This window comes from Protopterus annectens, chromosome 5.part0 (genome assembly GCF_019279795.1).
Source record: "Protopterus annectens isolate FY-2018-M chromosome 5.part0, PAN1.0, whole genome shotgun sequence".
Classification (NCBI taxonomy): domain Eukaryota; kingdom Metazoa; phylum Chordata; order Ceratodontiformes; family Protopteridae; genus Protopterus; species Protopterus annectens.
The window spans coordinates 1,312,040,610-1,312,112,698 of record NC_056735.1 but is presented as its reverse complement, the minus strand read 5'-3'; positions in this window follow the sequence as shown (position 1 = coordinate 1,312,112,698).

The following is a 72,089-nucleotide window of genomic DNA, read 5'->3' as shown; positions in this document are numbered from 1 at the left end:
AATGAGAGAAGAGTAGAGGGAGACAATGATCTATTTCTTCCTGAATTCAAAACCCTTAGTAATGAGATGTGCCACATCGAAGGTCATTTTGACCACAGTGCCAATGTGGTGGTCAAAAGAGAGGTTGCTGTCAACCTGTGTTCCCAGATCTCTTATAACACCTTCTGTGTTCAGTGGACTACCATCAATGTGGTAATTCAAGGGAACTGGGTTTTCCCAAAGGGGATGAAGACACATTTTTTGGCATTGAGCTTAAGGCCATGGTTCTGACACCAGCCGTTGGTCTCATTGAGGCCTTTCTGTAGGATGTCAGCATCACTTGGGGAGTTAATAATAGCTCCCAACTTGCAATCATCTGTGAACTTTGTCAGCCAGAATCCCTTCATGTTGGCCTGGACTTCAGAGAAGTAGATACTAAACAGGAGAGAACCCAGGACCAAACCCTGTGGGACTCCACTCATGACAGGTAGACAGTCTGACTTGGAGTCAGCTACTTTCACACTGTGGGTTCTATCTGTGAGCCAGCTTGCAACCCACCTAGCTTAGTAAGTTTTTCTATGATTCCTGAGTGGGGAATGTTATCAAAGGCCTTGGTCAGATCAAGGTAGGGTGTATGAACCACCTTACCTTCATCCACAGCTCTGGTGACTGACTCAAAGAAGCCAACCAAGTTGAGTAGGCATGATCTACCCTTCACAAAACCAAACTGTGTAGGATCCAGAGTTTGGAGATTCGCTATATCCTTGTTTATTATGTCCATGATGATGCATTCCATAGCTTTACATATCAGACTCGTCAGGCTAATGGAGCGATAGTTCCCGGGGTCTGGAGTTGCTCCTTCTTTGTGGAGAGGGATGCAGTGTGTGCCATTTGGTAGGGGCAAAGCCTGAGGTGAGGCTGTGATTGAACAGCGCACACAGGTGAGGTGCCAGTTCACTCTGTAGTTCATGTAGAACACAGCCAGGGATACTGTAAGGTCCCATAGAAGCTGTATTCTTGGCCTTGGACATTACTGTTTTAACCTGTGCAGCAGTAATACTGGGTGCCTGGCAATCTACCAATATTGTGATTGGTCCTTGGGGGGGAGGGGTAAAGTTAGCACTGAATCTGTTCAATAGCATATCTTCAATATCTGTTGGCTCGGTATAGGAGATACCATTGTGCAGTAGCTCAGAGCAAATCTGGGTATTGCCATGGAGATTCTTTACATAACTATAGAAGGCCTTGTGGTTGTCTTTACTATCTGCTCCAATTCTGTTTTCATAGCTAGCTTTAGAGGATTTGATAAGAGATCTCAACCTTCTGCTGAGGCTGATAAGGGAGTTTTTCCAATCTTGGAACTTCACCTTATTCTGCATCAGTTTCCTCCTTCTGTTGTAGAGTGTTTATGGCAGGAGACCACCAGATTGGCTTCCTTTTTTTTTTGAGGAGAGTGTCTTAGTTCTATTGGGTATGGTGAGATCCATGCATTTGTGTACGTGTTTGTACAGTGCATTGGTGTATGATATGGCAGTCATGCAACTATTCTCTATTTTCATGGGTGCCATGAAGTAAGCCACCTCTGTTTTTAGGAGCCCAAAGTTAGCTTTGGAGAAGTTTTTCATGGTGGTTACCTTTGCTGGGTGGGGAATGTAGATTTCCAAGGTGATTCGCTTGTGATCTGATCTAACCAGGGAGGAGTTGACTATTGGTGAAGAGCAACAGTCTCCCATGTTAGTAATGACCAGGTCAAGGATGTTGCTACCTCTAGTGGGGGTAAGAACGAGTTGATTCAGGGAATTGGAATTAATGAATTCCAGAAAGTGTTGGGCAAGTGTATTGCTACATGAGTAGTTTTCCCAGTTAATGGAGGGGTAGTTGAAGTCACCCAGTACGAGAGTATTAGGTTGGACCCTAATATTCTCCAGGGTGCTTAAGAATGTGGAGTGTAAATCTTGAGACATGGTTGGGGACCTATAGCAGGCTACGACCTGAATCACTGTCTTACCCAGTGTTAGCTACACCTGAAGTATGTCTGATGCATTATGTTGGGCTAACAGTCTGGAGGTGTGCGCATCCTTTATGAATATGGAAACACCACTGCCTTTGGAGCTTCGGTCCAAGTTCTGGGGCTGAAAGGTGTGGAATGAGTTGTAGCCTGGTAGTGCAGGGGTGCTTTCTGCTGCCTTGAACCAGGTCTCTGTTACAGCACAAATGCTGATGTTCTCCATTTTAAGGAGTACTTCGAGTGAGTGCATTTTGAGATTTAGACTTCTAGCATTGAGCAACATGACCCTCAAATTGCATTTGTTTGTAGCTGTTATGGTGGTAATTTGGTCTTTGGAACACCACCTAAAAAAGGCACTATAGGAGTGGCAAGAACCTTGGCCTGTATCTGGAACCCCAGGGGTGACAGATGCAGGCCATCTCTGGCAAAGCATTGTGGTCTGTCAGTCATGTCATCCCAGGCAGACAGATACTGGATCCCCTTAGAATGACACCAGAAACTTAGCCAATTGTTGAAATCAATCATTTTCTGCTTGTACTGTGGCATCATTCTGGGTGATGGTAGGATGCTGCTCAGGGCTTGGGTCATACCCACCTTGGCTACATAATCCGAGAGCTCCTCCATGTCTCTTTTCATGTAGTCCAGGGAGGTACGTCTCAGGTCATTTACACCCACATGTACAATAAAACCAGAAAAATAGGTGTGGACCTCTTGGGTTTTCGATCCTGAGTGATGCCTGCCCGGAGGGAAGAAATAACCAATTTTAAGAAGCCTTTCACTCTTGATCCTAAACGGTGAACAGATTTCTACGTGTAGTCAGTGGTGGAGCTAGCTCTAAAAAGAGCGGTTTTAGCCCTGTGGGCAGCTGGAGCTCTATATAGAGCTGTTACAGATCTCTACGAGCTCTGAGAAGAGCTGTTTTGTGTTTAGAATGCCCTTTCGGGCAGATGCGGTAGTTCTAAAAAGAACTGTTTTGTTTGGTTCACCGAAGCTGTGTCTGTGCCTCCGGCTGGTCTTACCAGAGCTGACACAGATTTCTGTGAGCTCTGAGAAGGGCCGATTTGTGTTTTGAATGCCCGTTCGGGTGTTGGTGGTAGCTCTAATAAGAACTTTTTTGTTTTATTCTTCAATGTGTCTCTGGTTGCTCTTACCAGAGCTTTTACAGATCTCTGTGAGCTCTGAGAAGAGCTGTTTGGTGTACTGTGAGCTCTGAGAAGAGCTGTTTGGTGTAAGGTGCAGATTCACGTGAGCTCTGAAAAGAGTTGTTTTGTGTATGGACACAATGGGCTCTGGGAAGAGCTGCTGTTGTGTCCTTCGGTGTTCCGCAGTGGTGTCGATCTCCATTGTCCTTCTTCTTGAACAGATCTTCGGTTCTTTTGCTATGTGTGAGTCCTAAAAAGGACTATTTGTGCGCTCCCCAAGCGCTGGTCAGTACAATGACAGAATAATATTTGTACCTGTTGTTGAGGGACCTGAGTGCTTGCATTATTTGGTGGATCCTGGTGCCTGACAGGCAGCTGACTGTTACATTCTCCTTATTCAATCAAGTGAGTGGGACATCAGTGTGCCTCACTATGGAGTCACCTATGACTAGTGTGCTGGGCATGCTGTTTTGCCTCAGGGGCTTTGGTTGAGTGGCACACTGTTTAGGAGAGTTATGTGTCTCATGATTAGTGTTGTGTTGTGGTGGTGGAGTGCATTTCTGCCTTGGAGGTCTCTGCTGTTTGGTTAGATTTTTATTGAGAGCCTCCGCGAAGGTGGGTGTGTGGTTTGTGTTTTTATGTGAAGGCAATGCTGGTGTGTGTTCTGGAGGGCTATGTGTTCCATGTGGTGTGGTGCAAGTGTTGACCTTCTCCTGCTGACCAGCTATTCTAGTCTTGGCTGGAGAGTGGGTGGCTTCCAATTTGGATATATAAGTGCATCTCTCACAGATGCCAGTTTTAAGATTAGCAGACCTAAAATTAGAGTCAAAATCAGGAACAGTTGAGAGAATTGCATAACTTTTTTGGCCACCTGCATTTTATTTATGTTTAATTTTGACTTACTGATAGATTAAATCCCTGTTTTCTTTGATCAGCCCATTCTCTCTTAAATAAGGAACTCAGATTGAAAAAACTTCTTTGAAAATACTCCAGTTAGTGATAAAATTTCAATGAATGTTTATGTTCACACAAAATATATAAACAGCTTTCTATTAAGATGTGTTTCGAGCAATCTACAGTGGCAGTGTTTAATATTATGTTTCTTTATATGAGAGTGTTGTTTACGTTGCTGAGCCATACTTTTATGAAGGATAGAAACTTTTAGTGTGGGAACTTAGTAGTACTGAAAAAATAAAGGATGGTTATGATGCACAGCTTGTTTTGAAATAACTCCTTCAACTTAATTAATTTTTAAGTCTTGATTTTTTATCAGTGTTTGACTGCTGTTCTTATTTTTAGCTATGCATACAAAGTAAGTATCACTGTTGCAGGGCTAGCCACCCGGCACTGTAATCCTTGGCTCTAGATGATTGTCACTGTTGAAATCACACCTCAGCCCCATGTGCAAAAATGGGGAAAAAGGAGTTGTGGATGGATGGATGGATTTAATTAAAAAAAAAATGAAATCTGGAGCAGTTCAGACTTACAAAAGAGACAGGGTATAGAAAGTACAAGGATAATCAGGTACATTTCTCTAGTTTTGCTTAATGTACCTCATTATCTTGTATTTTCTTTGTCCCGTGTCTTTTGTACTTCCGAAGGGTCCAGATATGCAAGTTTATTTTTTTTAAGAAAAGAGAAGAAAACTGGAATCTCCATAGCATATATTAATAGAAGAAAGTCAGGGCAACTGGACTTTTTTATATTAGTATATGTTCAATTTACAGTGGGTATGCTGGTTGTACTGACCAAGCAGCATGCTTATTTTTGAATGTTATTGGCCAGTCATTGTATAATTTAAATTGTTGATTTTTTTCCATTTTTACCCTTTTGTTAATGTTTCTGTAATACAGGACCTTAAGCATGTACATTGCTAGATTAAATGGCTATACCTAAATTTTAAATAGCTAGTAAAGCCTCATTAAGTGAAAACAGAATATATGGTGTAATGGAAATAAAATCCCAGTATCTTGGTGGGGATATGATTCAAAGTACAGTACAGTAGGCAAATTTGTTTGTTGTTGTTGCTAAACAAATGAAAGGCAGGTAAATTGATATCAAATCATTTGTTTTGTGAATTAATTCCTATGACTACTGTTTCACCACTTCTTTCAAATCCTTGGAGAACCTTTGTGCCACTGGTGTTGACTCAGTATTAAGACCAGTTCACCAATGAAGACATCAGAGTAAACAGTCTTGTTTCTCTGTTATAACAAAAATGCCTCACTCTACCCTACCCACACCAGCATCGTTGACCCTGTGACATCAAGGACTCAGTGTATTCTGCCTGTACAGAAAAGGATGCCTCTCGTGCAAAGATTCTAAAATTCCCGTCAATCTGTGGTTCTCCAAATGTTATTCTTCAAATCTGTCGAGTCCTACTGTATGCTGTTATTGATGCCAGAGAGAGGTCATTCACTGCTTGCTATATCAAGGACAGTATATGCATTTACATTTTATTAATAAAAGTAACCAGGGCTATTATTCTGTGAACATTCACTAGTCATAAGGCCTGTGCCATTGTTAAGAGGACAAGCGTCAGAGTTGCTTTTCTCCAGAAACTCCAAGAGCCTAACTTTGTGAGGCCAGCATAGCTGTGCTTCTGCTCTTCTGGGGTTTAGAAGCTGAAGTTCCTTTAAATGTAATAGTTTCTTTTTCAGTAAGGTGGGGCAGATATTCAGACATGTCAAGCAGTTTAGAGAAAGGAATTCCTGAAGTTTGTTCAGAACCTGACATCTGTATTTGAGCATCTGCTGTGGATATTTGTAATATTCTGAAAATTGTGTTAACTACTGCAAGAACTATGGTCTTGAGCATCTACTTAAGGAGGCAGTTTTGTGTACAGATGTTAACATTTGTAAATGATATACATCAGATTCTTCAATTCCTTTTGGCTATTTCATATTATCAGTCACAACCAATAATGTAGTTTACTGGGGCAAGACAGCTGCATCTATTTGGCTAAAATGTAATTCCAATGGCCTTCAACTTATACTGTGTGATTCACAGCAAGTTATTCAAGTGGACTGAACCTTCAGGGTTAACTTTGAAAACTAAAGTTATATCTAGCTGGCCTTACCTGGTCAACAGATACTTAACAGTTGAGCTTGATCATGTTTCTGTTCTTTACAGTGGTTTATTTAGGCTGCTATACTCACTGAGATTATTGTACTGACAGATTACAGATAAAATGCTACAGAACTAATATACGTCATTCTGACAGTTATATACTGAAAATCTTAACAAGTGCAATCATAGTCAGAATTTTTTTGAACTAGATACTGCAGAGCGGAAGCTGAATCACCATTAAAGAGTAGTCACACCCAAGTGACTGAATCTCTATTGTGGGGGCTACATCCCTCACTATTTAAATAGACTAACTGTAAGATTGCTGTATTCCATAGAAAAGACAATTGTCCAAAATACAGCAGTTTTAGACTTAGTATATATTTTCTCCCACTCGCACTTACATGTTTACAGTTCAGAGGATTGCACTTTGGATCATCAAACTTACTATGGGAACTCAATTATTGACTTTTTTTTTTTTTGCTGGGTATGTCAAGCTGGGTAGAGCTCAGTTAGGGTGGATGTAGAAAATTAGTAGCATTTATGTTTTTTTTTACTTTGAAATTACTGCTAGTTTTCTGTTTTACAGGTTTCTACCTGCAAGTTTGATGTGCTGTTTATGCCACATGGCTCCTCAGCTCTTTGTCAAGTCTGTTGCAACCAATGAACTGTGTGGAAGCTGTCAAAGTAACCAGTACTCTTGTAGTAAGTCTACAATAACTTTATTATACTAACTGCCAAGTAAAAATGCCAACCCCCTTTCTTTTAATAGTTTATAAAGATTAGGGTATTTTACAATCTGGGATCACCACTTCCATTTCCCTCCTTCATTTGCTGATAATACTGTTTTCATTTTACATCTTTATATGAAATAATATCAGGTAGAAGAATAATTTTGCTACTGATGCATTTTTCATGAAAAGGAAGTGACTGGCACATCAGTGCCCTAAGTTAAGGTATTCCATTTTGTTGACTGGATGAATTCCACTGGCCATTGTCCCTTTTACAGAGAACACCTGGAAGACAAGTCCTTCAAGTAGCTTGAAACAGAATTACATAAACAATGCCAGTAGGTTAGAATACAAAAGGCTAAAACACAGATAAGAAAATGCATTATTCATAAACTGTAAGTGAACACAGCAGAATGGGCACAAACAGAACTCTGTCATGTATTTTGCACAGTGTCACACATTTCACATTGTTGCTTACTATTAAGTAAGCCAAACATAACTGCTCTATGCATATAAGTAACACTGTGTAACATAACGTATCTGTTGTACTTTAGTAGTATTGAATTCTTCAGGACTATGGGACTCATAATACATTAAATTTCAACAAAAGAGAGAGAGAGAAAACTTAACAGATATGCAGCTAGCTTAAACAGTATGACTGACAGAATGACCATGTGTTCTAAGGTGCTAGACTCAGGGGTTAAACACCTTCCATTGCTCATGAGAATTCTAGTCTGCAGATAGAGGCATGGTTTCAAATCCTACTTCTGACAGATGTTTTTAATGACTGTTTCAGTATCTTGGACTGTTAATGAATTGATCTGCATTAATTTTCTGCTCGGTACAAACAAGTAAGTTTCTTGTACCAAGCTGAACTGAGGTGGGCTACCAGCCACAACTCTGAGCTGAGATACCAGATGACTAGAGGCTTCTGAGCTTCCAAAAAACATAGGTTGCCTGTTTTTTTGCTTATCTATTTACTGCACTTTTTATTGCCTGCCCCCTACTTTAATACATTATTTATATACTGTGTACTAATCAAAAATTTTGTACTACAATTGTCTGCCTTACTGTGCCTGTTAAATCACATTTTATTACTGTTTTCACTTTTTAGTAAGTTTTTTTTTTTTGCTATTTTCAAGTATTTGCTGGTGTTTTCACTGTTGCAAAGCAATCTGTTCTTCTTGTTCTGGTTTCCCTGTCAAGTGGTGTTATAATAACTGATTTGTTAGCTGTTTAAAACATTCTTTAGAGTCCGCTTGCTGATTTTCTGCTGTTTTAAATTTTTTTAGTGTCTCACTGCTATTTTTCTGTTGTATTAAACATTCTCTAGTGGTCCCTGTCAAAACTAGGGTACTTAGTACCAGTAGCATAGTCTAGATAGAGGTTTGCTGCATCTGGGTCTGTTTGTAGTGGCTGTTTGTTCTGAGCACATTTTCTAGACCATCTTGGATTGGAAGGGACCTTTCTGCACTCTAGTGAGAGGATTTTGCTGTATGAAACCTGGCTGGTGAAGGATGGTATGTCTAGGGCTTGTTATAAGCATCCTGATTGTCCCTTTTGAACCTTTTTAAAGTTTTTTTTTCCAAGTTTTTAGCTTCTGGCTTAAGCTCTGCATTTGAGCAGGTTTTGCTTGTTTGCATGGTGTGCAGCATGGCACACTGCCGCACAATTCTGTGCCATAGCCAGACAGATTAATTCAACGTTTTTTCCCTTAGTTATAGCTGTAGCACATTAATGTAGCTCTCATACTTAGTACTTTTCCAGTCAACGTAATATGGCTAGTGAGCTGAAACCTTTTAAATTAACAAAAAAAAAAAAAACCCAAAAAACAGGCAGAAATATCCACCCACTGAGCTCCTACTTGATAAAACAGGCAGAAATATCCACCCACTGAGCTCCTCCTTGATCAATCCTGAAAAGCCCCCCTAGTGACAACCATCCTTCTTCTGCCGCCTTGTTGTCTTGGGTCTCTTGAGGCAGTGTAGCAATTGCCTCATGTACACTGACAGCCCTCTACTAATAACTCACTCTAGTACAGAGTGTGTGAAATGTATCTACACCAAGAATCTTGAATCCATGCTCTCTCGCACTCAAAACAGCAACATGGAAGAGGCTGTCAATGCATCCACCACTACACATGCATACAGTACCACTACTCATATTAACAGTATGCATCCAACACAAAAATCAACTTACACTGAGGTTCTCTAAAACCTACAAAGACACCAGAGACCTCCAAAACACAAGACTACTACAACTAACACAGTTCCCACAGCACCCATGACACACAGCAACACCAGTGTCTCACCTACCAAGCCCATAAGGCATAACACTCAAAAACCAAATGCTCTAGTCATTGGAGACTCAACAGAGAGACACACAGATGTCCTACTCACCAGGTCGGACAAGGAAAAAGTCACAGTTAGCCTGCCTCTCCAGTGCCAGGATTCATCAGATCATGCATGCGCTCAGGTCTCGCAGCAACAAGTACCATTATGACTCTGTCATAGTTCATGCTGGAGTGAATGACCTGAGATGTACCTTACTGGAATAAATGAAGAGAGACATGATTGAGCTCTCTGAGTACATGCCGCAAGCACATACGTCCCTAGCCTTGAGCAGCATACTACCCTCACCTAGAATGATGCCACAGTATAAACAAAAAATGTTTGATTCAATAATTGGTATAGTTTTTGGTATCATTCAAAGGGGATCCAGTTCCTGTCAGCCTGGGAAGCCATAATCAACAAACCTCGCTGTTTTGCCAGATACAGTTTGCACCTGGCACCTCTAGGCTTTTGGCTGCTGGCAAAGGCCCTTGCCTCCCCCATAGTGCCTTTTTAGGGAATGTCCTGAAAACAAACTTACCAACATGAAATTTACCAATCATAATAAAATAAGGGTCATGCTGCTAAATGCCAGGAGCTTAAACCAAAAACTGAACAACTTGAAGCACTTCTATCACTGGAAGATGGAGATGTCTGTGCAGTCACAGAAACCTGGTTCATGGCCTCAGAGAATACCCCAGCCTTGTAAGGATATAATGCCTTCCACACCTTCAGACTGCAAAATGAATGTTTGAGAACCAAATTAAGCAGTGTTTTGATCTATATTAGAGCTAAATTCACCTCCTATCTACTCCAAGTTCAGGTTACAAGTGGGTAAGACCCCCATTCAAGTCATAGACAGTTATAGATCTCCCTCCATGAGTTATGAAACACATGAAGCCTACTTGACCAAACTGAAGACAATTCAAATATTACCAGACAATCTGGTTACGGAGGCAATTATCCCACCATCAACTGGGAAGCCTACACTAGCCCTAACCCACTAGCACGAAAGTTCCTTGACTTTGTTAACTCAAATGCCCTGGAACCAATTGTTTATACCCTGACAAGAGGAACAAACATTCTAGATCTGGTCCTGACTAACATCTCAAACAGATGCACTACTTCAACTGTCAGACCCTCATTAGGTAAATCTGACCACAAATCAGTCACCTACGAGCTGACATTAACAACAGAACTCACAAAGGGTAAAATAAGACTAAAAAACATCACCAAGACAAACTATACGCTCCTAGGTGAAGGTATAAATGCATTCTGCACCTCAACCCCAGATAGAAGTGGTAACTACAGTGAAGCTTACACTAAAGCCCTGTACAATCACTTGCATAAGTGTATAGACTCGAATGTACTAGAAAGAATCAAAGACAGAGCCCCAAGTAAAAACAAGCTGTCATGGTGGACATCCAGCATCAACAAAATTTACAATAAATGCAAAAACGTTGCTGTCCATAAAAACAAAGGCAAGACCCTAACAATGGAAAAGCACCCTCCTTAGCCTCAACAGGCAAATAAGACATGTCAAATCCTCTAAGGGCATCTTTGAGAAAAACTTAGCTAGCACAACCAAGGATAACCATAAGGTGTTTTATAGCTATGTACATAGTCTAAAAGGTAGGACCCAAGCATGTGCAGAACTAGTAACCAATGGTATCACAAATACACACTAACCCCACAGAGATAGCAAACCTACTAGTAGAAAGGTTTGGTGAAAATTTCACCCCCCATCCCCCTCCAAATCTATCACACACCTTCTACGAAACTCCCACCCCCCACCCTACATATCTGAAGAAAAGCTCATCAAAGCCTTGTCCGTGGTAAAAAGCACAGTCTCTCAGACTAAACAGTATCCCCAGCTGTCTTCTAAACAGGCTAAAATGTGAACTAGCATCACCATTAAATATCCTTTTCAATCGTAGTCTAACCACAGGCTTTGTTCCTGCAGAATGGAGAATAGCAACAGTTATTCCCCTCCACAAAGGTGGTGTACCAACAGACCCGGGGAATTACAGACCCATAAGCCCGACCAGCTTCAGCTGCAAGGCCATGGAATGTATCATTATGGACCTCATAAATAAAGACATAGGTGGACCTCCAAACCCTTCATCAAGGGCAGATCCTGCCTGTTAAATCTTGTGGATTTTTTTGAAAATGTGACCAGGGCCATTGATGAAGACAAATCTGTGCACACAGCATACCTATACTTGGCAAAGGCTTTCAACACAATCCCACACTCAGGTATTACTGATAAGCTTAGCAAACTGAATCAAAACCCCTTTTTTGTAGAATGGGTTGCTAACTGGCTCACATACCGGACACACACTATCAAAGTGGGTGATTCCACATCAAGCAGCTGACCTGTTACCAGCAAGGTGCCACAGGGGTAAATGCTGAGCCTCCTACTGTTTGGTATATACTTCTCAGAATTTCAGGTCAAAACTAAAGGGTTGTGGCTGATCAAGTTTACAGACTACTGCAAACTGGGTGCAATTATTGAACTCCCAAATGATGTCAGTGTACTCCAGGAGGGTCTTACTCAGACCAACGACTGGTGTCTTAGGTATGGCCTCAAACTGAATGCAAAGAAATGCATCATCATTCCCCTCAGTGCAAACAATGTCCCTTCACGCTATCAAATCAACAATAATAACCAAGTATCCACAAAGTGGTAAGGGATTTGGGTTCACAAGTTGACCTGAACCTTAACTACAGCCACTATGTATCTACTGTAGTAAGGAAGGCTTTCTATGTAGCACACTTGATTAGTAAAGGCATCACCTTGAGAGCAAAAGAGGTTATAACCCCTCTAAACTCGGCACTAATCTGGCCCTTAATTGAGCTTAACACCCTGCTCGGCATGTTTTGTACAAAGCACCTGTAGCAATTAGAGAGACCTCATAGGTTTCTAACAAAGAAGATTAAGGGACTCCAGTACATGCAGTACACAGACTGACTAAAGTCCCTGTCACTTTAGTCTGTATTATATAGACTTCTTAGGGGAGACTTATGCCTGGCTTACACAGCAATCGCAGACCCAAACCTAATAAACTTGCTGCATATCCATAAATCAAATGGGACTAGGGCCACCATTTCCAGGGTCCTAAATACAGCCTGTGACTTAAATAGGACATGCTGGAGGGACAGATTTATCTCTCAGTGACTGCCGCATCTTTGGAATAGGCTACCTATTCATGTGAAATGGAGCACTTCCATGACATTGTTCAAAAGGAAAGTGGATGAGTGGATGGGACACTGTAATTTTTTACCAGAAATAGCACCCACAGCCCTCATGGACATGGGCAGTCATTGCTAAATGCAATCTTGGGCAGTAACTGACATTTCTATGGTATTACATTGGGATGAAAAGGCTAGGCTTGAAATGACATCCAGATCGGTAGCCTAGTAATCTCCTATGATCCTGTGATCTCCTATGATCCTATAGGAGAGCACAATGTCTGCTAAGCTTGCACAAAAAGGTGCATATCATACGATGGACAAATTTAGCTGTAAAAAAAAACAGAACTGCATATCTGAACACACTGATCATACTGTATGCATGTAAGCTGACAACAAGGTCTCAAGAAGACTAGTGGCACAGAACCCAGGGGACCACACTACAACCGATGTACCTTCTCAAAATGTAAATTATAACCCTATCAGCAAAGTAGTGCAACTGTGGGTTTGACTGGGTGCCTTGAGGTAGGGTCAGATGAAATACAAAATAGGTATTCCCACCCAGAGGAAATGACAAATGCAGTGACATCACAACAGGTCATGAAAGGAATGTCAGCATACAACTGGGTTACATAAGACCACAACTTCTGATGAAAGATAACTGACACTCAGGTGACAGAGAAAATGCACAGACCAGCAAGTCCATGATCGCACATAGTTACTTGGGTATGTGTACTACAATGGAAGTTATGGCTTTTGTTGTAGTTATTCAGGTGGCTGTGGAAACAGGTCAAATATACTGGTGGTCACAGATGACATGAGAGCACAAATCTGTTCTGGTTGCAAAAATTAATAGTATGTATACAGCAGGTGTTAGGACCACTCAGTGCATAAAACTATAGAATTTACACCGCAGGAGGTAGGATCACTCAATGCATAAAACTATAGTATTTAATTATTTAATGTCATATGTGGTGCTCCTTTTGAATTGTTCATTTTTACTGAGGTGTCTTTTCAGTTTATATGACTTGATGCAAATACTATCAAGTAAGTCTACACAGGGAAGGGAATGTCCTCATTCAAACTGTTGTAGTGGTTTACAATGTAAAGTGAGGTATAGAAGGTATGTAATGATTTTTGTAACTTTTGGATTGCTTTTACTTTTTTAACCTATTCCATGGGTTGTAATTTCTAGGCTTGTGCAGGCACTTTTGCAGAAGCAACTCCTGGACATTCACCATTTTGATTCATGTACCAAACACTGGCTGTACAAGTCATTTTGTAATTCTCATATTGAGAGTGTTAGGACAATAGGTATGAACAGTACTAGGCTGGAAGTCTTTGAAAAGGAAAGCACAAACACAGAGTCTCAATAGACTTAAAGGACCGCTACAGGAAAAAAATGAAAAAAAACATATATATTTTTTTAACTTTTCCTTACGTTTGGCTTATTGTAAACCTGTATGTACCAGATAGAAGTAGTCACTACAAATTTTATTCTGTTTTCATCCCTGAATTCCCTCCTGTTAAATTGTTCTCAATACCTGAGCTGATATAGCAGAGCTGATTACCTGGCTGTGCTGGATTCTATAACCATCTAGTATACTTTTTTGCACTTGATCTGTTTCAGTGATAGTTAAGAAAACTGTACTGCATTTATATATTTGCTTCATTGTTTATTGCTGGCCTCTGTTTGTTTGTATTGTTTGTTTCTCAGGGTTAGTTCAGTAGCTAATTTCATGGTGGGGGTTTGCTTTGTATTCTATGGAGTCAGCCCACCTCAGGTGTTAGGAATTGGTCAACACCTCTATGTTTATCGGATTGCCTAAGGATTTATTTTCTCTGTTGTATTTCTGGTACAAAGACTTATATTTATGTTAACTTGTGCTCAGTAGCAGAGCTAATTACCTGGCTGTGTTGGATTCTATAACCATCTGGATATACCAAGCTGATACAAGTATACTTTTTTGCACTTAATCTGTTTCAGTGATAGTTAAGAAAACTGTACTGCATTTATTTATTTGCTTCATTGTTTATTGATGGCCTCTGTCTATCTTCATTGTTTGCTTTTATACCACCATCCCACCCAGGTGTTGTACTATTGAACTTGGTGGCTTTGGAATTGCCCACCCCTGCTGTAAATCTGATTTTGGTCACTCCTCCCATTCCCATCTCATTTGCTCACTCAACTGAGTACAGTGAGATAATTTGGGAAGGACTAATCCCCTTGCTTCTTTGACTTTGGACACTTCTCACAGTCCCGTCTCATTTCATCACACAGCTGAGTGCAGTGACATTGTTTGGAAAAGCCAACCCCCTTAGTTTCTTAATCTTGAACTATCTTCTGTTTCCTTCCTCTCCACCTAAAAAAAGTACACTTTATTCAGTTGCTTTTACTGTAATTGTGTTCTTCCTACTTTATTACCTTATTTTTGCTGTGTGCTCTTAAGTGTTCAAGTGCTTTTATTCTGCTACATTTATTACTGCTTGTTAGTAGCCTGATTAAATTTATCTATTATTCTATGCATCTTAGTTTTGGTTTTTGCAGTTGTGCTTCGGGCCAGTTACTTTACATTTAAGAAGGTTATAGCAGTCTACACTATTGTGGACAAACCCTTATCAAAACCCTCTCTCCAAAAGTCTGCCCAACTATTTGGAACACTATGTCTGGACAACTCCCATTAGTTTCTCCTGCAAGCCTAGTCAACGTGGGCATACTGAGACAGTGTAGCTACTGTCTCATGTTTAATGATAGCCCTCCTCTCCTAGCACATAATTCTTCTACTTGTGTGAAATGCATCTACATCAATAACCTGGAATCCATGCTCCCTCATGCTACAGTCAGTACTCCTGACAAAGAGGAGATTGCCAGCAAAAATACCACACCACTCACATCACATAGCCAAGCACAACACACACCCAGCTATGCAGAGTTCCTCAATAAAAACTTACCTAAACAGCAGAGACCTCCAAAACACACTCACAAGCATTCCACACACAACACTAAACATATCACACACAGCCAACACACCAGTGTCTGACAAACACAGCCCATAAGGCAAAACAATAAAACAACACAGTCCACAAGGCATAACATTGCCACACAACCACACATACTAGCCATTGGAAACTCAACTGTGAGAGACACCGATGTCCCCCTTACCAGGCTCAGCAAGGAGAAGGTCACGGTCAGTTGTCAGCCTTGTGCCAGAATCTGCTACATCATGCATGCACTTAAGTCTCTCCACAACAACTACAAGTATGACTGTCATTGCCCATGTTGGTGTGAATGACTTGAGACATACCTCCCTGAACTATGTGAAAAGAGACATGAAAGAGTTCTCAGTGTACATGTCCCAGGCAGGTATGACCCAGCCCTAAGCAGCATCCTACCTTCACCAAGAATGATACCACAACACCAACAAAAAATAATTGACTTCAACATTTGGCTTAGTTTCTGGTGTCATGCCAAGGGGATCCAGTATGTGTCTGCCTGGGATGACATGGCTGACAGGTTTTGATGCTTTTCCAGAGATGGCCTCCACCTGTCACCAATGGGTTTCCGGATCCTGGCCAAGGTTCTTGCCTCCCCCGTTATGGCTTTTTAGGCAATTTCCCAAAGATGAATCTTCCAACATAAAAGATCTATCAAAAGGTAAATTGTAGGTCATGCTGCTTAATGCTAGGAGACTTGACCTGAAAACACACTCACTAGAAGCTCTCCTTGCCCTGGAAGATGCCTATGTCTGTGCAGTCACAGAAACTTGGTTCAGGGCTGCAGAGACCACCCCTGGCTTACCAGGCTATACCTCATTCCATACATTATGACTGTAAAATGAGGTTGGGAAGACTAATGGCGGTGGAGTCTCTATCTTCAGTAAGGACAGGCACACCTCCAGACTGGTTTGACAGCAAGATACACGGGAACTAATGCTAGTGCAGCTGACAGTTGGCAAGACACCCATACAAGTTATAGCCAGCTATAGATTCCCCTCCATGACTCAGGACTCCCACTCCTCCTACCTGGATCTACTTGACTCCATCAAGGTACCCCATAATACCCTAATCCTTGGTGACTTCAACTACCCCACCATAGACTGGGTGAACTATTCCTGCACTAATGCACTCATCCAATGATCCCTTGACTTAATCAGTTCTAATGCATAGACCAGCTTGTCTTATCCCCCACAAGAGGAGTTAACATTCTGGACTTGGTTCTCACCAACATAGGTGACCACTGCACCACTCCTATAGTATGTTCTTCCCAGGTTAGATCAGATCATCGGTCTGTCTCATTTAAAGTTTCTATCCCACCCAACCCCCCCCCCCAAGCAGTAATCAAGCTAAAAAACATCTCAAAAGTTGACTACAATGTCCTAAGGGAGGGTATCAGTAGCTTCACACCACCGCCTCCCTTACAGGATGCAGACAACTATGCTGAACAGTATGCCAATGCAGTATACAAGCACATGTACAACTGCATGTACTCAGCCATACCCAACAGAACTAAAACCTGTTCCTCAAGGAAACACTAACCTGTTTGGTGGACATTCTCTATCAACAGGCTTTACAACAAAAGGAAGAAACTGTTGTCCAAAGGTAAAAAGGAACAAATTCCAGATTGAAAAAAAACTCCCTCCTTAGCCTCAACAAGCAAATTAAATCACTAGTGAAAATCTCCAAAGACAATTATGAATTGAAACTAGCCTACAAAACAAAGGGAAACCACAAAGCCTTCTTCAGTTACACCAGGAGCCTCCATGGCAAAGCCCAGGTTTGTTCCAAATTAGTACTTAACAGTATCATTTACAGTGATCTTGTTGGCTTAGCCAACTTGCTAGCAGTTAGGTTCAGTGCAAACATCACCCCTTGTCTCCCCCCAAAGGCCCTTTTGACATCCGCAGTACTTGTCCTGCACCTCACATCTCCATAGGGCAAGTGTTAAAGGCCCTATACAAGGCAAAGAATACAGCTTCCATGCGACCTGATAGTATCCCTGACTGTATTCTGCTCCATCTCTAGCTAGAACTAACTTGATCATTGAGCACTTTATTCAACCACAGCCTAAGTACAGGCTTCATTCCAGCAGAGTTGAGAAATGCCATTGTCATCCCCTTGCACAAAGGTGGTGCCACTACTGACCCTGGAAACTATCACCCCATTAGCTTGGCAAGTCTGATCTGTAAAGCCATGGAGTGTATTATTATGGATCTCATAAACAAGGATATAGGCAATCTCCATGCACTTGACCCCACCCAATTCGGATTCGTCAAAGGCAGATCTTGCCTGTTAAACTAGGTTGACTTCTATGAGACTGCCACCAAGACCATGTATGAGGGAAAGTCAGTACATACAGTTTACCTTGACTTGGCCAAGGCCTTTGACACAATCCCCCACTCAGGCATCATCAAAAAGCTAACACAACTTGGCTTAAATCCCTATCTCATCAGGTGGGTGGCCAACTGGTTCACCGACAGGACCCCCAAGGTCAAAATAGGTGCCTCCACCTCAGATAGTAGACCTGTCACTAGTGGAGTTTTGCAGGAATCTGTCCTTAGACCCCTACTGTTTGACATCTATTTCTCAGAGGTACAGGCAAAGATAAAAGGCCTGTGGCTGACCAAGTTTGTGGGCGACTGTAAGTTGGGTGCTGTCATTGACTTCCCCAAATGATCTTAACATACTGAAAGAGGGTCTCACAGCAACTAATGACTGGTGCCAAAGTCATGGCCTCAAGTTAAATGCAAAACAATGTATCATCATACCATTCATCAAAAACACAGCCCCTACTGATTACCACATCAACGACCCCCTAAGTGCACAACCTGTGGTGAGAGACCTGGGTACTCAGGTTGACAACAATTACACATTTGACCATCATGTAGCCCCAGTGGTCAGAAAAGCCTTTTACTTGGTTCATCTCATAAGTAAAGGGATTACATCCAGAAAAAAGGAGCTTATAACCTCTCTATACTCATCCCTCATTAGACCAATAAATTGAATATAATGTCCCGTTTGGTATGTACCTCTCCAGACATCTGCACCAGCTGGAAAGGCCACAAAAATACCTCACAAAGAGAATCCATGGCTTCCAACACTTGTCCTATGTGAACATGCTCAAATTACTATCACTCTACTCGGTATCATACAGATTGCTCAGAGGTGATCTGTGTCTCGCCTATAAGGCAATCTTGGACCTTGCCCTACTAGAGATGCTCCGTATCTGTAAGTCTAACTCCTTGCACATTACACGCTCAAAAGGCCTGTATCTAATATGTGACATCAACAAAACCTGCTGGAGAGACAGGTTTGTCTCCCAGAGGTGCCCCATCTCTGGAATAGACTTCCCATACATGTTTAACAGAGTACCTCGCTGACCCTCTTCAAGTGCAACCTTGATGAGTAGATCAGAAATCACAAATTTGTCTCAGGGGTTCCACTTGTGTCCCTCATTGACAGGGGTGACAGATGCTGACTGAAGTTTCTTTTTTGTGATAAACTCTTGGCTAGGCTTGTATGGGCCCCAGGGCCATTAGCCTAGTAGCCTCGTATGATCCTATGATCAGATTTGCTTATCCGCGGTCTCATGCTGCAGCTCTTTGCTAATGACTTGTACATCAATCCATACGATATAAAACTCACTTTTCCTACAGTGTAATATGATACCCTCTGCAGTCATCCTACACACTAACATAAAGGTTATACTACTTTTTAAATAACTGTGCACCACATCACAGCAAATAATGACTTTACTGCAGTAAAATGTCTATCCTCTTCTTCATTTTGTATCCCTGTGGAGCTGCAGCTGCAGTCATTTTTTTATACACTGAGAGTCACTCCTCACAGTCTGGATAAACTGAATGCAGTTTCAGTTGCACAATACGTAGCACATTCACCTTTGTTGCAGGAGGCTGTAGGTTCTATTCCCACACCAGGAACATGGATTGCTGACAGTGCAGTGCAGCATAAGGGGGTATGCTGTACTCATGAGTGTGTTGTCCTTCATATAAATATTAAGCTGAGATAGTGGTATCTTATGTTGATGTAAAATTTCCCATGGCATCTATCGAAAAGAGTAGTGGAAATTTCCCACTACCCAAAGACACATTTCCCTGAGTGTTCCATGAAAAAGGCCACTAGCACTAACCTAGTCAAGAAAGGATAAATAAAATAAAATGAAACCTCTACTTGCTGTCGGGTGTGGGGGGCTGAATAGGATCATGGGAGATTACTGGATTATCAACCCAGAGGTCATCTTAAGCCTAGTTGTTTTATCCCAATGTAATACCATGAAAATGCTATTCAGTACCCCAATTGCATTTAGTGATGACTGCCCATGTCCAGGAGGGTTGTGGGTGCTATCAATGTAAGAATTTATGGTGCCCCATCCACTTGTCCAGGTTCCTCTTGACCAGTGTTACAGAGGTGCTCTTTTTCACATGAATTAGTAGCCTATTCCAAAGAAGTGGCAGTCACTGGGAGATAAATTTGTCCCTCCAGCATGTCCTATTTCAGTTGCAGGTCATAATTAGGCCCCTGGAATGGGTAGCCCTAGTCCCATTTGATTTACTGATATGCAGCAAGTTCATTAGGTTTGGGTCTTGGATTCCTCTGTAGGCCAGGCATAAGTCTCCCCTAAGAAGTCTATACGATACATAGTATAGTGACATGGACTTTATAGCAAAGATTGCAATTTGAGCATCATACCCATAGCCATAATCCCTACCCATTTCCCCCAAGTTGCACTCACAATAAGACTGTTTTGCCTGATGTGTGCTATTGTGTCCCTGTGGAGTTTGGTCAGCATGGGATACAGACCAAGGTATCACCACCTCCCACATTTTAAAAAAGTTCACATGCAGCATAATATCTATAACATGAACAAGTTACCATCTCTCTGTCTTAATGTGTGGCATAACAGGTTATAGTGTTCCTTGTCAAACTAACACAGTTTGAATACAAAAATGATGAAATATAGTTTGACATTTTCTCCAACATTTCAACATCAGTCCACTAAAACACAGATTTTTGTTTTCATTTGACAATGGTATCCTGATGCAATCATTACAGGAAAACTCCAACAGTAACAATAAATCACACACATATATTAGTAGAGCATACCTTTACAATCACAGAATTATCCCTTTCCAACAACTTCCCACACAAGTCATCTATACATTACCATCACAACAACATCAGCTAGCAATTACTTTAGAGTGGTTTACAGGTTGCCCATGAGATGAAGCATCATAACACATACTTCTCAGAAACTGTCTACATGGCATAAGTCTATCTCAGAACCTTTCATGTATCAGCAGTCCACCTACTGAGTCATCCTTCTGTAACCTTGCAATAGTACAGCTGTTATGAGAGACATCATTCCACTGGCTCTATGTAATCCTTAGAAAATAAATTCCACATAGCAGCTCTTTGTAACATCACACAACTATCCCACAAACAGCATATATTCGGTATCACCACTTCATTATTACATTTAACTTCTGCTTTACCTCTTCGTGTTAACCCTTTGCCATCAAATCACTTAATAAACATCACTAGACTCCAGGAAACTCATATTCAGCTGCCAATGAACATGATCACATCATAGTACCTTCGTGTAAAACTGCATCATCATAATGTTGACTGTTGTGGTAAAGCTGTTAGGCCACAGACATGAGAATCCAGCATCACTTGCATCTCTTGTCCAGGAAAAACAGCATCAGCTGGTGCAAATGCATGAAAAATGTCTCTCAAGCCCATTTTGAATGAAGAGCTTCAGATAAGCAGTGTACTTCTTATTCAGTTTAATAAATTGCTTATTGTAAATAAAATATATCTGTGTCTGCTCCTCTACAAACAGTTGTACAGAAACAAAGTAAGAGAAAAGTTCTGCATTAGGATGAGATGAGGAAGTGGCATTGCACAGTGACTACAACTTTGTATGGAAATCAGTGAATACAGAATACCTCATTGTAGTGCATGTAGCAAGACAGATGTCATCTGTACTTATGTAAAGAAATAGCTGTGAATGTTTATCCTACTCCAAGATGCTTGACAAAGCTAGAGCAGAAAGTTGTACACTGTGAAACTGTGACTATGCTGCATTTCTATTATCATATGAATTTAGTTGCTACAGCAGAGATCAAGCATGAAAGGCCATTTTGCACAGAAATAAAAACAAAGCAAATATGATGACAGTGCTTTGTAGGATTATACACAAATATCAACTCATATGTACCATGGGGATGAGCTATGAGTTCAAAAAAAAAAAGAAAAGGATGCAAAGGGCAAAGTTTTGGTTTTAAACAGCTGAGCTGTAACATCAAAGTATAGACAAGCCAGCAAATGTACAAACAGCCCATGGCAACAACACTGCATAAAGACAAAGATTATAAGAGTTTCTCTAAAGTTAAAGATAGATAAATTATGCAGATAAGATATCTTAGCAGCTTCAAGTGCATAAGTTGTGAGCCCTGAACAATGACTCTAGCTTTCAGTACAGGAAGGGGCAAGCTGAGCTAAAAGGTATCATGTTGAGGAGATGAATTTATTATGCAAACATCAAGACTCCTCAGAGAATAACTTCAACTGACTGTTCAGCAACAGAAGATGAAGAAGGAGGTGTGATTTATATTCATGGGAACCCTAAGTTAGAGACAATGGCTTAGCACAGTGTTTCCGAAAAAGGGGTCTGCAGACACCTGGGGGTCCATACAACGCATTCCAGGGCTCCATGAGCTCACCCTGATTTCTGGCATCATCACCATCCATGTGAAGAAAACAGAAAAGTTGCTCCTCTCATGCTCAATTTATAAAAAAGAAAGAAAAGAAAAATAAGAAAAAGAAACTTCACAGTGTGCAACTGAGCTGCTTAATTTCCATATTCATGGCTAAGTAGCTGCTTGCCCTGAGTTTTTAGGGATGGAAAGAAGGAACAACTTTCGCATTTGCGTCCGACACGGAGCAGCTGCTCACTTGCCCTGTGTTTACTGCCTGGCAGTTAGAACTTGGAGAGAAATTTAAACAGCTGTTTTGTTCCCTCCAAGTAAGGTCTCAGATTTCTGCTGACAGAAATTATTGCAGAGCAGAACCAGAAAATCTTGTTGAAAGTTGCCACTTCAAAAGAGGTCCCTGCATGTAGGTGAATGCATGGCTCCAAAAAGCAGAAATCAAGAAAATAATGAGCCACCAACTGTATGCTGTAACAAATATATTTATTATATTACATAAAAAAGAGTAAAAAATAACAGACCGGTTTTGGCTAGAATACTTTCATAGCCTTCATCAGTGTTAGAGACAGAAACATTCATTTTTTCCTTTTATACAATACTATGAATTAATTACATACCATGATTGGTTACCTCATAAATATTCATTTAATCCGGGTGGAAAAAGTCCACCCAGTTTGATGATCTATTTTTTCTCTTTAATATCCTAGATAGAGTGCCATCCCGCTTTGTTGGATCTATTGCCCATAATCCTGTCAATAATCATGAAGTTAAATGAAGCTGTGGGATGCTTAATGGTATGCTTGTACAAAGCATTACTTCAGATTGAAAAAAAACTCCCTCCTTAGCCTCAACAAGCAAATTAAATCGCTAGTGAAAATCTCCAAAGACAATTATGAATTGAAACTAGCCTACAAAACAAAGGCAAACCACAAAGCCTTCTTCAGTTATACCAGGAGCCTCCATGGCAAAGTCCAGGTTTGTTCTAAATTAGTACTTAACAGTATCATTTACAGTGATCCTGTTGGCTTAGCCAACTTGCTAACAGTTAGGTTCAGTGCAAACATCACCCCTTGTCTCCCCCCAAAGGCCCTTTTGACATCCGCAGTACTTGTCCTGCACCTCACATCTCCATAGATCAAGCGTTAAAAGCCCTATACAAGGCAAAGAACACAGCTTCCATGGGACCTGATAGTATCCCTGACTGTATTCTGCTCCATCTCTAGCTAGAACTAACTTGATCATTGAGCACTTTATTCAACCACAGCCTAAGTACAGGCTTCATTCCAGCAGAGTTGAGAAATGCCATTGTCATCACCTTGCACAAAGGTGGTGCCACTACTGACCCTGGAAACTATCACCCCATTAGCTTGGCAAGTCTGATCTGTGAAGCCATGGAGCGTACTATTATGGATCTCATAAACAAGGATATAGGCAATCTCCATTCACTTGACCCCACCCAATTCGGATTCGTCAAAGGCAGATCTTGCCTGTTAAACCAGGTTGACTTCTATGAGACTGCCACCAAGACCATGGATGAGGGAAAGTCAGTACATACAGTTTACCTTGACTTGGCCAAGGCCTTTGACACAATCCCCCACTCAGGCATCATCAAAAAGCTAACACAACTTGGCTTAAATCCCTATCTCATCAGGTGGGTGGCCAACTGGCTCACTGACAGGACCCCCAAGGTCAAAATAGGTGCCTCCACCTCAGATAGTAGACCTGTCACTAGTGGAGTTTTGCAGGAATCTGTCCTAGGACCCCTACTATTTGACATCTATTTCTCAGAGGTACAGGCAAAGATAAAAGGCCTGGGGCTGACCAAGTTTGTGGGTGACTGTAAGTTGGGTGCTGTCATTGACTTCCCCAAATGATCTTAACATACTGAAAGAGGGTCTCACAGCAACTAATGACTGGTGCCAAAGTCATGGCCTCAAGTTAAATGCAAAACAATGTATCATCATACCATTCATCAAAAACACAGCCCCTACTGATTACCACATCAACTGCAACCCCCTAAGTGCACAACCTGTGGTGAGAGACCTGGGTACTCAGGTTGACAACAATTACACATTTGACCATCATGTAGCCCCAGTGGTCAGAAAAGCCTTTTACTTGGTTCATCTCATAAGTAAAGGGATTACATCTGGAAAAAAGGAGCTTATAACCTCTCTATACTCATCCCTCATTAGACCAATAAATTGAGTATAATGCCCCGTTTGGTATGTACCTCTCCAGACATCTGCACCAACTGGAAAGGCCACAAAAATGCCTCACAAAGAGAATCCATGGCTTCCAACACTTGTCCAATGCGAACATGCTCAAATCACTATCACTCTACTCGGTATCATACAGATTGCTCAGAGGTGATCTGTGTCTCGCCTATAAGGCAATCTTGGACCTTGACCTACTAGAGATGCTCCGTATCGTAAGACTAACTCCTTGCACATTACCCGCTTGAAAGGCCTGTATCTAATATGTGACATCAACAAAACCTGCTGGAGAGACAGGTTTGTCTCCCAGAGGCGCCCCATCTCTGAGGTAGACTTCCCATACACGTTTAACAGAGTACCTCTCTGACCCTCTTCGAGTGCACCCTTGATGAGTAGATCGGAAATCACACATTTGTCTCAGGGGTTCCACTTGTGTCCCTCATTGACAGGGGTGACAGATGCTGACTGAAGTTTCTTTTTTGTGATAAACTCTTGGCTAGGCTTGTATGGGCCCCAGGGCCATTAGCCTAGTAGCCTCGTATGATCCTATGATCAGATTTGCTTATCCATGGTCTCATGCTGCAGCTCTTTGCTAATGACTTGTACATCAATCCATATGATATAAAACTCACTTTTCCTACAGTGTAATATGATACCCTCTGCAGTCATCCTACACACTAACATAAAGGTTATACTACTTTTTAAATAACTGTGCACCACATCACAGCAAATAATGACTTTACTGCAGTAAAATGTCTATCCTCTTCTTCATTTTGTATCCCTGTGGAGCTGCAGCTGCAGTCATTTTTTTATACACTGAGAGTCGCTCCTCACAGTCTGGATAAACTGAATGCAGTGTCAGTTGCACAATAAGTAGCACATTCACCTTTGTTGCAGGTGGCTGTAGGTTCTATTCCCACACCAGGAACATGGATTGCTGACAGTGCAGTGCAGCATAAGTGGGTATGCTGTACTCATAAGTGTGTTGTCCTTCATATAAATATTAAGCTGAGATAGTGGTATCTTATGTTGATGTAAAATTTCCCATGGCATCTATCAAGAAGAGTAGTGGAAATTTCCCACTACCCAAAGACACATTTCCCTGAGTGTTCCATGAAAAAGGCCACTAGCACTAACCTAGTCAAGAAAGGATAAATAAAATAAAATGAAACCTCTACTTGCTGTCGTGTGTGGGGGGCTGAATAGGATCATGGGAGATTACTGGATTATCAACCCAGAGGTCATTTTAAGCCTAGCTGTTTTATCCCAATGTAATACCATGAAAATGCTATTCAGTACCTCAACTGCATTTAGTGATGACTGCCCATATCCAGGAGGGTTGTGGGTGCTATCAATGTAAGAATTTATGGTGCCCCATCCACTTGTCCAGGTTCCTCTTGACCAGTGTTACAGAGGTGCTCTGTTTCACATGAATTGGTAGCCTGATCCAAAGAAGTGGCAGTCACTGGGAGATAAATCTGTCCCTCCAGCATGTCCTATTTAAGTTGCAGGTCATAATTAGGCCCCTGGAATGAGTAGCCCTAGTCCCATTTGATTTACTGATATGCAGCAAGTTAATTAGGTTTGGGTCTTTGATTCCTCTGCAGGCCAGGCATAAGTCTCCCCTAAGAAGTCTATACAATACATAGTATAGTGACATGGACTTTATAGTAAAGATTGCAATTTGAACATCATACCCATAGCCATAATCCCTACCCATTCCCCCAAGTTGCACTCACAATAAGACTGTCATGAAAATGCAACTTAAGATTCAATAATCCTACAGAATGCCATAACATCGTGTGCTAACATATCCTCTGAAACAAAACAAAACGGGGATAAAACTTAGACCTTTATTAAGCAAAGATGTTTGTGTATCAGTCAAAACAACATTTGAAATGTTTAACACATTGGTCTTGTTACATTCAGTCATTTCTTCGTAAGGAGTTCCAATAGCCCTTCCATGCTGTTTATTTGGGGTCTTCAATTTGCGATTAATTATCACACGGAACACATCACTTATTTGGATGTTTTGGTTAGTAGGAATGAAGATCATACACTACATACTGAGGTTTTCCGTAAATACCCACAATATAATTCCCTACTCCATGCATCCAGCTTTCATCCTCCCCATATTACCAGAAATATTCCCAAATCCCAATTTATCAGGATGAGGTAAATTTGTTCAGAGGATTCCTCCTTTGAGACATTCCAGAAGGACCTAGTCAGCAGGCTTCGTGAAAGGGGCTATAAGATGGATTATGTCTTAAGAGCTACAAACTATGCTGCCACCCTCAATAGGGAGGATTTACTTAAATATAAGGACAAGCATCAGGGGCCCAGCAGTGTCATGATTTACAACTACATATGTCAGGAACGCCAATACACTGATGGATAGTGTACAGAGACACTGGAATATACTATTGGCTGACAATACCCTATCACAATTTCTTGGGGATCATGTCACTTTTCGTTTCGTAAAAGCATGAACCTGGGTTCACAGGTGAGACATTATAAACGGCCAAGCAGGTTCACTTCTACAGACATTATTCAAACAACACTCACAGGGACAGATTGATTGGATGCATGTCTTGTGGTCACTGTAGCCACTGCAACAAGGTCACCAAGTCAAAACAGTTTTCGAGCAGGAATTGTGGTGTGGTTTTTGACATTGGTTTCTTTGCAAATTGTAGTAGTGACTGGTCGGTTTATTTGGCCTCATGTAGTTGCTCTGCATTTTATGTAGGACAGACATCAAGGCCACTTAGATTGCAGATTTCTGAGCATCTAAGTGATATTAAGCATAAGAGAATTAGTAATGCTTTGTACAAGCATACCATTAAGCACCTCACAGTTTCATTCAACTTCATGATTATTGACAGGATTATGGGCAATAGATCCAACAAAGCAGGATGGCACTCTATCCCGGATATTAAAGAGAACAAATGGGTCATCAAACTGGGTGGACTTTTTCCACCCAGATTAAATGAATATTTATGAGATAACCAATCACGATATGTAATTAATTCACAGTATTGTATAAAAGGAACAAATTAATGTTTCTGTCTTTAACACTGATGAAGGCTATGAAAGTATTCTAGCTGAAACCGATCTATTTTTTGTTCTTTTTTATGTAATATAATAAATATATTTATATATATATTTATATTTGTTACTGCATACAGTTTTTGGCTCATTATTTTCTTGATTTCTACTTTTTGGAGCCATGCATTCACCTCCACGCAGGGACCTCTTTTGAAGTGGCACGTTTCCTTCCTTGCTGTGGGTCTGTGGATTGCTGCATGTTCAGGTCATGTTGGCCTGAACCACTGTGATTGGATTCAATACAATATCTGCTTTCCATGGTTTTCTACATTTTTGGTCCGGTATTTTGCATTCATACAAGCAGTTGTGATCATCTTGCTTCGTTGATGTAAGCTGTTGGGATCTCATTATTGTTATTTCCAAAGCCACGGAGGGTCTGTTTGAGCACACTATGGTTGGAGGCCTTTATCAGCGCTATATACAGCCTGCTCTCTATAGCATATATCCACTGTGAGTGTTTTGAGGATTTAATGGACTACAATGCATTTTGGGGCATCTGCAGGACATTGGTAATTCTTTTTTTCTTTTTTTGGCCTCATATGTGCACTATTTATTATAACTGTTTTTCCGTGCTGTTAATGCTACTCAGAACTGGTTCATTTTTGGTGGTTGGCCCTAATACATCATAACTACAAGTGGTTCCCCACCACTTATAGTTTGTTTTCTTTTCATTTATGTGGTTGCCTTCCACTCATGCCACTGATATATACAGCAAGAGACTATCGTTCAGTCATGGTGTGGTTTATTAATCCTCTTTATGGCTGAGGGACTGATTTGGCATGAATCTGCCTTTTACAGACATATTTCTCTCATTTTGGATGTACCAGTCATTCAACGGGCCTGAGAGATTATTTTAGAGATCATCAGTTATCGTGAATCATTACTACTCCAATTATTTGGATTGTGTATGTATTTTTCTGGACATTTGACTTTGTTAGGTGGAACTATTTTCTGTAAAGGGATTTAATGTACAAGGTGACATTGTCAGCTACAGGATACTCAGAACAACTGCATTCTGTTGTGGTTTATCACCATTTTTGAACTGATTCTAACTGTTATATTTAGCATTTACAGGGTGGCCTCTAGTTTGTGATTCCGGCTATACATTTTTGGACATTAAGGTCTCTGAACGATTCAATTTTGGAGGAGTGGACTATATTAGTGACTGTTGATTAGCATTTGGCATTTTTCCTCATAACTTCAGGATTAAGCCAACAGTTGTTCGGACTGGGAATGTTTTACAGGGACTCTATGATTTAAGTATAATTGCTATTTGTATATTTGTACTGTGTATTGTCTAGGAGAGGTTATTGTTTTTAATTACATCTATAGCTCTACGAAGGCTATTTGTTCTTGTTTATTTATTTAGAATCTCCTTTTTTCAGTATTACTGTACTGTATTCGATGGGGATTATTCCTTCTAACTAGGATTAACAATAGTTTAATACCCACTTCCTGCTTTCAGTGGATGGTTTGTTTTTTTGGGGGTTGTATGTTTGCTCTACTAGATCAGAGTTTATCATTCTATTTTTTGGTACACTGTTCATTAGAATAGTATGTTTTTTTTTTGAAATTTTCTACATTTACTATGAATGTTATATATGGTACTTAATAAGGGTGCCCTGTTGTGACTGTCAAGTTACTATCTTTTGATCTATCATCAACCTCATTTACAAATAATGTTTTGACTGGTGGCTGTGTGTTCCCCTGAACAAAGACCAATATATTTGGTTATGATTAATTGCTCCTGTTGGTGGTTCCAGTTTATATTCCTTTGATTTTTGCAGCTGGAGTTGGATGTTGCATGTATGGAAGGGCCATTATTGTCCATACTAAACATATATTCTATTGAATGACCAGAATTGGTTATTTTCATACACATCATTTTGATGTTTGTGTGGACATGGCATTGCATGAAGAATAAATCTTTTTTGTGAGTAACTTTGCTGCTTTATTGGAACACATTTTGGGGAATTAACATTACCATCTTATTATCTTTTATATTACTGCAAGGACCATTGATATACATCAGGCTGCCTGTACAATTGCTTTGTGGACATAGCATTGTCAATCCTTATTGATAAACCTTTTGGGTGTGACATTTTGACAAGAACTATCGTTGACCATAACCATTGAGAAATACATATCATTATTGATATTTTTTGGTTCCTTAAAATATTGAAATATTATTTGTTTTTTGGTTGCTTGTTTGATCAAATAATTTCCTTTCACAATTGGTTGCACCCTACATAATTGGTTAGTCCTATCACTAATAGTGTACCATTTCAAGATGGATTTAACTAGGATTCTAGCAGGACTTTCCTCTGATAGGGAGGATTTGGGTATATTCAGACTGGGCAATGATAATAATGTTGAAAACAACACTCTGACCTGTAGCCCTGAGAATAATTGAGAAGCCTCGTTTCAGCAATTGAACAAAAACATGAGATCTTTGAGATCTAATGTTTCGTATTGTAAGCTTTTCAAAGCCTATATAGCCAAGGGAATATCCCCAAAAGGTTTAAGAGTTAAGGAACAGTCTCTGGTTAGTGACATAGATGCCAAATTAGCCATGGAATGGTCAAGTATACAACAGCAGACATCCATGGGGTTTGTAGAAGCATTAGCCAGATATCACGAACAGGTAATAGACAAGGAGATTGTTAATATGACTAAATTATGTGAAGAAACCAAAGTCTATGAGGGCCAGCCCTTCTACACTGCATGTCTGAACAAACTAAGTACAGACCTTTTGGGCTTTGAACAACAATTACTGGATAGAAAGGTCCGTAAATTTCAATGTGACCAATCGGATTATGATAGGGGGAATCCGTTCAGTTACAGCAGACTTGTGAGGTTTGAGGGGGGGTACCAATAAGACTAGCCAAACTAGTAAATGCAAACGCCCCAGATAAATACTTAAAAAATGAGGGACATATACGGATTCATCCGGGGCAGACTTCTCATCAGGCACAGACTTGGATATGCAGCAGACCACAGACTCACCCACCCCCAAAAGGAACAATACTGTAGCCCCTTTAGGCCTTACAAAAGAGGAGGGCGGAAGCACAACAAAAATAAACAGCATGGAAGGGCTATTGGAACTCCTTACAAAGAAATGATTGAATGTAACAAGACCAATGTGCTAAACATTTCAAATGCTGTTTTGACTGATACACAAACATCTTTGCCTAATAATGGTCTAAGTTTTATCCCTGTTTTTTTTTTTGTTTCAGAGGATATGTTAGCACAATATGTTATGGCATTCTGTAGATTATTGAATCTTAAGTTGCATTTTCATGACAATGTCTCCAATTTTGACTCTAACAAAACATTTACATATCATAAATCCAGTTTTGTACCACTGATGCACCATAATGTTCATCTTTTTCAATCCTGTGTACTCAAAGATCTACATTTCAACTTTAGGGGTACTAATATTAAGGCAAATAACCTCTCAAAGACTGATATGGAAAGCCTACATGAGCTGATCGATAACAAGGAATTGGTGATTCTTTCTGCCAAGGGAGGGGCTGTGGTAGTTATGAATTGGCAGCAATAGGATGCCGAAGCACAAAAACAGCTGACAGACAGTAGATACTATACCAAAATGTCTTTGGACCCTACATTTATGTTTTAAAAAACAAATAGATGGGTTCTTAGGGTCAGCATTGTAGGAGGGTATCCTTACCGATAAAACCAAGCACCACCTTACAGTATCGGATCCCAGCAGCCAATACATATACTTTCTCCCTAAAATCCACAAAGATCTCCTCAATCCATCTGGTAGACCCATTGTTTCTGGGAATGGTTCACTCATGGAGCCTTTATCCCAATTCCTTACGATGCACCTTCAGCCTTTGTTGAAATGGGTCAGATCCAGGTTTCAGGACACTACAGAGTTTTTGGACATTGTCTCCGGGATGCAACTTGAGAAGGGTTGGCTCCTTTGCACATTAGATTTATGTGCACTTTACACAAATATTCCAGATTGGGCAGGCCTTGATGCAATTGAGTATTGGTTATATAAATCCAACCTGTATGAACCTGGTTTTAACACCTTCCTGATTTGTTTAACTGAACACGTGCTAACTAAAACCATTTTTTTCTATCAGAGTCAATGCTACTGGCAGGTGCAGGGAACAGCTATGGGGGCATCTTTCACCCCCATTTATGCAGACCTCTTCTTGGCATATGTTGAGGAACACATAATTTATGATGTGACACATAACATCTATTTGGATGAAATGGATATATGGAGGAGATACCTGGATGATTGCTGGATGGTGTGGAGGGCAGATGTGGACTATCTAATGGAATTCGTGGGGTACTTGAACAACAACAAATGGGGTCTTCAATTTACGGTTAATTATCACACAGAACAGATCACTTATTTGGATGTTCTGGTTAGTAGGAATGAAGATCATACACTACGTACTGAGGTTTTCCGTAAATACCCACAATATAATTCCCTACTCCACGCATCCAGCTTTCATCCTCCCCATATTACCAGAAATATTCCCAAATCCCAATTTATCAGGATGAGGTAAATTTGTTCAGAGGATTCCTCCTTTGAGACCTTCCAGAAGGACCTAGTCAACAGGTTTAGTGAAAGGGGCTATAAGATGGGTTAGGTCTTAGGAGCTAGTAACTATGCTGCCACCCTCAATAGGGAGGATTTACTTAAAAATATAAAGACAAGCATCAGGGGCCCAGCAGTGTCATACGATTTACAACTACATATGGCAGGAACACCAATACATTGATGGATAGTGTACAGAGACACTGGAATATACTATTGGCTGACAATACCCTATCACAATTTCTTCGGGAGACATGTCACTTTTCGTTTCGTAAAGGCAAGAACCTGGGTTCACATTTGAGCCATTATAAACAGCCAAGCAGGTCCACTTCTACAGACACTATTCAAACAACACTCACAGGGGACAGATTGATTGGATGCATGCCTTGTAGTCACTGTAGCCACTGCAACAAGGGCACCAAGTCAAAACAGTTTTCGAGCAGGAATTGTGGTGTGGTTTTTGATATTGGTTTCTTTGCAAATTGTGGTAGTGACTTTAAGGTTTATTTGGCCTCATGTAGTTGCTCTGCATTTTATGTAGGACAGACATCAAGGCCACTTAGATTGTGGATTTCTGAGCATCTAAGTGATATTAAGCATAAGAGAATTAGTAATGCTTTGTACAAGCATACCATTAAGCACCCCACAACTTCATTCAACTTCATGATTATTGACAGGATTATGGGCAATAGATCCAACAAAGCGGGATGGCACTCTATCCTGGATATTAAAGAGAAAAAATAGATTATCAAACTGGGTGGACTTTTTCCACCCGGATTAAATGGGTATTTATGAGGTAACCAATCATGATATGTAATTAATTCACAGTATTGTATAAAAGGAAAAAAATGAATGTTTTGGTCTTTAACACTGATGAAGGCTATGAAAGCATTCTAGCCAAAACTGAAATTGTTGAAAGACCATGACCTGAAAGCATATTTATTTAATTGAGGCTTAAAAATGAAGTGATGCAGTTGAGAGCGTAGCTGTCGACTGTGCAGATTTTAGCAGAATATCCAGATTTTCGCCACATTTGGTCTGTTTCTCATAAAATGGTATTTTCTGGCAATCCCTGGTAAATTGTTTTGGACTGAAGTCAGAAAATAATGGCAGACGTTTTGCATTTTAGACTTAATGTCCTTCTGAAAATTGGTACTAATGCAAGACTTGCTCTATCAACTTTCCAAGTTTAAAATGGCAATATTTAAAATGTGTCCTTAGTTTTGGCCCTCTGTTTCTCACCCTATTATTACATGCTTTGTCCGGATTTCTTGTGATGAAGAGGTTGAGAGGTATGGTGTGTGTGTGTGTGTAAGAGGGAGAGAGGCAGGTGGGTGTGTGTGTAAGAGGGAGGGAGGAAGGCAGCCAGGTAGCTGTGTGTGTGTGTGTGTGTGTGTGTGTGTGTGTGTGTGTGTGTGTGTGTGTGTGTGTGTGTGTGTGTGTGTGTGTGTGTGTAAGAGGAAGGGAGGAAGCCATGTAGGGGTGTGTGTGCTAGAGGGAGGCAAGTAGGTAGGTGTGTGTAAGAGGGAGGCAGACAGGCAGGTAGGTGTGTGTGTGTGTGTGTGTGTGTGTGTGTGTGTGTGTGTGTGTGTGTATGTGTGTGTGTATGTATGTGTGTGGATATGTGTGTGTGTGTGTGTGTGTGTGTGTGTGTGTGTGTGTGTGTAAGAGGGAGGGAGGCAGGTAGTTGTGTGCGTGAGAGGTAAAGAGGTGTGTTTAAGAGCTATGTAGCATACCCCTCAGCTGTCCAGGTTTTTGCAGAATGTCCAGATTTGCCTCATAATTGTAGTCTGTTTCTCATAAAATTGTGTTTTTTCTGGCAAATCTCTGGCAAATCATTTAGCCTAAATTCAGAAAATAATGTAAGACATTTGAGCTTTAGACTTCATATCCTTCAGTAAGTTTGTACTAATGCAAAACAGCTTTCTTTGAGAGATACGATGACTGTGTGAATAACAGAGAGGCAAGTTGCTGTGTGTGTAAGAGAGAGGGAGGTAGGTGTGTGTGTGTGTGTGTGTGTGTAAGACATAGGGAGCATACCCCTCAACTGTCCAGGTTTTTTGCAGAATGCCCAGATTTTTGCCCCATATGTTTGTCTGTTCTGTGCAACTGTTTTGTTTAGCTAGCTAGCAAATGGTATGACTACTGTGGTATAGCATTGTAAAACAATGTTATTAGTACAACAGGTAGCATGGTTGTATTTTAATGCAGAAGGCTGTGGGTTCTACTCCCACAGCCTGTAGATAGATTTCTGATACTGTGTTGTATTTTCGGGGGGTGGGGTGCTGAAGTCATGAATATGTCCTCCTTTGGATGCGATGCCTAGTGACTGAATCTGTTTTCTGTTTGCCATCTATGCAATATTACCAGCTTACCATTTTTTTATGTAGCATAAGTAGGCAATTTATTCTTCAAGGGCAGCAGGGACTGAACTGGTATGTAGATGCAACAGTGAAATATGAAGTTGTTTGCAAGCAGCAACCTTTTCATTGGTTACAGATCTCTTTAAGGTGGAATTAGATGACTTATTTCTGCAGAGATTGTGCATATTGGCTGATACTGGTAGATTGTAATGACTTATGTTTGAGTGGCCTTTTATGGTTGAAATGTTCTAAACTGGGCAGTTTTGTCATTATTGGTTAATATGTTTTGTTTCATTGCTTACTGGAAAATGTGCAAAACTATACATTTAAAACACGCTCTACCAAATGGTGCTGTATTATACAAGGGATATAATTTAATCAGTCTATCTTAAAATTTAACTATACAATCAGGAAGGTGAATCAAATAACTTTTGTATGGTCCTAAAAATCTTCACAAGGGACCTATGCTTTGAAAACACCCCAAAGGTAAACTTAATCCGCCACTGGCCAGATGCATTTTCTTTGAATATGGGTTTCAGTGCTGTTTCAGTGAATGTGAGTTTCAAAGGCAGAGAGGTTTTAATGCTAAGTCTGTTTTCATTGTGAGACTGTATTGCTTTGGTTAGCTTTAGCAAATGTCTCAGTGCACGGCCGGCCTTAGGCATAGGTGAACTAGACGACCGCCTAGGGCACGGTAGAGGACAGCCTCCTAAAGGGTGCAATTTGTGTTTATTTATTTATTTTAATTAATTTACTTTTCTTAATAAGAAAATTAAATTAATTAAAATAAATAAACCATAGGGCGCCAAAATCATAGGGAAAGGAGGGGGAAGCAAGTGCCCTCCCACTTTTACAACTGCAGGATGGCCAGGAGGCTTTCAAGAATTAACAAAATAAAAAACTTACGCCATGGTAGTGGAGTCTGCTCCTTTTAATAGGAACATGCATGCGTCACAACCACGCATGCCAACTTGGATGTAAAGACATTCTAAAGTTTGTGGCTTCCTCTATGAAGAGGGCTTTTTTTCAGGGGAAGAAATATCTTGAGGTCAACCTAAATCTGAGACTCAACTGTCAGAAAGAACAGGACTTCCATTAAAAGTTGGGGAAGATTGCAAAGTCAAGATGAGGCAGACCTATCTCTCAGACCCAAGTTTATAAAGTGTGAGGGAGATAACCAATGGACCTTCTTATCCTGCAGGGCAGAGACAGTATTTATACTGGGAGTGTTTTATATATAGAAAGCGGAGTTCTAAAAAGAGGCAGCTGGTAGTCTCAAAGCTGTCATCAGGCACTATGCCATACGAGTATCAGGCAAAAACATAGGGGGTTTACAAAACTGTTTTATGGACCAAGCATTACAAAAGATGGAAAAAGGATACTGCAGAGCTTATGAGTAGTGTAAAAAGGACGTTAAGACAGAAAATAATGCCACAGTTGGATCCAAGAAGTCAAAAGGGCAAGGCTAGCTGTCACAGCAGTGTCACCCACCCTGCAACCAAAAAATCTGAGTGTGTATGACATGAAATGTGACTTTAACCTCAAGCTTTATTTCCTGGGTATCTTTCATAAAAACTCATTTAGAAAATAAGCAAGACATGAGTTAGAAACTTAGTAAAAACTGTGAAAAAGTTATCAGACTTTCAAAAGGAAATGCATCAAAAATAAACTAGTTGTATTGGATCTTCATCAAACTAATTCCACATGTGGAAATACTTCAAAAGAAAAAAGTAAAATATGTTGCATTGCATTGTACTTGTCAAGTAAATGGGTAATATCTAAGATAAATTTGTAAAGTGCAATGCATATATATTTGTTATTTTAAAAACTGTACTTCATAAATGTTTGTACTGTTGCAAACTCTGCAGCTTGGAAGCTACTGTACTAGGACACATACTGATTTCCTTGTATGGACTCTGGATTTTGAACTGCAACTGTGAAAACAGGAACAGCACAATAATGAAAAGATGATTTACAAAATATGTACAAAAAGGAAGTTATAACAATAAAGATCATTATTAAATGCATTCAGTATAGTAAATATGCATATGCATCACATAGTTTTTAATAAAGTGTCTAGCATAAAATTAGAAGGCACAAGAAGAGACTAGGTAATCAGCAAGACAGAATGGATTATCCAGTCCAAGATATTCATTCACTGAGCAACATCCTGTATGAACTGAAGTCTTCTTCTTTCGGCTTTTTCAGGTTAGGGGTCGCCACAGCAGATCACCTGTCTGCTCATGATTGGGAATGGAGTTTTATGGTGTCGAGTTTGCCAGCCCGGAGCCCAACCTTCCACAGAAGGCACACACACACACTCACACCTAGGGCCAATTTAGAGTGTCCAATCCACCTACAGCATGTCTTTGGGAGGAAACTGGAGCACCCAGAGGAAACCCACACGACCACAGGGAGGACATGCAGACTCCGCACAGAAGGTACCCCAGCCAAGGATCGAACTGGAGAACCTCTTGCTGTGAGGTGACAACACTAACTGCTGCACCACCGTGGCCACCATGAACTGAAGTCATAAACAAAACCAAAGGCAGTATAACAAAACCATTTACTGGTAGGATCTGACATCACCTGATCAGCTTCATAAAACAACAAATGCTTGTACTGGGCACATGCAGAATTAATGCCATATATTCTTTTCTAATCTATGGAGAGTTTGATTGGAGCCAAAAAATCATTAAAATTGCTGATCAAAATTATGAAATTAGCATAACTGGTTATGCTTGAAATAATAAAAAGAAGTTATGCACTTTCATTAAACCTAATGATAGAGCCTAGTAAGTACTGGATCTGCAGTACCCGCCCTGTTGATTTTGGATTTCTTAAAGTCAAGTATAAGCAAAGTTTACAAAAACATCTTTCTTCCTGGTTACTACTTTGGTGCAGTTTCTAAAGTCATGGATTCAGAGCAAACAGACAGACACCGTGCTGTAATGTCTGTAAGTTTAGTTTCTTATTTACATTTTAAATGGCTCCAAATATACACTGGAGAGGTGGAGTCTTCCCATGGAGCAACAGATAAGAGATATCCTATAAGTTCAGTTATCTGCGAAAGATTTGTAAATAACTTCAAATGCCTCACTAAGTGTAAAAGCTAGCTGATGGTAGTATGGTCAGTCCATGGCCATTTCACTGAAGTCCAGGTGATCTCAGTCAGCAGAATGAATGAAGCTTTTGAACTTCCATTAGTTTATGGGAGTGGCTTTGCCACTACACTGCACAATGCAGAGGGATAAACCCTCTGCTTATTTATAATAAGCCCCAAAATTTCACATCTTCACAGAAATGTACAATTTGTAAAGTTCAAAAGATCCATTCAAACAGCTGGTCCACATTGAATAGGGTCTCTTGAAATAGGATGTCAGCCAAAGCACTAAATACAAAACTAGACATAAATCGTTAGCACTGCTTTTGTTACTCCCGACTTGAACTTTCATCTGATGCAAAAAAATTACTCTCAAGCAGGGGCAGCTCGTGCTATAGGACTGCAGGCCTGCAGAACCCCCACCTGTAAAAAGAAATAAATAAATTGCGAGTCCACCCCACTGTAGAAAAGTTAGAATAAAAAATAAAATAAAAAAAATTCACGAGTCCCAGAACTCCACACATGCATGCTTAGTTCTTGACTGCTGTGTTAGGCAGTCCAAAACTCCACACACGCATGCATGTTTAGTTCCTGAACTCCAGACTGCTTTGTTAGGTAGTCTAGATAGGGAAGGAAGGGAACTCCACCCTGCCAGCCCAGAAGTCTGTGTGGTGACAACCACACAGACCAGAAGAACACTGGACTGCATCACCTGCAGGCTGGAGGCTCCAGCCTTCTCATGCCTCACAGGGAAACCCAGAACAGCCTGCACAGGCTTCTATGGAGGACAGACAAGTGATTGGGCTGCTGCAGAGGACGGATTCAGGCCACTATGGAGGACTTAGCTGCCAGGGAGGATCAGATCTGCAGAAGGTAGTGTGTGTGTGTGTGTGTGTGTGTGTGTGTGTGTGTGTGTGTGTGTGTGTGTGTGTGTGTGTGTGTGTGTGTGTGTGTGTGTGTGTGTGTGTAATGCCCCAGTTGCTACATGGTGGTGGGTAGAGAATAAGGCTTGAACCCTGTACCTTGGGCCCAAGTGGCAAGAACCTGAATTCTCTACCCACCACCATTTGTAAAACATTTGCAGATATTTGCATCATATTTGTTCTGTTCAATCTGTTCCTCATAAAATCTGTGGTTTCTGTATTTTTGTTTAACGCAGTCAGTAGTGCAGTGGTAGCATTGTTGCCTGACAGCTACAGGTTGTCTGGTTTTATTCTTGGCTAGGGTGCCTTCTTTATGGAGTCTGTGTGTCCTCCCTGTGCTTGTATGGGTTTGCTCTGGTGTCCTCTATGGATATTTGTCCCTATTTGTTTTTGGACTGTATTCCCACATTATTGGCTTCGTCCAGGTTTTTTTGTGCCAAGGTTGAGAGCTATGGTGATAACTGAACTCACTGAATATGTTTGGGGGCTGTATTCCCCCATTATTGGCTTTGTTCATGTGTTTTGTGCTAAGATGTTGACAGCTATGGTGAGAACTGAATTCACTAAATGGTAGCCATTTAAGTTTCAGTCTTCCTTTCTTTCATAAAACAGATGATTTGGCATAGTGGTATGTTGCTCTGACTGTTTTGCACAGGGTCCTGGGTTCAATACTTGACAGTGAAATGTATGGTGATAACACAGCATTTTATTCTAACAACTTTCCAGCATTATACAAGCAATGTTTAAAATGTGGCCCTGTTTGGTCTTTTGCCCCCCCCCCAAATTTTGGATTTTTCCAGATTTCTTGTGCTGCAAAGTTCTGAGATGCAACTGAGTGTCAAGTAGATTTTACAAGAAGCTAAGAGCTGCAGGGGAACAAAAGTTTAGTGCTGCTTATGCCAAGTCAGCTTGCACTGTTAATAGAACAATAGGTAGCGTATTTGGTTTTGATGCAGAAAGCTGTGGGCTCTACTCCCATAGGTAGTTTTGTCATTATTGGTTCATACATTTTGTTTCATTGCTTACTGGAAAAATGTTCAAAACTACAAATTTAAAACATACTCTAACAAGTGTAAATGTTTCTATGTGCAACTAGCTGTTTTTTGTTTATCAAATGGCACACTGTGTTATAAAATCTGAAAGCAGTGTTACTAGTATAATTGCCTTTGGTGCAGAAGGTTGTAGGATTCTACTCCCACACCATGTAGATGGCGTGCTGATATAGCATTGCCCATATGATTGTTGATTATTTGGTGCATTATAAGGGGGATAGGGGTTCTACACTCCTGAGTATGTCCTTTGTATGATATACCTAGTGACTATGAACTTGTTGGTCATTTCCTATTGCAATATTCCCAACTTACCAATTTTTTTAATGCAGTATAGGCAATTAATTCTTCAAGGAAAGCAGGCACTGAACTTGTAGATAAAACATTGATATGTGAAGTTGTTTTACCGGTAGCAACCTATTAGGTATGGATTTCTTTAATGTGGAATTCAGATGATTTTGCATCTGCAGAGATTGTGAGTATGGAGTAATATTGGTGGATTATAATGACAGAAGTCTTTAGTGGACTTTTATGGTTGAAAATTTCTGAAATGGATAGTTACTGGTTCATACATTTTGTTTCATTGCTTATTAAAAGAACGTTTAAAACTACAAATTTAAAACACTTTCTAACAAGTGGTGCTGTATTATACAAGGAATATAATTCAATTTAATCAGGAAGGTGAATCAAAGTACAAATACTCAAATGTATGGCACTAAAAATTGTGTGCAAGGACTCTGTTTTTGTAAACATCCCAAAGGTAAACTTAATTATTCACTGGCCAGATGCATTTTCTATGAGTGTGGGTTTTCATGCCATTTCAGGGAATATGAATTTTTCCATTTCAATGAATGTGAGTTTCAAGGGCAGAGAGGTTTACTGCTTATGCCAAGTCTGTTTTCATTGCGAGACTGTATTGTTTAGCAAATGGCTACCTGTGTTTGTGCTATTTTATTTCAATATCTGTAATGACTGTAGAAGCAAATAAGAGAACAGTATGCATGGTAACTGGTGAGAAGTAACCAAATAATGGAACACTGGCATGGAGGCTGCTGGGGGGAGGGGGTTGCAGCAGGAGCGGCTGCTCTGGGGGGCAGTCTATTACCCTGCCTAGGGCCCTATTTGACTGTAATCTGGTATTTAAAGTAGAAAATACTATGCAGAAGTAGTTGTAGTTAGATATACATTGTAATGTAGTTATTCTTCCTATGCATTTAAATAATTTAAGGAAATGACTGGAGTGGCTTTCTTGGGGAGTGGCCCTGTGGGTGTGGCTCAAATAGGGGTGTTTCATGACTGTGGGGTGGGTGGGGCTTAAAGGGCACCAGAGCACTACTTCGCCTAGGGTGCCATTTCAGCTAAGGCCGGCCCTGTCTCAGTGTTTGTGGTATAAAATTTGAAATAAAAGTTTTAAATGAAATCCAAATATCTGTAATCATTGTAGAAGTGAAGCAGAAAACAGTATAAACACAGAGAATTTTGAACAGTGTTTATGGCAATTCTGGGATGGGATAGCCAAATAATGGGACACTGAAATGGCTGCATGGGGGGGCTGAATGGGAGGGTGGGGGATTGATCAAAATGCAACCTGTGTGTACTGCCACCTGTAGGGGGTCCACCAAAATATTTCCTTGCTAAAAGGGGTCCTCCCGCTTGCAAAGTTTCAGAACCACTGGCTTAGCATATTCACAGGAATATTAACAATAACATAGAAGTATCACAGAGGAAATTAAACTAAAGATACACAGTAATATTCACATGGTGCTTGTGTCAAAAAGAGTTACATCTAAGCATGGAAAGGATACCACAAAGTAGCTCAAAGCAAATATACATGCATATTTGTGCAATGTCTATTCCACAGGCAAATGAAACTTAGGCACATTCAGCACTGGGAGATGTGAGGCCATATCAACATCTTGTTAAATGAGGAAATCTTGCAGTTCAACATAATGGAACTGATAGAGATCAGAGTTGATATCAATACCATGTAGGGCCATCTCACTATCAATTACTGGTTTCCTTACATGTGTACCACGCAGACTGCTTATGCAAGTCACATAAAAAGCACATCATGAAATGCAATTGTTAAATATACTAAAGTGCAGTCATCAACATACTCCGCTTCCTGCTTCCAGACCACATAGCAGTATCATTCTGGCTTCCAGATACAGTTTAAAACACAATGTAATCCACCAGGTATGCAGACTAAGTGAGAAATTCAGCTTCCAAAAGATGAATACATAGACAGATAGATATACATGACTTATCAGGAACATGTAAGAAGACGTCAAGCCACTGCGGTGTATTTGGGCATTCTGATCACCTGTAATGCATAACTAACATATGAAGCACCACTGGGAACCCCTTTCTTCTGCAATACCACTGTAGGACAATCACTTCATGTGGAACAGCCTTTCAATGGGATTTCTAATCACTACTGACAATTGGCCAAGTACTGGTAGGGATAAATGATATGACCCCAGGTTATATGTCTAGTATTCACAGCACATCTTCGCCGTCTTCTCTGCTCACTATATATTTTCAAGAAATCACTTCCTTTTATGACATTATCATTCTTCTTCTTTTTTTTGTTTGTGGAAACAAAGATAATAATATGTTAAATAAGAATTCTGCTGCTTACTCCTATTGCTTTTCGTCCACTTCCAAAATCTAAGATGATGGTAAGGTTTGAAAGCACTCCACAAAGCACACAATGAATATTTCATGTACGTGCCCTATCTTCTAGCAAACATCTGACCCATCCTCCTTGACAGCCCATTTGACCTTTGCCTTTTCCTCAGCATCCTGAGGCAGTTAGCTCCAATGATGCCTGATCTTCTGCCACCCAAGAATATGTTACATTTACCATTTTCTTGAAGAACTTTTTCACAAAAGTAGCTGCCTCTTCCTACTACATTTCTTCTATCACTTCTTGATACAGTCATTAAAAACATATCAAAGCCCACCTTAAGAATTCCTTACATTTCCTCACCTTTTCTAAATATATTCTGAACAGATATATATATTTTTTACTTTCTAAGCAAGTGGATGAAATTACAGGCACAAGATCAAACACATCTGTTCTTTGCCACTAATTCCATAGTGAAAACTATCTGTGATGTAATGTTTTGTTACACTCATCTCTAACAGAAGAAAGTGGGTTAGTAATCAAAAAGTTTCATTATTATGTACTAATACACCACATAGGCACCAATGGCATGCAAGCAAATAGTCACAGAAGCACAGCCACAATCATAACCGCAACACATGCAATGGCTATTTAACCCTACCATAACTATTGTAAATCCACACAGTCAGGGTTTTTCTTAAACTTATTTGACACTGTGACATCCTCACTCTGGGCCAGTAATCAGGGAGCCTGAATCCTCACCACTAACACTAGAGAGGGATGTTCACTTAGAACAAAAATAGAGTACTGTGAGACCTCAGTCTCATCTAGTATTAAAATATAATTTCAGTGTACAGAATAACATCACATACATCTGCTCATCTGCCTTCTGTTTCCTATACTATTCCCATTACTAGAAACTGAACCAGAATCTCGCACATATGTGTTACCATACACACAGACAGAGCTTTGCTAAGATGTGTTATAGCATCTAGAAGCCATAAAACAATAAACACTTCCACTGTTCCTAAGGGAGCTAATAAACCATTCTTTGGCACAGACATTTCATCTCTGGCTGCAGTCAGAACTGCAAGATACAATCTTTAAGACCCAAATCAAGTAATTAATTTCTTATTATTTTTCAAAGTTAGCTGGACTGAGATTAACCCCTTCTCTTCTGGTATCCTATTTACAATAGTACAGTCTGATATAAATGTATTTTCTTTTCTTTCCAACAGGACACACTGTTGATACATTTTTTAACACATGCAACTTTACAAATACATTTTCAACACAAACATTTGTACAAATCAGTTTGATATACAAATGACATATAATTCTTTACAAAATTCCAGCTAGCTATGTTGGCATACAGTATGTTACACATCCACTGCCCTACTTCTCCTGGCATAGCTGGCAATACCTCACATCATCACAGACACTGCACTACTTTGGGCAACATGTTCAAAGTTCAGGCACTGTCATCAGTATCAGTATGATTACAGTTACCCAGTGGATTATAAAACACTATTTCTCTAACCACTTCCTTGTTGGCAAGGTGGAAATGACACCAGTTTACTTCACCACATGCCTACACACAATGAGGTTCACAACATTCTTGAAACTGTTGTGATTAACTCCACATTGGGGAATGTCCTCTGCCCATGTGTGCTTCAAAACAATACTTTACAAGTTAAAGCCAGAAAGTCACAATACTCCATTAGAGTTATCAGAATTAGAACACTTTTGAATCAGATTCTATGGTTCATTCAGTTTGGATGACCCGGTTGTCTCACTAACTTGTGGCCTATTTTTAGTAGAGGCCAGCGTGACTATAAATGTAACTATTCAGTACTTGGGCATCACCTGTAAACATCTGCTATTGAGCAAAAGTTCACAAAAAACAGTTTAAAATAAATAAATAAATAAAAACAATATTGAGGCAAAAATCACAACAGCAGAAGGCTTAGAAGATTTAGAAGATTTTAGGATGTTTAGACTCCTGCCTGCACTCAATCAGCATATGGAAATCTCTTCTCTAGCAAGAATTTGCAGAACACCCCTAGACCTTTCGGATATAATCAGCTGCAGTTCTCCCCGAGCATCCAAAATGGACACCTGAAGAGTCTCCAAGGCCATGCAGGAAATCAGGTCCATGACAGCCTCTGAAGTGGTCACAGCAGAGGAACATGACTGGAGAACCAGACAATCCTCTGGGCTTTCACCAGCATCAAGAGAGAGGGCCAGTGGAGGCGGTACAGCAGAAGAATCCAACCAAACTTTCTTGACCTTTTCATGGATGGCTGACCCTCAGGCCAGGATAATTCTGACATTGTACCCTGAGTCAACCATTTAAGGCATTGGTTATCTAAGTAAATAGCCAAAGAGGAGAGAAAATTATGCAAAATTTAAGGGATAAATGCCCGACAAGTAGGACAATATGTATGGTGGTGAGAAGCACCTAAGCAAAACAAACACTGCTCGTCACATCCTTGTGGAGAATCTGTCTCCCGCACTGGCAATTCCCCTTTCTGGATGACATGTAACCCATCAATCAAAAAAAAAACAAGATAAGAAGAAATACTCAAATGGGAACAAATCACAGCTGAAGCAAGCAAAATGTCAGTATGCAATCCACAGTGCAATCCTGTATTGACAAGTCACATCAACATGATACCATAGCTTTTTGTACAGTACAATGGTAAAAATAAGCAGCATGTACTACTAACAGCTTAGCATTTTGATATCATAGTTTAAGAAGTGCTGTTGCATTAAAATGGCAGCTCTATGACACACTGTTGGCAAGTGGATGTCATCACCCATGAGACAAAAAGAAAAAAATGCCTGAGGTCCTTCAACAAGCAGTGCATTACTTGTATGTGCATTTTGAAGTTTGTAGGGCAATCCAGCTTGAGATTTGAGTACAGCAAGCATGATCATTGAGATTGTAATACATAAGCAATCAATAATGGCCAACATGGTGTGTGTTACTATGTAAATAACGCTCACCCAAGGGAGTTATGAAGCCCAACACCACAGACAGAGGGCTTCTTCGCCCTAGAAAAGGTCGTTATTTACACAGTAACACATGCCCTGGAGGGCATTATTGAGCTTACAGTATGGGCTGCATGTAAAATGTTTCTTTCTTTATTTTTTAATATATATTTTTCATTTAAAGTAGTTCCTTCACCTAATGTTTTAAACTTAATATCCTCTATGGGAGATGAGAGGGTTCATGGTTGAACAGCAACAGTAATCCCCCCACACAAAAGGGGGACATCAACTAACCCTGGAAAATACAGACCTATAACTCTAACCAGTCTCATCTGCAAGGCCATGGAAAGAATAATCATGGACCTTATCAACAAGGACATAGGCAACCTCCAAACACTGGACCCAACCCATTTTGGCTTTGTTAATAGTAGATCATGCTTATTAACCCTGGCAGACTTCTTTGCGAATGTCACCAAAGCCATGGACAAAGGTAAGATAGTGCATACAGCCTATCTCGCTCTTACCAGGGCTTTTGGCACAATCCCCCCCCCCCCCTCTGGCATCTTTGAGAAAACCTCCCAGCTAGGGATTAACCCTTACATTATAAGATGGGTAACAAATTGGCTTACCAACAGAACACAAACTTTCAAAATAGGTGATTCCACCTCTGCCAGTAGACCTGTCACCTGTGGAGTACCACAGGGGTCTGTGCTGGGCACCTTACTGTTTGGCATCTGGTTCTCTGATGTCCAGGCCAAAGTAAATAGCCTTTGGCTCACCAAGTTCACTGATGATTGCAAAGTGGGAGAAATCATTGAGTCCCAAAATGATGTCAACATATTACAAGAAGGGCTAGCACAAACAAATGATTGATGCCAAAGCCATGGTCACAAACTAAATGCAACAATATAATACATTATTATTCCCTTTGGCAAAATGGAATTCCCTACAAATTACAATACTGACACAGCACCCCCCTGAGTTCCAACCCAGTGGTGCAAGAATTGGGAACACAGGTTGATAGCAATCCGAACTTTTAGCACCAAGTTTCCACAGTGGCAAGGAAAGCTTTCTACATAGCGCACCTCATAAGCAAGAGTGTAGCATCCAGGTGAAGAGATGTTATAACTCTACTGTGCTCAACCCTCATCAGACCACTAATAGAGTATTATGCAACCTCTTGCATGTACCTCACCAGATACATGCAGCAGCTGGAGAGACCTCAGAGGTTTCTCACTAAGAAAATGCAGGGAATCCAAACCATGACTTATGTGGACAGGCTGAAAACCCTGTCACTTTATTCTGTATCATGTAGGCTGCTGAGAGGTGACTCGTGCCTGGCCTACAGGGCAATCTCCATCCCTGCTCTAATGGAAATACTGCCTATCCACAAGTGAAATGGCTCAAGAGTCACTCCCTCTGGGGATCTCAACCTAGTTTGTGACATTAACAAATCATGCTGGAGAGACAGATATGTCTCCCAAAGACTGCTGCTTCTCTAGGACAGACTCCCTATTCACATAAACAGAGTTCCTCATTGATGCTAGTCAAACACAACCTAGATAATCAGGTGGGAGACTGGAAATTTGCCCCTGGAGTGGCACCCATGTCCCTCATGGACAAGGGTAGCTTGTGTTGATAACAAACCTGCTCTGTGCATAAATTCTTTCTGCAAATTACCCAAAAAAGAACAAATGAGGAGACTTGGGATTAACATGGCTAGGCATGTTAAGGATCTAGGGACACTAGCCTAGTAACCTCCTATGAACCTATGATGTAATATATGTAAATAGTGTTGGATGAACTATTTTACATCCAAAATATAACATTTAAAAAAACAACAAAATCCAGATATTTACTTCATTTTTTGTGGTGTCCTTTACTCCTAAAACACATGGTCTGTTCCAGTCATTGGGGCATGAAATCAATAAATAATGACATACAACTGAGTTTCAGACTTTATTTCCTTCAGAAGATGCATGCTTAAAACAAATCCTGTTATTTAAGAAACTTTGCAACTTTATAAGAGCAGTATTTAAAATGTTATCTTATTGTTGAGCCTTTGTGCCCCCATAGGCTTTATACAGATTTCTTGGGTTAGGAGGCCAGTGCTAGATCAATCTTATTCTCGTCCCCAAAATGCATGCTGACACAACTTTGCTATAAGAATAATATTTAATATTTGTTGCCATTTTTGAGCCTTTGTACCCCCTTCATACCTCTTAACTGTCCAGATTTTCGCAGAATGTCCAGATTTTTGCATATTATTTATTGCTCTATTCCTCATAAAATTTGTGGTTTTCTGGAAAATGACTGAGGATTGAGGTCACTAAATACAGGCATACATTGGAGCTTCTAACTTCATATCCTTTCAAAAATGCATGCTAACAGAAATCGCGTTATTTTAACAACTTTCTATGGTTATAAGAAGAGCATTTAAAATTTGTCCGTATTTATTGGGTTCCATTAATATTGGCTTCATCTGGATTTCTTGCTTCAAGAGGAGGAAAGGTATGGCCGCATTTATTTCAAGCTTTTTCAGATATCTTGAGCTAAGAGGTCGAGAGGTATGCAAACCTCTTTGACCTGCTGCTGCTTCTGCCACTGATCACTCTCACTCTTCCCAAGTATACATACAGACAAACACATTTTAGTTCTCATTCACACAAGCTTGCATACACACACACATGCAGACATACACAAACACATATGTACACACCTATTCTTTTCTTAATTCTTATTTTACTTTTACATTTGCTAAAACTGCTGCTTAGTGAGTGTACAATAACTGCTCAATCAATTTCACTCGTACTCTCATGCCAGCATACACTCACACTCAGACACACACATATGCACACATGCTTCTATTTTTTTTTTTTATTTCTTTTCTTATTTTACACCCACTAAACAGAAAAAGTGCTGCTTAGCCAGTGTAAAATAATGGCAACCATTAGGGTTCATAGAGTGTGAGCTTCATGCACCTTAACAGGCATTGCCTGTAAGTAAAACACTGCTGGCATAGCTCTCCACAGTTCAGATTTTCGCAGAATGTCCAGATTTTTGCCTCATGACTTAGGTCTGTCCTCAAAATTTGTGATTTGCTGGCAAATGCCTACAGATTGCAGTCACTAAATAATGACGTACATTTGAGTTTGAAACGTAATCCTCGGGATTCATGAAGGTTGGCACAAAGACGGTTATAGCCTTGCGCCGAGCATCCTCATTACAGATGGTGCAGCAGCGCCATATGAATATTTATGAGGGCACGCTGCCGCACCCTCGACGTGCACAGGAAATGTGTGCAAGTGCAGGGGTCATGTTTAAGTCCTCTACGGAGGCGGAAACATGCCCCCACAGTTGCACAACCTACTATGCTTACTATTAGAGCCTGCCTCTAATAGTAAGCAATTAATTCAGTGTCCGTGGATACCGAAATGTATGCTAAGCATACAAGAGTGTCCACTAACACTGAAATAAAATCAAAGTAGTAAACACACAAGCATGTAGTGGAATGTTGAACCCCGCCCCTAGAACTTTCACAGTTAGATTCCCGTGTCCCTATTTTACATTTGTATTGCTTCAATATCGAAAGTGTAAGCGAAGCGCAGTGTGCTTGCGTGTCGCTGCCCCCTGCTTAGCATAGCTTACACATAAAAATCAACCAAACAGAGAAAAACATGCGGAATAACCATTAACGTCAATAGTGTAATGGTTAGAGCATCCGCCTAACATGCAGGTATGCATGGTTCGAGGCCAACTATAGCACATATCATTTTCCATGTGGAATGTTGTTTTGCTGTATAACCTACATAACATGTAAATGTGAACTGGAGTACCGCATGAAATGTTTAACTAATGCCATGCAATCAAAGTGGTAGTGTCATAATGAATATGGCACAAGTAAGCAGGTGTAAGTACAAATAAGCAGTAGCAAATATATATAAGTACCTGTAAGCAAGTCTGAGTGCGCTTACGTGGGTGTAAGCAGTACCCAGCATAGGAAATGTATATAATTATGTAGATGTATGTGCATGTGTATGTGCAGATATATAATACATATATATATTATATATATATATATATATATATATATATATATATATATATATATATATATATATATATATATATATATATATATATATACATATCTATGAAGAATGAACATCGTAACAATAAAGCATACAAAAAGAATGAGAAGGGAATCAACAGCAACTCCAGTATTATTTAGTGCTGTCAGCGTATGTCATATCAAGCTGGGCAGGGGTGAGCAAAGCACTGCTACTCACCACAGGCAGGATATTACCAGTGGGAGTAACATTGCCGATCTGCTAAGTCTACTTTACAAACAATCACAGGATAGTCCCTGGTGGGACTGCCCAAAAATTGCTAGGATGGTTGGACCTCCGACCATTACACAAGCAAGGGCAGGTATGTTCAAGGACTAAATGGTGGGAGAGCATGATAATATATGGGTTGGGACAACATACGTGTAGGTCCCCTAATGCTGGGGAGAGGGCAATGTGTGGAGGTGTGTCATGGCTGTGTTAGCAACCGGAAAATGGATAGTTTGCATGTATGTCGAACTCGGGTGGGGTGGAGGAACTATGGGTATGAAATTATGGATCCAGGCATGTCAGGGTTGGATGGCCTGGTTCTAATTGGCCCACCTCATGGAGGTCAGAGAGTTTGTCATAAGTATATATGCGTACACACATGCATACATCTATATGTAGAAGTACATTCCCTGTAACACATTCATTCTTTTCACAGACATAAATAACATGAAAGTGCCCCTACAAACCTCAACAGTAGATAGAAAAATAGTATATGCATAAGAGGGAAGGGACAAAACTGCTAAAACGCAGAAGTGTGTACAACGTCCAAAGTCAGTGCTGTTCTCAAAAAATCAAATCTGAGGACTTTTTCACACATGGAATCATTCCTGTGATCTGCCTGCTACGGCAACGCCAATCACTAAACTGGTTCTAATTGTAAAATAATTTTGCCAAACTTATACATTATTAGCTCTCATGTGTTGTTGTTGTGTCTTTCGGCTGTTAGGGGTCGCCACAGCAGAACTCCGGTCCGCTAATGATTGACAGTAGATTTTTATGTGCGGAGTTGCCAGCCCTGATGCACAACCTTTAATGAAGGTATGCCCATTCACGCTTGTCTCCACACAGAACACGCTCTAGCTGAGAATCAAACAGGATAACGTCTTACTGTGAGGCGACAGCAGCTCTCATGTGTAATGTGTGCATTACCACATAGTCATACCTATTAATTTATTGTAGTGTCATGTTAACGGGAGTAATGATGTAATGAACTATAGAGTGTAATGAACTATAGAGTCTAATCTTGAAATAAAGACATGTGACAACCCAAAAATTGCGAATAGTGTCCTATTGGTCACTCATTTCACCAACGTTTGTGGACTAAAAGTTTGGGATGTCTGAGGTTACGTGGAGTGAGCCAACCGATGGGATGGGTCTACAGGATTAGGGAGTGTCCAATGTGTAGTGGTGTGGATACACAGTGTATCCAACTGGAGAATGGATGACTACTGTGTTAGTGTAGTGTTGGGGTGGGTGATTGGGGAACCAGGAGTCATGGGTATATGGGTATATATGCAAATGAAGCAGCACAGCAATAGTGTAGTGGTTAGAGCATCCGCCTAATGAACAGACATTCCTGTTCCGAATCCCACTGCAGCACATACCATTTTATATACATATATAAAGATATATCTGTATATAGTAATGCGTATATCTATATATATATATATATATATATATATATATATATATATATGTGTGTGTGTGTGTGTGTGTGTGTGTGTCTGTGTGTGTAAATATAATGTATATAGCTAGGATATGATACAGCAGTTACGAATTACATATGTTCACAGGCCGTGTATATGGGGGGGTGAGGGGTCCAATCAACAAACGTGTAACACGTAGCATCAACCCCCCCCCTTCCAGCTAGACCAGTGAAACATAGAGACACACAATAAAAGTAAACACACCACTGCTTCCGAGACCACAGGCAGGATACCACCAGTGGGAAAGACCTGTCAGGTCTAATTTTGAAACAAAGACATCAATGTCCCTTGTGGGACACCCCAACAATTACTGATCATCTGAGTCAGTCCCTGTAATAATTCATTAAATCAGGCTCTAGACATACACGGACCAGTAGGTTGTGCAAGCTTGATAACCCATGGGTTGACACAATGTACAACATGGGACCTGACACAGGGAGAGTGGGCAGTGTGTAGTGGTGTGGTTAGACTCAACCTGCACCCACAGTAAGGATGAGTGCTGTAGAGGAGGGGCAGGTGGGGGAACTATGGGTATGCAATTATGGGCCTAGGCGTGCAGGTGTTGGCTGGCGCAGTTGTATTAGGACCGCCCCGGGGATGTAAGTAATATTCCAAAATGGGCAGAGCTTACACCCATACCTCTCAACCCCTAAGAGCAAATCCACTGGACAGGACATAAACCGTTGGGGGAACAAATAGGGACCATACCTCTCAACTGTCCATGATTTTCAGGAACATCCCTGATTTTGACTCAAATTTTAACTCTGTCCCTCTTAATCCCTCCTAAAACTAGTGTTTTGGAGGAAAGGTGGTTAATTACACTTAATGAATAATGACAATAATTAAGTGTTATAAACTCCTTTTATTTCAGAAAATGTGTATTAATTCACATGCTCTGATTCTGTCAATGTTTCAAGTTAATAGCACTAATATTTTAAATGTGTCCCTGATTGTTCCTGAGTGTTTCTTGACTTGTCCCTGATTCAGTTGAAAATTGTCCCCACTTGTTTGAGAGGTCTGATAGGGACAGAAAGCACATATTCCACTTACAACCTTAGAAAGCTGATAGAATAATAGGTATGCATTAGCATGACTCGGCTGAAGGATGTGGGGTCCTAAACCCAATTACTTGTCTGTATTTAATGGTGTCAGTTCCCAGGTATTTGCCAGACAGGTGCAGATTGTAAGAGGAACACACCAATAGTATGAAGCAAACCCTGGCCAGGCCGCGGATTCCGTACAGTTGACTGGCATGCTTACACCTAATGGGCAGCCATTGCCAATATGGGTCCTACCACAGCACAGTCCAGTTTAAATGGCTAAGTACGGTATGACCATATGTGTCATTGCATAACCCACTACACAACACCTATGAACAAATGGTCGCAACACCCCACTGTAGGCATGTAAGCCAATGTAATAGGTATCAGAAGGTATTATCGTAGTCTTCACCCCCACCCAAGAGGTGTGAGTGTCAGATGCAAACACCAAATGCAGTGCATTTGCAAGTGCAGGAGCAAGTGGGTGTAAGCCTGTTTGGGCGACTATCACACTGGTGAACCAATGTAGAGGCTGAGTATAAGAAACTGTATCCGGAGATTAGCACTGCTTAGCTCCATGCAAACCCATGCACACCTGCTCACAACTGCTTTAAAGTGCCTTAATTACTCTGTACCCAACAGCTCATGTTCTGGCCAGCAACAAAATATCCAGACTCTGCTCTGCAAGGCTAGAACTCTGGACCCTGTACATCACAGTCATATTAGTAAACCACTACGCCATGATAGCAATACGTATAAAGGAGGTATCAGCAAACTAATCCTCACAACAGGGAAATCAAATCAAATATGTGAAATGAATCTATGAACAGTGTAATGTGCTATAACCTGTCACTGACCATAAATATGTGAAGTGGAGTACTGCAGTAAACATAGAGTTGAGGTGTCACTGTAATAAAGATATAAAGCCCCCAGGACCCCATACAGTGCATGTACACATGAATGATGGATACCAGACACATATATAACCTGTAATGAGTAAGACATCATTGACAAAAGACAAATATAATGCTAGAAAACCAATAAGCAATGCTAACCACAGCACAGCCCAACTAAGTAATTGTAAGCAATGTGTAGGGAAGCCAATACAATATGCCTACAGGTACACCTCTTTAAGCAGTTTCAACCTGAAGTAAGCAGGTGTGCCCATAGCTTAGACTTTCGAAACTGGCCAATTATGGAAAAGTGTGGGAATCTGTCCCTGCTTAAACTGGAGAGGCGGGAATACGGCTCATAACTGGTTATAGCATCCCCCTGCAGGCAGAATGGTTGGAGTGGGAGAAGGCACTCACTTTAGGGTGCAACGCTGGGGCATCCAAGAGTCCAAATTCATGGTATGGCTCCTGGTAAAGCACCATGACAGGAGACTACTGCAGGGCCAGTACCAGGGCTCGCAGTACAAAATGGAGGCCTGGGACAGTCTCGCCCATGACCTCACTAGTGCCACAAGTATCCCCCAGACTGGTGAGCAGGTCAGGCACCATCATGCAGACCTGAAGTGGTGGAGGGGGGGTGTCCTGGAACAGTGGATCCAGACAGATGCAGAATGCCCCAGAACTAAGTACTGCTTCCACTATGTAGTTAATAATTGCCTAGCTTGTGTATACTATGGATAGGTATGGCTAAATATCACTGTACTTCTCTGACAGCTGCAGATGAGTGTGCTGCTAACCAGCAAGCCTATGACGCTAGGCTGCAAAGGATGCGTTACAAGGCAATTTAGTAAATAGCCTGCATGTACTGTCATAACAACTAAATGTAAGAGCCTCAGAAAGTGTTGTACCAGTATACAGAATCATGTAATATGCTGCGAAAAAAGGTGTAACCCCTGCATTGCTTCTGTTTACTCTGCAGTCATATGTTGTTGTACTGTTGCAGTTATTAAATAGTACTGTTGTAGTAAACAGTGTTACCCACACTATGGTATGCAGATAAAATGTGTATGAAGTGCTGTATAACAATGTCGGAAGTGCAAACAGGTCAGTCATATTAGATGAAATACATTGCAAAGCCTCACAACAGTTGCCTGATAGCATAGTGTACAGTGATCTTAAATGTAATGCTTTTGTCACACACAGCAGGGCTTTGGATCCCAGGAGTGCCAGTGAGTTGTATGCATAATCATTCCACACAACTGCACACAGTTTGTTAGAATGTTCAGTGAGAAAGCCGTATGCATATATATATACTTAACTGTACAGATTATGCTAGAATGCTCATATAGAAAGTGATATGCATATTCATACCCCTCAACTGTTCCAATCTGCCCAGTATGTCCTGATAAATGGCCCACATCACCTGCCTTTTGCCCTGTTCTCCTGACAAATTAGTGTGATGATCCAAGAAATGTAGGCAGCTGTAAAAGATATATAACTGATAGTCAGACTTGTACATAGTCAGAGAATGTACATGCAAACATACCTGTCATCCCAGCATCTTACCCAAAGTGTATGACAGTAGTCAGCAGTCTCAAAACATGTTGCATTAACACCTGCATCTTCTCAAGCCTGTACGGAAGACACAGGTCCCGTAATACTAATCTACAAACATGCCATTGTACAATATAATGCCATTGGGTAGTGTAATAATACATGTAAGGGACAGACCATTGCAGTGACTATGAATGTTGTAAAAACTACAAGGATTTATTAGCTGTTAATTGAACTCGCTCTCTCTCACTCCTACCATATGTGCAAAAATAAGCGATTTACACAACTCATTTGGTATGTCTACACTCCTAACCTTTGTTGGGACATATGTCCTATTGGTTTATAAATATTCACATCTGTTTCTATGTATGTGCCAAGTTAAAATACTCTCATATTGGTGTCTTGTTGCCATCAATAAAACCTGCATGTTGTTGTAATGGCCACTGTTTACCCATATATGCATGTGTTCTGCCAGGTCTGCAACTATGTTATATCTGGTGCCCTGGGTAATGGGAATACCTATGCATGCTGTAATAACTAATTGTGAATGCTGTTGACTATTACTAACCCATGTCTGCCTTAAACATGCTACAACATAGCTCGTATGGGAAGGCCGGTCCCAGCGGACCCACCTGTCCCACCTCAGCTGGCCATGGCATCGGGCACCAGCACATCTGGGGCCCAGACTGGGACCTCCTCGTCCATTGGCTCTGCACCACCTTCGGGTGAAACTGCCACAGCAGATGGGGCTCGGTCCCCCCGGGAGCAGAGAGGAACCTGCCACCCGGTGGTATGGTCGGGGCAGTGGTGCATAGGGAGCTCGACAGGGAGATTCAAGACCACCTATGCCAGCTTGAGGGCCAAGTGGCGCAACTAGAGGGTGAGCCTGCCCCTCCTACACAGCCTCCAGCACAGCCACATTTTGGGCTGTGAAGGTGCAGTGGTGACTGTCCATGGGTGGGGACATCAGTCCCACTGTATCCATTTGTGGGTTCATGGGCTTGCTACTTCCAAACACCCCCTCCTTGTCCAAGGTGTCCCCCCCACGTGTCATATACTGCCCCTATACGCATCTTGTTTGCCTTGTCTGTCATCCTACCCAACCTATCCTCCCTGATCATACCTACTCTCCTTCCCCAACATCCCACTCTCACCTAAAATAAAAGAAAAAAAGGGCAATCTGTTCCTGCAAAAAAAGCACGCCCCCAAACATAGCTGTCCATTTCACATACATGTCCACTGGACACATGTAAATGTTTCTAATTGGCATCACAACATTCTATCGTTGTCCTCACCCCTCTCTCAGGGTTGTGAGTGTCCAAATGTATCGCCGAATTTATTGCATATGCACAGCCATTGCTGTAGAAGAAATGGACAGCTATGGACCTTCCCTACACCCTTCCTGCACATCCCTAGCTACCTTGCCTACTGTCTTTCCCTCTTTGTGTTCCTTTTTCACAACTTTCCTATCACCCCTTTTTTCTTTTCTTTTAAAGAAATTAGTACAGGGCTAAGCGGGAGTAAGCACTTTTAAGCCGCAGTGAGTGGGTTTCATCCTGTTTGTGCGGGGGTAAGCACTGCCTACACAGGTTAAGCAATCAAGGAGGTAACTGAGTGTAAGGAACTGTAACCAAAAGTAACCACTGCTTACCATCACGCAAACCCACGCACACCCACTCACAACAGCTTAAAGGTGCCTTAATCACTCGGTATCCAACGGCCCTTGTTCTGCCCAGCAACAAAATAAACAACCTCTGCTAGGCTCAAAACCAGGACTCTGCAAACCACAGCCAATATGATTTACCACGAAGCCATGGCAGATATACAGACATCGGATGTTATCACAAACATATCATCCAGCACAGTCATTCTACAGTATAGGAAATATATTCCATCATGCAGATGGATGTGTGTGTGCTTATGTACAGATATAGATACATACATATATAGATATATATAGATATATCAAGAACATACCATGTGACAACAAAGCATTAAAAAAAGAATGAAAAGGGAAACACCTGCAACTCCTGTATTATTTAGTGGTGTTGTCCTATGAAATATCAAGACTCCCTCAGTCAGACATGTGTCATTAATACATGCAAACATTTGTACATTGGCCAAATACATTACTTTGTGCATTTTATTTACATTAACAAAACAGTTCCTGTCCAATCATGATGTGAGAACAGTACTCTTGCAAGGTGCTGTGTGCAACATCATCATCATTAAAACGTTAAAGTGGGTAACCATAGAGGGACCGGTAGTGTCATGTGTGTAATGGGGTCATCTGCATCACATGTACCTGGAATCTTTAGGAGTCATGTGCATACCAGGATAGTGTGCCTGAGAGAGGGATGAGGACAACAGTAGTATGTTGTGATGCAGATTAAAAAGGTTACATGTGTCCAGTGGACATGTGTGTGAACTGAACAGCTATGAATGGGGCAAATGTTCTGGGAACAGATTGGCCTTTTGTTTCTGTTTTCGTAAGATGAGAGTGGGATGTTGGGGAAGGAGAGTAGATATGTTTGTGGAGGATAGGTTGGGTAGGATGACAGTCAAGACAGCATACAGGGGCGTGATATGACACAATGTGGGGGGATACACCTTGGATGGGGAGGGGTGTTCGGCAGTCACAAGCCCATGAGCCCCCAAATGGAAACAGTGGGATGGAGGTCCCCACCCATGGCCAGCCACCACTGCACCTTCACAGCTGCAAAGGTGGCTGTGCTGGGGGCGGTCTAGGAGAGCAGGCTCACCCTCTAAATGTGACACTCTGCCCTCGAGCTGGCATATCTGGCCTCGAAAGCCCTTATTGAGCCCCCTACGCACCACATCCTGGACTGTACGAAGGCTGACAAGTCCCTGTCTGGACCTGCTCCCAGGGAGGACAAGCCCCATCCTCAGTGGCAGTTACACCAGAAGGTGGTGCAGAGCCAATAGAGGTGGAGGTCCAAGGCTGGGCCCCAGACATGGTGCCCGGTGCCATGGCCAGCTGAAGTGGGACAGGTAGTTCTGCCGAGACCTCCAAACCCATACAGCCTATGGTGTTGCAGTTTTAATACAGATATGGCTTAGTAATGGTCAACAGCATTCAGGATTACTTATAACAGCATGCATAGGTATGACCATCAACCCAACACAACAGATGTCATACATTTGCAGAGGGAGCAAATGACATGCATATATAATGCATGACATCTGTACAAAGCGTAGATAACGTGATGGCAGCTATGAACAGTGGCCCATTATTGACATGTCACTGTGATCACCTCAGACAGTGACTGTCATACCACTGTTCATGTGATGTATGTCCAATCAGGGATGCAATGGCAGTAACTCTCATCACTATCACCATGTACTGACTGCAATCCTCACACCATGCTTCTGCAGTTCAGAGATGTGTGTTCTGTGAGTAACACATGAAACAAATGGTTCCACAGACTGACCAGTCCACAGATGACCCTACAGATGGGGGTTTCCTCACAAACAGAGCACTGTCTTGTCAGTTATTAAAACATGCAGACTAGCCATTACCACACACAACCTGTTAAATTGGCAGTAGTCTCAATGAAGCATAGCTACACTTACATGCTGTAGTCATGTCTAGCACATCAACCTCCTGCCTTTAGGCTATTTCAACTGTGTATGTTGTTTGAGGAATATCCAGATATCATCTGTGATGCTGTTTACCAAACACCAGATCCAGGTTCCGCTCACAGTGACTGCCATGGGCAAACACCAACATGATGTTCCTAGATATTGTACTGTGTTTCCAAGCAATTGGCAATGGGAATGTCACCACAGCTGTTCCACATGCAATCAACTAGAGGGGGATTGTAATAGGTGCAGAGGCCATCACCTGATCATAACCATCACTTACAAAACACAAGCTGCTGCTGAACAGGTGTATAACTCCACATCCAGCAGAGAGTGTGTGGGAGAGACAGACAGAGGCAAAGTACATCAGAGAAGGGCTGGGAGACTAAAACCTAAGCATTGTCTGTCACACACCTACCAGTACAGGGGTTCAAACCCCTGACTGACTAGCCATTACTATTACAAGTGCATGCAGTTACTCCATGTGCCACATAGCTGACATGTTGGTGTGCTGTAAGAACATATATGTGTGCTGGTGAGCGACATCTGCAACAGAGATATAGTAGACATACATTAGGTGTAGCACACATGGCTGTCCACATGAACAGATGTCATTGTCAACACAACCACACTCTCTAAGGTACTCAGACACATTGGCACACTTTGGCAGGCTCACAAATACACTTCCTAACTACTAAGTTTGCCACATTGCAGTAATGCACAGGTATTACATGCACCACAGGGGATATCCTGAGGTTCTATGGGCTAGGGCATGTGAACGTGTCTGATATCAGTCAGTATGCCAATGGGAGTTATACTGGGTGTGACTGTGGTTGGGAATATCTTACCCCACATGCAGACACAAGGAGCCAGTACTGACATGTATGTGTGCATTGCTTCATGGGTGTGTAGTGGTTGGCTGTGCAAGATGGCTGTACAAGGCTGAGTGAGGGGTAATCCTTGGCATCAGGCCACCTGACAATGGTCTGCTGTGTAGTTCAGGGGTGTAGTGTCTGCAATGTCCCACACAGATGGGAATTGTATGACCTGTCCTGTCATCCTGGTTACCATTGTGTGTGGCCATTGCTTTGCAATGCATGCCATGTCTGTGTTTGATAGTCCTTGACATGGACAATGCCTGGGATGTTCACGTCCCACAATAATGTACAGTGACATGTTTAAGTTTGCCTGGCACATGTTGTGTACACTGACTGTTATCATCAGATGTGCCAATACTGGCCTGGTGTGGCAGTACCTGCTAATAGACAGCAGGTTGACCCTGAACCTGCAATGATAGCATGGTACAGGTATTCCTTGGTGTCAGTGGCATCTGTCCATACAGGGCATGTGTGTAAGGCATTGTCCTTTGTGGATCACATTTGATGGCACCACATATGTTGCAGGCCTCCAGTGAGGAACATAGTGAAGGTGCATTGTCCACAATTATGTGCCTATTGTACTGTTGGACAGGGTGCCATGCACTCTGTGGCCCACTGCAATCACACCATGCCTACTATCTGTCAACAATGTGCAGGGTACTAGCAACATAGCGGGATATTCTAGGTAAGTGTGTTTGTGTATGACACATGGGTTCAGACCATATTCTGGGTAATAGTAGGGTTGCTTAGTGTATTCACCAGGCCTTTTGCCAGATGTAGGGGTATGGCTTGCCAACCCAGTCTCTTGGCTGATTGAAATCTGTAAATCTCGTGAGGTGTTCATTGTGACATATAATATGGCCACCATATAGGAAAACTACAAAACCTGGTCCTCAACATGTTCAGTGGTTAGACATTCACAGCCACCTCCACACAGGCTCTGACTGTCAAACACACACAAGCACACACACACACATCTGCCATGTCTTGGAATAGAACTCCTACCTAACTAGTTTATCACACTACAGCATTACGCAGTTATAGCATGTGCTACAGAGATTACTGGGCTACTCCATCCCCAACGATGTATTTCACAAGGAATGACATCAGCAGGTTTAACAAAGTAGGGCATTTCAGATTTCCTGCAAGTGAATAGCCCAAAATGCATTCTCACAAAACAGACAGTGAGACACACACAACATGTCCACAACTGACATGTGTGGGTACAGAACCCATACCCAAGATCTATATACTACTGCATGGAGATGTTATAGGACGCACCACGAGGATTACTAGGGAACTTGATCCCCAGAGGTGTATTTTACAAGGTATGACATCAGCAGTAGTACCAAAGTAGGGCATTGTAAATGTCCTGCAAGCGAGTAGGGTATAATGCATTGCCTCCTACACAGACATTAAAACACACAGAAAACATACATAACTGCCATGACTGTCGATGGATCCCTACTACAGTTCTAAATCACACTCCAGTGGTAAGCAGTTACAGGATGCACTACAGAGATTACTGGGTTATAGTAGTCCCAGAGGTGTATTTCTAGGTGGGTGACATCAGCAGGGTTGCCAAAGGTGAGTATGTGAATCGTAAGGAGTGTGCGTACTCTAAAAAGCATTGTTCTATTCTCAGGCAAACAGACACACACACACACACACACACACACACACACACACTTAGCATGTCTGGGATTAGAACACCTACCAAACTAGTTTATCACACTACAGCATTACACAGTTACAGGACATGCTACGGAGATTACTGGATTACAGCAGTCCCAGAGGTGTATTTCTAGGTGGGTGACATCAGCAGGATTGCCAAAGAAGGGCATTTCAAGTGTAATGAAGTTGTACGTGTCTTGTACCTGTGTGTACCCACTGCTTACTGTCACGAAAACACATTTACATGCGCTTACAACTGCAGAAAAGTGTCTTATTAAGTCCTAAATGGCATTATCAACAAGCCTTGCAGGTCTTGAACCCTGGACCATGCACACAAGGTCACTTGACTTATCAGTAAACATCTGGGTTGTATACATGTTTCATGATTTTTATAATACACATCTTACCATAGGTATTCCACAGTACTGAAAACAAATGGGATAGTCAATTTGTGTACATATGTACAGTACCCTTGAATGTACTGTACTCTGTGAAACAACATAGACAAGTCTACATCTGTACAACTGTCATAACTAAATACATATATGCACCTATGGGATGTGTACACACACACACACACACACATCTATATATATATATATATATATATATATATATATATATATATATATATATATATATATATATACACACATATACACAGACACAGCTATATATATACACACACACACACACACACACACACACACACACACACACACACACACACACACACACACACACACACACACATGTCTGAACACCCTTGTGACACAGAAGGGATCCAAAGGAACTTACATGCACACAAAACAGAGGCATCTCTTGTTTTATAACATTTAAATCATAATCAGTTCACCAGAGAAGGGATGGTTGTTGTGTATGTGGAGTTTGGGGTTGGGAATGATGGCTAAGGAAATATACCCCAGGGATTATGGAGTTTGGGTGGGGGAATGATGGGTATGAACATACACCCCTGCGACCACTTCTTTGTCACTGCTTGACAGTGGCACAGGAAAACAACATACCCAACTGTAGTCATTCTTGACTGTCTATTCTTTTTCATTCCTAACTATGTAATAATTTGTAGACTCCACTCACCACAGATGACTACTATGGTGTGCAGCATGTTAAAAGACATAACACATGTGTATGCCTGACTACAGGGTAGTCACACACACACACACTTGCCAGTATTGTGCATACACGTCTTGCCTATGTAAAGGTAACTAGTAGAGTGGTATGCAGTTGGGGTATGTGCCACAGATACCATACAATTACACTTACTCTGATTCTGCTTCTGAGCTGGGTGACATCACAGGACTGATTACTTGCAGTGGGGTGGGGGATAAAGGCCAGTGCAAAAGGTGGTTTCTCTTTGGAAAGCAGCAAAACACGCTGTCATGACAGGATGCAGACACAAATACACACACACAACCACACTCAGCCATTTGCTGACACACACTTGCCAGTGGTTGGATCAGAACTTCTGCCTATCTACAGATCATTATTACAGTACTATGCAGTTACGAGATGCACCACAGAGATTACACATTTCAAGGCAGTCAGAATGCCCTTCTAAGAGTGAGGACAACAACAGGGATACTGACAGTTAAGATGTACATAGCTATAAACCTGTGTGTTTAAAGTAGGAGTCATTTACAACCTGTATGCACAAACATGACACATCATCTGCAGGTAAGACATGGGTAGGCCTGAGAGGTATAGTTGTAGCACAACAAGCCCTGAACTGGAGTATGCCCATCTGTGGAATGGACAACTACTATCACTATACAGGGTTACAGTGGTCATGCTCATACACATAGAATCACAGGACTTGTTTGGATGCATTGACTTCAATTACACAAGGTGATAGTGGGCATGCTCATACACTTAGTAGCAGAGGGCCGTTTGGGATGCACTATGACTACAACTACATAAGGTTATACTGGGCATGCTCATACACTTAGAAACAAAGGGCTTGTTCGGATGCATTGACTCCAATTACACAAGGTGGCAGTGGGTACGCTCATATACTCAGTAGCACAGGGCTGTTTGGGATGCACTCCAATTCTAACCACGGAAAGCCACAGTGTGCATGCTCATACACTTACATGTACAGAACACATTGTAATGGACCCCTATTGTAAACACACACATTTACAGCTATGTACATCTTAACTGCCAGCATATATGCACATCATACAGGTTTACTACCAGATACGTGTATGTGGCCCGTAAATTATATATCTGTGTCTGTGCTGTGTGATACACATGCATACATGTACATGAAGTACTGACATATATATGTGAAGTATACACAATCATGCATGTGTGGAAGTGACAGACAATAGGTTAACTGAGACACACAAATGGATGCTAACTACAGCATGTGTCACACACATTGCTGCCCTGAAAGGCATACATTGATAGGTTGTGGACAGTGGCATTATACTTGGAACAGTGGCATGTGCAAGCATAATATGTGAGACCCATTGTCTAATGGTACTGAGGTGCAGGTGTCAAGATGACCTCTCCCGGCTGTGTTAGTAGTTGTCATTATTAGCAGGACCACTACACTAAGTATATCTGACATTGGTCATATACACAATGTCTGCTGGTGTCTGTCACCTTAGATGTTGCATTTGATACCAACCACATTACTGCCCCTCACAGTGATGTCATGGTATGAGTGGCAACTGCTTGACCATAACAATGAGCCAATGTCCTGCTGTAATTATGAGGTTGTCCAGTGTCTGTCATTCCGGGATGTCATGACTGAAAGACAAGCCTTTGTCACAGAGCACATGCATCCATGATTCAAGGGAGTGTGGATAATACCTAGGTCGCATTTACCCATATAGTGGCATTCCAAGGCAAAAGTCCTAAATACAGAAGTAACACCCTGACACCTACAAGACAATTGCATTGGATGCTTATGCTAACCAGAGCTAGATGTGTGGCTTTCATAATCCATTTGCTCAATGTAGAACCTACAATGGGGAATACTGACATCTATGCAGTGAGGAACACCTGACTGAAGGTTCTGTAGTGTACAATTGCACTACCACCATATAACTCAGATCCAGACATGTGCAGCAAAACACTGGTACAGACCATTCCAGATGGTGGTGTCCATATATTCATAAAGACTACTCACAAGTAAAGACCACTACTCTGACATAAGTCATCACAGATGAGTCAGGTACAGGTGACTGTAGCAAAAGCTGCATTCTAGGGTGTATCCTCATACATCCACAACCATGTCCTCAGACTACCAACACACATCCATACATGTGGTATGACATAGTATTGTAGAACACCAAATAACCTTCGATTGGTGGACTGTACCTAGCCCTACATAAACTGTGCAAAGTACCCATGTACTGCCACAGTTGCATAATGTGTTAGGCAATGCAATTATACCACTGTTTGTAACCAGATCAGTTGTACACATACCAGGGTCCCCCGGATGTTGTCAGCATTAACACAGTCGGCTGTTGCTGTACACCAGTAAACAACACCCTCATGGTTGGATATGACCTAAATGTACCTGCTCTGGATATGTATATCCCACACTCATACAACATAAATGAAAATACCATAGCTGTTGTTGTCCATTACATACAGGTGGCTACATTCATTACACACATGCAAATAGCAGATAGGTCCATGGCTGCTGAATGATAACACTACATAAGGTTTGATATCTATGTTGACAAAGGTAATATTCCCTCTCTACTGATCTCCCATGACACCTATCATATCATACAACATTCCATGTGACGTGTATGTCATTAGACATGTCCATCTAATGCAATGCCTACAATCATACCCAAATACCAGGATCATAGGAACAACAGTTGAAAATGACCTCCAAAGAACCAGAAAAAAATGTTGAAACACAATTTTATTTCCAGTTGTTAAGCGCTTTCATTAAAAAACTTCATCAGAACAACAAGTGCATACCTAAAAAACTCCAAATGTATACCCCTACTAAAGTCACATGATATTATTAATTAATTCAACAGTTAGTGATATACACTTCATATTATACATTTTACAATGGATTAAAAACTAATACTCAAACTCCAAATATAATACATCCTATTTACATATATGAAAATATAAAATATTAAAATTGTAAAATAAATCACCTTATGCCATAATGCATAAGCTTTAATAGGGGGGTAATGGAACAACTGTCATTTAACCCAGGGTAGTTGTAGGCATTTAAAAATATTTGCCATCTCAACTCACACCTAAGTGTTCATCCATAATTCACCCTTCCATATCTTTTTTTAACTTTTTCAATAATCAAAAAGTTAAAACTATGGTTATTAAACCTATCCACATGTCTATAAAGTGCATTAGTGGATTTTTTGTTCCTAATGTCTAAAATATGTTCATAAATGCACTTATTAAAATGTCTATTAGTTTTTCCAACATAAAAAGTTGGACAGTGGTTACATTCTACTAAATAGACCACATTAGACGTATTACATGAACAACACCCCCTCACATTATATTTCTTCTTTCTTATCTGAAAGGTATTCGTAGCATTTATATAAGAGCATGTGGAACAATACCCACACTTTTTTGTACCAGAACAAGCTCTAGTGTCCATACTCTGTTTTCCTTTCTAGCCTCATCTTTAAAGATCTATCCTTCCTATATACCACTATTAGTCTGGAACCTAATTTTTCCATCATATCACCATCTTTCAGGAACACAACCCAATTTTTACAAATACTCTCAAATAGTATTGAACTATCCAAATTAAAGGTAGTGATAAAACTGAGTGTATAGTTTTGATTCATATTTACTGAATCTCTACCTGCAATTTCTGTTCTTTGTTGTCCCATAATAGGTACATAAAAACAATTTTCCCTCTTAGTTTTTACTTCTTGGTACACCCTGTTCAATAAATCTTCAGGGTAGCCTCTTCTTCTAAACATATCTACCACTTTATGGGCTTCTACTAAAAAATGTTATTTTTTAGAAACTATTTTAGCCACATGTACCAGCTGCCCCTTGACCACAGCCTTCTTTTGGTGTCTAGGGTGCCAGCTGGAATAGTGTAAATAAGTGTTTGAAAAGGTAGGTTTTCTATATATATTAGAATAAAAACATTGATTATTATAATCTTTCCCTACCTCCACATCAAGAAAATAAATTTTATCTACACAATGCTCAGAAGAGAATTAAAAAAAAAACATACAGTGTTATTTACATAAACCAAGAACTCTTTTAATTTTTCTTCTGTACTAGTCCAATAGATGAAAACATCATCCAAAAATCTGATGTATAAAGACCAACAAATGGAAAATTCACTATGCAAAATATATTCTGCTTCCCACTGAGCCATAACACGAGTCACAAAATTGGGGGCACATGCAGCCCCCATTGCCACACCAGTGGTCTGTCTATATGTTTGTCCTTCAAAATATATAAAATTATTTTTCAAAACTACCTCCATTAGAGTTACACAAGCATTTACCAGGGTGTTACTCATTGTACCTGTAGAAAAAAGTTATTGTTCAAACCATGATAAACCTGCATCATGTGGTATTACAGAAAAAAGGTCATGAACATCCATAGTCACAAAAATTCCAGTATTGCAATATGGAATAGCCTTAAACCTCTCTAAAAATTGCCATGAATCCTTTAAAATATTAATGTTATTAGAAATACCCTTCTTAACATGACTGTCTATCCACTGAGTAATACAATATTTTTTTGACCTACAACCATCAACTATTGGTCTAAAGGAAGGGTTATCAAGACCTTTATGTATTTTCGGAATACTGAATATACTTGCTAATGCAGGTTTTTCATTTACCATAAAATCATAATCATTCTTAGTAATTTCACCCTGTAGCAACATGTCTTCTAATAATAAATCAATCCAGCGGAATGTAACATTGATTTCATTTAGTGAAACTTCACTATATTTCTTAGTGAAAAGTACTGCATTAATTTGATGTTGATAATCCACTGAATTCATCACCACCACCCCTCCTCCTTTATCAGGTTTCATTACCCTGATATCACCATCATCACTTAATTCATGTATTAAAACATTCTCATTTTGTGACATTCGAATATTCACACTGATTTCTTTTTGTAACTGTTTGACGAATGTCAAATTCACACATTTTCTCAAAAGTTAAAATAACATTGTTAAGGGGAGGATTAAATATACTTGAACGGTGTAAATTTTGCATACTCTGTTTCATCAATGAATAACAATTTTAAATTCATTTTCCTTGTATACAATTTTAAATCACATACAACATCTTCTATATTTGCTTTCCGGGTTTGCATGAAAGTGAAACCTTTAGAAAGCATGTCTGCATGTCCAGTATTTAATGTTTTTGATGAATAATTATATATTTTGAAGTCACCAATACTGTTTTCAATAATGTTTGGCATACCAGTACTCACAGTTAAAGAATCGCCCATAACTGCCACTTCATTGTGTTCTAGTGTTTCAAAGGACTGTCCAATATCAAAGTTATCACTAGCCGCATAATCATAAAAAACATTGCCCATAAAGGAATTTACCTCCGATAATAGTTGCTCATTTGTTTTGGTCAGGCCCCTTGTTGAAAGTGCATGTCCTGTTGCCGCCATGAAGGAAGCTACTTCTTTCGATTTTGATTCCATTTGGATTGACGTAGGCCCGCCCACTCTAAAGGGGTAATTTGATTTGAAACTTCCTGTATCCTGACATCATAGGTATTCCCTTGTTGCTGATTGGTTCTGGGTTGCTCGTTGCCTTGGAAACCTGGTGGCAGTGGATATGCTCTATTTTGTGAATATATCTTCATATCACGTTTAATTTTGTTAATTTTACAATCAAAAATTTTTTTGCACAAAATTCATTAACTGAAGAAAAAATACTCTGAAAATCTCTATTGTACTGACCAAAGGATAAATCAAAGTGAATGATGCTAGTCAATTCAGTAAGTTTTTGATCGAGAACATCAATATGTTTGTTGTTATATTTTATCATCAGTCTCATTAAGTCACAACCAGCTCTATCAACAAGAGATTGTAATTCATTTAAGAATTCTGTATTAGTAGCAGCCCCATTGGGGTAACGCCATAGTTGCAAACCCTTCGGTACCTGCGATAATTCAATATTCTTTTGTAAATAATTATTTTCAAGCTGAAGGCATTTATATTCAAACAAAATATTTTCAAATATGTCTAATTGGTCAGTTATAGTCACAAGTGATTCCATCTCACTGCTATTATTATTATCAACCATACCTTCTAAATTGAATGAAAAATTGTTAACTTTCCAGTCACATACATCTCTTACAGGGGTTTCATGCAAGTTATCCCTCGACTGTTCCCTTTGAGATGCTTGGGTTAGGGGCAAACCCAAAGAATCAGGGAAAGTACCTTCAGATACTGCCATGTTATTGCCATTCACTTGTCAGGCAATAACCGATAATTGCTGGCTTACTTGTAAAAGTAATGCTGACACATCCAAGGAGTTTTCAGGATGCTGGTTCTCCATAGGGGCAATTTCCAATGGATAAAACTCCAAATACACACCAGTAAGAACAAACTAAGAACAACAGTTGAAAACGACCTACCAAAAAACAGAAAAAATGTTGAAACAATTTTATTTCCAGTTGTTAAGTGCTTTCGTTAAAAAAACTTCATCAGAACAACAAGTGCATACTAAAAAAACTTCAAATATATGCCCCTACTACAAGTCACATGATATTATTAATTAATTCAACAACAGTTAAAGTCATATACACTTCATATTATAAATTTTGCAATTGATTAAAAACTAATATTCAAACTTCAAATATAAAACATCCTATTTACATATATGAAAATATAAAATATTAAAATTGTAAAATAACTCACCTTATGCCATAATGCATAAGCTTTAATAGGGGGGATAATGGAACAACTGTCATTTAACTCAGTGTAGTTGTAGGCATTTAGGAGCATGTGGAACAACACCCACACGTTTTTTGTATCAGAACAAACTCTATTGTCCATACTCTGTGTTTGTGGGTGTTGTTCCACATGCTCCTATATAAATTCTATGAATACCTTTCAGATAAGAAAGAAGAACATGTTGGAGTGAGATGTTTACAAGCCACAGACCTCGCACATGCTTGAATGAGTGTAATGCCTAGCTCAAACAGAGCACATTGCTGGCACTCTTCCAGTAATCATGAGGTGTGTGTGGCATATATGAAGTGCTCACTGTTGACCATTACAGTGCCCTGGCTTCACCATGGACCTGCCAAGTATCAGTTTGTGGGATCATGACATGGAATATTGCTGTGTGTGTGTGTGTCTTGCTGATATGTGCTGTTGGCATGAATGTACAGTTGGCTACTCAGCGAAAGTGGTTCTGTGTCCTATCAGTGCATGAATACAACATCCATTATGGTGTAATGCTCGGCTAGGTTTCACACATGGTGTGGGGAAGGTGTGGAATGTATCGTCTTGACCTGCTAGTCCACTTACTGATGTAGACCGCATATGTGTACATGTATTGTGTGTTTAGATTCCATGCGTGTGCAGTGTCTGATGTTTGAAGGTGACTGTTGTCTTAGTACATCATGCTGTTGCAATGCAGCCTCAACATTGCCAACTGTATATGGTAATATGCTCAAAGTACAGTAAGCTGTACTTTAGGAATGGACAGATGTTTGGACATGACTACTAAGTGGTGGGGCTACTTTGCTGATGAATGATTACTGAGGACAGCCCACAGGTGTGTTACAACCATTCCTACGATAACCTGTGTAACTGCTAAGCTATGGTTCTGTTAATTGAAGTGGAAGACACACAACGTAGAATGCAGTAAGGGTGACACTGAAGGCAAACCACTTGACACCTGTAACAGTGACATCTCCCCTGTGCATATATCAGCACAGGTGGCAAAGGAAAGAGTCAGTACGCTTTGTAGCATGTGCAATAGTGTTGTAACTCTGTAATACCTATCATGAGATAGGCAGGTGTTTGTTTCACAGTACTGGCATGTGTGTGTGTGTGTGTGTGTGTGTGTGTGTGTGTGTGTGTGTGTGTGTGTGTGTGTGTGTGTGTGTGTGTGTGTGTCCATATATGTCACATATGGTGGGGAATACATCCCAAATGTTCTTCACTCTCGTGAACACTGTGGTAGACATCAGTACAGAGTGAAGTGTAGAAAGAAAGGCATAGGCAGGTGGTTGAATCTCACACATGTCAAGTGTCTGTATGTGTGTTACATGTGACATAGGAGTATATCTTTGTGAATGCCACAGTGTGTGTGTGTGTGTGTGTGTGTGTGTGTGTGTGTGTGTGTGTGTGTGTGTGTGTGTGTGTGTGTGTGTGTGTGTCTGTATGGCTGTCCGGTTCCTGGTGTGAGGCTGTATTTTACCATAGTGAAATGTTAAGGTTCCCTCCCCCCACCCACTCAATGCAATGTAGTATTCCTGTTGATGTTATCAATCTTAGAAGGGCATTCTAACCATCTGTAAACATGTACACCCTGGGCTGAGGTTTGTTGTTACATAGCCGACTGATGAACCCCCCCATCCCACATTCACTCACTGCAATCTAGTATCCCTGTTGATGTCCTCGATCTTAGGCCATTCTGACTACCTGTATATGTGTAATCTCTGTGGTGCATCTTGTAATTCCGTAGTACTATAATGATGATTTGCACATAGGCAGGGGTTCTCATCCCAACACTGGCAACCGTGTATGCCAGAGTGTTACTGTCTGTGAATCCCTGAGTGTGTGGATGTGTTACTGTGTCTGTGAATCCCTGAGTGTGTGTTACTGTGTCTGTGAATCCCTGAGTGTGTGGGTGTGTCTGTGTTTGCATCCTGTCATGAGAGCGGGTATTACTGCTTCCCAATGAGAAGCCACTTTTTCCACTGGCCTTTACCCTTGTTATCTGCTATACCACCCTTTTACCTCCTCCCCACTCCAGGTAACTATACCTGTGATGTCACCCACTATGGATGTGATGGCTCTGAACACAGTAGCTTACTACACAGCTATCATGCTCTTGGATCATTAGATCAGTAAACATGTTTGAAACTTGGGAGATTATAACTGTGATGTGGAAGCTACAAAGTGCATGCAGGTATTGTCATACAGACATGTGACTACTCAACATTTACATATGGGACACTAACCGCAAACCGGCACATGCAATTACACCTGAAAGAGGAAGGCAGAACATCAAGATTAACATGCAGTTACTGTTACACATGATACATACTGTCAAACGTACCAAATGCATTCTAAAACTGTAATACATGGTATGTCTGTTGCCTGTCAAACACTACTCAACAATATTAATCTACAATTATCTTCCTAGTATGTTCACCCTGTGCATCAGACCATATGAGCATGTCCCTGCACGAATGATGTGGATGACATTGATGCGGCACAGGCATCATCATATGCACATGGTTATAATGTTTGCCAGAGGCCTAGGCTGCACCATTGGTTGACATCATGTGTGTGGGTTAGGGCCTTTGATATCATTGGGCATGTGTGGATTATAGGTTCATAGGTTCATACTAGGCTATCTGCCCTAGGGCATTTATAAGCCTAGCCAGAGTGTGTGTGGCTTTCACCACCCCTTAAGATGAGAATACTATGCCCTTTTAGGGTTTAGTTTACTGTGCCTCTGTCTAGTAGTGACACAGAGATGACCCCCGGGGTAAACCTACGATCTCCCATCCACTCGTCGAGATTTCTCTTGAATAGAGTCAGTGAGGGGCTCTGCCTAACATCGACTGGGATTCTGTTCCAGAGTGTAGGGAGCCTCTGTTTTATGAATCTGTCCCTCCAGCACGTCCTATTTATTTCTGTGTTGACGTTTAAGTCTCTTATTCTTGTGGCTCTGATGGATTTGGATTTTCTGAGGTGGAGCATGTCCATTAATTCCAGATTGGACATGGCCTTGTACGTCAGGCACAGATCACCTCTGAGTAGGCGGTATGCGACTGAATAGAGCTGGAGTTTTTTCAGTCGGGCAGCATATGACATATGTTTAAGACCCTTTATCCTCTTGGTGAGGAACTTTTGGGGTCTTTCCAACTGCTGCAGGTGTCAGGTGAGATACATCAGAAATGGGGCATTGTACTCAATCATTGGCCTGATAAGAGAAGAGTACAGGGGCACAATGACCTCTCTTGATCTAGATGTGAAACCCTTCATGATAAGGTGGGCAGTATAGAAGGTCTTCCTAACCACTTGGGCAATGTGAGTGTCAAATGAGAGGTTACTGTCAACCTGGGTCCCTAGGTCCCTGATTACCTCTTCCGTACTTAATGGATTACCACCTATGTGGTAATTTGTCGGTACCTTGTTTTTCCCAAAGGGTATGACTATACATTTTTTGGCGTTCAGCTTAAGGCCATGGCTCTGGCACCAATTATCCATTTCTATGAGGCCTCTCTGAAGGATGTTTGTGTCTGCTGGAGTATCAGTTATGGCAC